This window comes from Mchenga conophoros, linkage group LG12 (assembly GCF_057382185.1).
Source record: "Mchenga conophoros isolate Kocher_MC1m ecotype Shallow Benthic linkage group LG12, M_conophoros_male_GT1.1, whole genome shotgun sequence".
NCBI lineage: Eukaryota > Metazoa > Chordata > Actinopteri > Cichliformes > Cichlidae > Mchenga > Mchenga conophoros.
This window is the reverse complement of record NC_140537.1, coordinates 11930777-11985117: the sequence shown is the minus strand read 5'-3', so window position 1 is coordinate 11985117 and position 54341 is coordinate 11930777. Positions and strand designations below refer to the sequence as shown.

The 54341-nt window shown below is 41.4% G+C and overlaps 3 protein-coding genes across 8 annotated transcripts; 1 reads left to right on the top strand and 2 right to left on the bottom strand.

The window, feature by feature from the left end:
* Nucleotides 1-1978: 1978 nt before the first annotated feature.
* dock5 (dedicator of cytokinesis 5) lies at nt 1979-41247 on the top strand. 5 transcript variants are annotated; one of them, XM_085293705.1, is made up of 51 exons: nt 1979-2142; nt 9846-9929; nt 10151-10191; nt 10285-10340; nt 10615-10711; nt 10877-11025; nt 11165-11300; nt 11392-11549; nt 14432-14513; nt 15092-15221; nt 15951-16023; nt 18149-18291; nt 18448-18573; nt 18705-18829; nt 20233-20331; nt 20561-20633; nt 20757-20860; nt 21118-21298; nt 21644-21741; nt 21823-21912; nt 23186-23286; nt 23418-23552; nt 23646-23757; nt 24159-24229; nt 24458-24564; nt 24703-24839; nt 26829-26924; nt 27110-27208; nt 27513-27683; nt 27795-27895; nt 29075-29133; nt 29386-29540; nt 29693-29778; nt 30082-30238; nt 30385-30425; nt 30507-30597; nt 30742-30864; nt 31194-31283; nt 31808-31912; nt 32194-32335; nt 33378-33459; nt 33571-33655; nt 33828-33914; nt 34038-34214; nt 36576-36659; nt 36741-36878; nt 37122-37294; nt 37473-37596; nt 37793-37952; nt 38163-38281; nt 38414-41247. In XM_085293705.1, exons 1-51 carry the CDS (start codon nt 2100-2102, stop codon nt 38513-38515), a joined length of 5598 nt encoding a protein of 1865 aa, XP_085149831.1. In that variant the 5' UTR covers nt 1979-2099; the 3' UTR covers nt 38516-41247. The 5 variants fall into 5 exon arrangements, with proteins under 5 accessions (XP_085149831.1, XP_085149830.1, XP_085149829.1 ...); XM_085293704.1 differs by having other exon boundaries at nt 37452-37596; XM_085293703.1 differs by having other exon boundaries at nt 33378-33655; nt 37452-37596.
* tas2r202 (taste receptor, type 2, member 202) lies at nt 41230-46271 on the bottom strand. Its single transcript, XM_085293708.1, has one exon. The coding sequence runs from the start codon at nt 45113-45115 to the stop codon at nt 44177-44179; it is 939 nt and encodes a 312-aa protein (XP_085149834.1). The 5' UTR covers nt 45116-46271; the 3' UTR covers nt 41230-44176.
* A 1502-nt stretch (nt 46272-47773) lies between these two features.
* vsig8b (V-set and immunoglobulin domain containing 8b) lies at nt 47774-53042 on the bottom strand. 2 transcript variants are annotated; one of them, XM_085293092.1, is made up of 8 exons: nt 52886-53042; nt 52526-52620; nt 50529-50689; nt 50202-50400; nt 49803-49955; nt 49565-49687; nt 49247-49385; nt 47774-49157 (listed from the first exon to the last, which is right to left on the bottom strand). In XM_085293092.1, the coding sequence occupies exons 2-8, from the start codon at nt 52596-52598 to the stop codon at nt 48905-48907; spliced, it is 1101 nt and encodes a 366-aa protein (XP_085149218.1). In that variant the 5' UTR covers nt 52599-52620; nt 52886-53042; the 3' UTR covers nt 47774-48904. The 2 variants fall into 2 exon arrangements, with proteins under 2 accessions (XP_085149218.1, XP_085149219.1); XM_085293093.1 differs by having other exon boundaries at nt 52526-52605.
* Nucleotides 53043-54341: the final 1299 nt, after the last annotated feature.

The window sequence follows — 54341 nt, the reverse complement described above, 5'->3', positions numbered from 1 at the left end:
CAAGAATGAGGCTTATCTATAGTACTGCAATAGCAGACAGCAGTCAGGTGATGGCACTGTTGCATTCCTTTTTGCAAGCTTGAGTGTTTTCTTTATAACTTCCCAAAAGCAACTCTTTACATTTCATATGAGAGATTTTGCCCAAAGCACAAGAAGAATCAGAGGCAAAAAGGGCACGAGCAGATGCGAACACCCTCCTACAATGAACTCAGCGAGCACCTACGGCTCAGCCAGAAATAGGTCACAATAATCATCTGTAACGGCTCAAGTCATAACCTTGAAAATTCAGTTACAAAATACATCCCTGGTCCCCAGTATTCTGGATGGCCTCAGTCAGTGTACTTAAACCATTTAGCTCTGTAAAACTGGTTAAACTTAGAGCAGAAAGAAAACATGCACAGTCACTCAAAATCCTATCAACTAAGAGCAGAAATGCTTTCCGGCTTTAATTAATTACAGTTTTCTCTATAGGCTTATAAAGTGCTATTTTGTAGTTCCCATATGTTTAATAGTCCCCCACACCACCACCACCCTTTTTTAAATAACAGCTTCTAATCAGACTGCTCTGCATTAGTAATAATTCATTACAAGCTGTGTTCAAAAAAGAGACACATCACAATAGATGGGGGACAGAATAATGGAAATTGTCCTGGTACAACAAAAGCACCACGGCTGAACATTACTGACAGCACCATTTGGTTGACCAGTGGCAGCAGAAAAATAAACACATATGACGGGCAAACAAAAGGCTGAATGGGCTACCAGATCTCAGAGCCAACAGCTGTAAATTACTTCAGTGGGTAGGGGATGGGAAGGCAAAGGGAGGGGAAAGGGTGAAGTCTCATCTCACTGATGGACAAATCAGCAGTTGTGTTTTCTGGCATTGCCTCCATAGGCTTCTCCTAATTTTGTGGCTTGCATGGAATGGGACACAGTTAAATCAGATATAGTCTTGACTATGAGAGCATACCTAGAGAGGGGCCGAACAATCCAAATATCAGTAGTACCAATACCAACGCTGATATTGGTATTGATACTAGCATGACAGGATCGATATTTTGTTTCTTTCCCAAAGTCAGTATGCAGCCCACAGGATTGTGATAAATAAATATTTGTTTTTTGAAAATGAAAAAATATGCTAAATATACTATTAAAATGTCTATAGCCTATAACACATTTAAACAACAGAACTTGGCCCTAAGTGCTTTAAAGACAGGCTCATTTATATTCCACGTCTCCAAAAAAACATAGTTTCAAAAATAAATGAACATTTGAAAGGTGTGTTTTGTTGTGCTAATTGTTGTGGAAAATAAAAAGCAAAGTGTAATCAATAAAATTGTTCAAATGTGTGAAGAACTTGTAATTGGATGATAAGTCATGACACAGTGATCTCCCTCATGTAAGCTGCCTTTAAGGTATAACTATCATTCTCGGTATTGGTATACCGATACTGGTACCAACATTTGCAGTATCACACAGTGCTGAGCACCACCAGCTGCAGCAGGGACTCTGCAGTTCAATCTCATTTTGAATTAAAAAACAATAACCTGGCTATCATTTATTTATTGCTCATCAGTGATTTATAACTGTCTTCAATTAATTATTCCTCTGTAAGATTGTCAACTTGTGAGGCAGTGGCCTCCTGAAACCGACACTATCGGGAGTCACTGGAGCAAAGCGAGAGATAGTTCAGTCTTCTCTAATTTCCCCGAATTCAATTTGAAGCTCATTTGAGGATTTATGAGGAACTGTTAAAGTTATCGATTGACTGATGGCGAGAGCAAAATAGCTGCTGGGACTAAGGTTGCCTGGGACAACTACCTCCCCTTGATGAAATAAGTCCCTGCGGTGTATTGTGGGACTGCCCTGCGTTGTATTGCGCTGGGGGTTGGGGGTTAGCTCGTCAAGTGAATGGTTCACGCCTATCCCGCTCTCTCCTCTCTCGGCCGTGTTGTGCCCTCCTCTCCCCTCCCCGTGAACAAGTTATGATGGCGGAACTGTAGATCTCGGGACGAGCAGGAGTACACCGCCCGCCCTCGGTTAGCAAGTGTATATACTTATTTATTTATCCACCCAACTTCACGTCCTCCCCCTCAGCTATGACCCGCTGGATTCCTACTAAAAAAGAGAAGTACGGAGTGGGTAAGTGTTTGTATTTAACTACGTGCCCACCACCCCTCTTTATTATTTTCTTTTGCTAGTGAACAACTCTCCGCGTTAACTCCCAGAAACTCCACCAACTTCAAGAGGGACAAGAGTCGGGAAGTTGGGAAACTTAAGTTACTGGCGACTTTGTTGCTGTTGTTGTTTGTGACCTGAAGTGATTGTTACCACACTGTTGCCCAACTGGGTTTCACAAGCTTCCCTGTGGGGGCTTGTTCTCCCGTTTGTCCCTCTGTGCAGTTTGGTTTTAAGTGAGAAATTATTTACAGTTCAGTTACTACAATGTGCGAGGAGAAATGGGGGAAGAGCCGGGAGTTCAGTGAACGTATCAGCCATTCTTGAGTTTATAATCCCGCCGAGCTGAAGCTGTGCTGTAGTTAAGGTGAACTTGAATGAATCGTCATTTTGCTGAAAGGTCCTTTCCTTCAAGGACTCCTGTCGGGCCCCCACATGGGATCCGCTGCTGTGACTGCATGCCTCATGTGAGATAGTGGAGGAATGTTATTTGCATAGGCACGAGAGGAACTTTGTGGACAAGTGGCATTTGGCTACATTTACATAAGACTGTAATGTGTCAATGCAGTGGACCATGACCACGTAGCATATGTTTGTGGTCCTCACGACTGTATTTTACACTTAAGTTTGTTAAACTAAGGTGTGGCCCTTCCACCTGTGTGTGTGTGTGTGAGCTTGCAGTTTACTTTGCATGTATGAATGCATACACGTATGCTCGTGCTATCAGGTACCAGTTATCCACGCCCTCAAGGCAAATCAGCACAACTGTTGTCTCTGTTAGGAATCCCTTTGATGTTTACTGTAAAGATTTTATAGCCTACACAGGTTGTCTGGTCATCGGTTTCTTCCCTGAGTCACTGCTGGATCTTTTGGTTTAAGCTACAGACACTTACCAATATCGCTTCCTGGTGTACTACACACATGAGAGTGAATATATCTGGTGTCTTTTTTTTCTTCTTCTCTGGATGAATCACAGCTTAGGACTGAAATACCTTGGCCGTGTTCTCTAACCTGGATCCCCCGCCCATGACTTTATTTTGGCTTTAAATAAAATGTTCTGTGCTCGATTTGCTGTTGTGACTAAAAATATTTCTAAGCCACAATTCTAAGGCCGCATGTGTTTCTCTGCACACAAACTCTGCCTTTTGGTTTGCATGTGACCTTGTTTTAGCAGCTGATATCGAGGAATATATATATATATTGTGTAGATGGTGCCATTCTCCTGACATTATTTTTCTTGCCCCAGAAACAAGGCAGGAGTCACTAACGTTGTACGTAATCCTTAAAATGCCATCGGACCCCCGTACAAGGGCTTACATTTTTAATCCGATTAGTTAACCAAGGCTGTGCTCAAATACGGGCAACTACACTTTTTTGGATGAAAGAAGAGATTGTAAGGGTTCTGATCATATCAGTTATATCACACTAGTTAATGGGGAAATGTGAATAATAAGGAGCTTAAGAGCTGTAATGGTGAATTTGTGACACTGTCATAATAGGATAGCTTCATATTTTTTATATCCAGAAGAGAAACGCTGCCCTGGAGGCTCAAAGGCATTGAAATCACCAGGTCTTGGGGAGTGATGACACATGTGTGGCTCCAGAGGGAGCTCTGGAAAATCCGGTAAATTACCTCAGGTGATGTCAGTTGAGTCAGCATCAGTCGGGACTTCACGTCTGAGGAAGAAGAAAAAAACCTGGAGGTACGGAATACAGAACGACCAATACATTTAAATTCCCGGCTAATATTGGCCTGCTTCAGATATGCCACTGTTGGTGTGTATGCTGTGTATTATGTGCGCCGACAAGGAAATATAATGCAGGAGAAGATGCTTGGGGTATTTTACGAATGAAATTCACACAGTTTATCCAGTAGAGCAGCGTTGACTTCATTGTTTTTATGCTAATGACACATCGCAGCTGGTGCCTGCCTTTTTATTGTAAACTGTGACCAGTTTTTGAAGTGACCCTGTTGTTACAATGACTCTATTATAATTTTTTTCTTCCTGTTTCAGTATAAATGCTGTGTGTTCAGTACAGCGTAGTACTGTGATAGTTTGCATGGAGATATTTTATCGATGCAGGGACACGAAAGATCTATGTTTTATAAAGTAAATGGAAATACTCATGGAATACTACAAACAAGAGGGCTCATCTAATGCACCACCACACTGAGAGAATGTTAGTGGAGCTGACGTACACTAAATTGACTCAAGTGAAAAATTATCTATCACTGGACACACTTACAGAGCAACCGCCTAATTCAGAGCACGCTAATGGCTCAGTCACACAAATGAAAATAGGACACTAGCCTCCTTACGTCTATGAAGTCTAGCTTATGGCAACATTTATGGCAGGTTTTAGTGACAGTGTTGGCACGTTTGACTCATTTTACAACAATAAAAAGACTGGGGTGAGATAACTTTATCTTATTGGATAAAACCAAGTTTAACCGTGAGGGCTTAATTTGCAGTTGTTAATTTGCATATGTCTTTGCAATATTCTGTTAAAATGTTAAGAAAAAGGTAAAAATTCTCAATAATATTGTATCTTGAGTGAAGTATTGTGAGTGTATCTGTTGTTTCCCCATACCTACTCTATGCATAGTTAAAGAATATAGGCAGCTATGTTGATAATGGAATTTTCCATGAAATCCATCAAAGTCTTATCAGCACTGGCTGGTAAATCCACTAATATAGTGTGCAGCATGAAAGAAGTTTCTTCGACTTCTGAAGCTGTAGCTCATCTCTGCTTGGAGGTAGATTGGTTGCCAGTCTACACAAGGCTCCTTTAGATTTAGAATAGCATGCCTTTATTGCCTCTGCAAAATGTTGCACAATTAAATTCTGATGTATCTCCTGTTAGCCGTGCATACATACAGAGGAACCACTACGAGGAGAACAAAACCGCTCCATCAGTGCGCCTCCACCCTTGTCAAAGCAGACCTCTCCCACTAGTCTGGAATAAGAACATGAATTTTCTGGCTGTGCTAAATCGAACCTTATCCCTTTTAAGAACTGTCCATTGCGACGCTCACAGTATTATTTGATAACAACACTTACTCGCTGGCGGTACTCATTAAAAGGGCCCCTTCAGAAATGTTTGAAGAGGCCTAAAAATATCGCCTTGAATAATAATGTGTGTCTGAGAAGGGCTTACACTCTTCAAGAAAATGTAATAGACCATCTAAAAATTCTTAAAAGCACAATGTGAAAGTTAGTTTCATTAGAACCGTGATGTCTCCCGATAAACTGAGTGGTGCGCTATCGTTTTACGTGCCCTGGGTGCATCAGGTGTCCAAATCAGTCTTGTGTAAGCAGTTTGTTGGCCCACAATGACTGTGAAAATAGCTGTGTCACAGTTATGCTTGTTCACATACATACAAATTTAAGCTGATGAACACCCTTTAGTGCAGGGAAGTCGAGACAGTTCCAGTGAAGTAACAATAAACATTTCTGAGTAACAATAAGCGGCTTGTGTGATAATTGAGTCATAATTGTAAAAGCTGTCTTACAGTTTCTTACAAGCAACACTTCTGCCTCCTGTTATTACCTGAAGTTTTCCTCAGAGAGCTGCCATTCTAGCCACCACAACTTCCACTTGATGAAATTAGGCAATAAATAGCATGTAGCATTTTCTTTAAAATGATGAACCGCTTACTTTTGTTCTCTCTGCTTGCCTGGGGTGGGCGGGGTTGGGGGGTGGAGGTTGTTATTAACAAAATCCACTGGCTTTGCAGCGTAAATACATCACAGTCATTACATCCCCCAGTTTGCCAATCTTGCCATGTCAAACCTAACTGCAGCCGGTGATTTGGAGATAAGTGCTGCCTTCGTTCTCAGTTCGGACAGACTGAACCAATACCTGTTTGCTTTTAAAACGTAATAGCAGATGAATCTCCTTCTTCTTTTACAACCTGGTGAAAGAAGTCTGTACTTCTAAGGTTTTTTTAATTTTCTTTTTCTGTTTAATGTTGCAGCAGGGTTTTTTTTCCCTACCCAAATAAAAAGATGAACCCAAGCTGCTCTAATTTTATCCTTTTTTGCACTTTTTGCTTTGAACTTGAGAATTAACTTTCTGATTTATGGATAACATAAAAAGACTTATTAGCTGGAGCACAGTTTTAAGATCATTTCTGGCTGTCTAGACAAGGAGATGGGAGGCTCGAGGCTTTTCTTGTGAGGCCTTTACCTTTTGAGAAATGCTGCCGGGGGAGAATTGGCTCAAAAGCAAACCTTAATAGACTTACTTATCTAATGGCTTTTTGGAGAGATACTAACTGAACCTGTCCCTGCTTTTGGTAGTGTATGACATTTGTATGCCACAAGAGATACTGGATGTGATACATCACTGAGTGGTAGTTTATAGGAGGAAATAATAATATTTTAGTAGTTGCATCTGAAAAGTGATTTGATTTTGTATAAATGAATATGCTGCCTGTGCATCAAACCCCGTGCAGCGTGGCACTTAGTATTTCTATCCCATTATGGACTTTATGTTATTTTTTTTTTACTGCACTGAAGGCTTTTCTACATTGAATGCAGAGGATTTGTATAGTAACATTTTCAAGGATTTCTTTCAGAAATTGATTCTTTCATCATTTAAAGCTGTTTTTTTTTTCTTTTCTTTTAATGCTGTGTTGTTTTATCTTGGTCATGCAATGGTCCTTTCATGCCCAGTCAGCACTAAGAACAATAGATTCTCATTGTATTGTGTTAACTTTGATGAGCTGCCAGCGGCTGCCCAAACTCTTCGACTGGGGTGTTCTTTAATTGTTGGCTAGTGCACCTCTATGGTAAATCATTTAGGGGGAATCAGGCTGACTCTGATTTAACATTAGCATGCTCATTAACTTGAACTTGTGCCGATAGAGCTTTATTGGACTTTACAACAGTAGCTACAGGCTCAGCATTTGAAGTTTAAGAGGAAGACAGGGTGCCTCAGAGTGGCACAGATTAGCTTTGCTGCCAGAGCCCAGACTGATGCTTTTGCTTTAGACAGTGTGGCTCTTGCCAGGCCCGGACACTGTCAAGTTGGTGAATGGCCCATTGTCACTCTTGGCTTGACTAGAGGCAGATGTCATTTTCTTCAGTGCACATATTCTGGCTGCATATATAATTAATTTCCTGGTGATTCATAGTATGCCTGTAACTTCTTTTTAAATACAAAGACGATTCCAAAAAAGTTCAGACTGTGTAAACTGTAAATGAAAAGTGAATGCAATGATTTGCAAATCTCATAAACACACATTTTATTCGCAATCGAACATAGAAACCACATCAGTTGTTTAAAATGAGAAAATCTACCATTTCAGGAAAAACAAATAAGTTACATTTGAATTTGATGACAGCAACATGTCTCAAAAAAGTTGGGTCAGGGGGGCCATGTTTACTACTGTATAGCGTCCCCTCTTCTATTAACAAAAGTCAAAAATATCTGGGCGCTGAGGAGACCATTTATTGGACTTTTGGGAGAGGAATGTTGTCCCGTTCTTGTCTGACAGGATTATAGCTGCTCAGCAGTCCCCCATTTCTCATTTCATGATGGGCCAAATGTTTTCAGTTGGTGAAAGGTTTCGGCGACAGACAGGCCAGTTCAGCAACCGGATTCTTCTATTATTAAGTCATGCTATTGTAATAGATGCAGTATGTGGTTTTTGCATTGTCTTGCTGAAAAATGGAAGCCCTAGGCTCAAAAGACATAATCAAAGCTCCCAATTCCATAGACACTAATGGATCCCCAGACCGTCAGAGATACAGGCTTTTTTGCTGAGCAACAGATCGTCCCTCTCTTTTTTTTTTTAGTCGGGAGGACTTACAAGAAGAATTTCAAATTTGGATTAGTCTCACCACAGTTTTCCAGTTTGTCCATTTTAAATGAACTTGGCTCAGAGTAAACAGCAGTGTTTCTGGATCATGTTCACATACAGCTTCTTCTTTGCACAATAGAGCTTTACCCTGCATTTGTCTATGCCACTTGTGGAAGTATTCCTGAGCCCATGCAGTGATTTGCATGACAGAATCATGTCTGTTTTTAATGCAGTGCTGCCTGAGGGCCCAAAGAGCATGGGCATGCAATACTAACTTCCATTGTCCTTGCGCATAGAGATTTCTCCCCATTAACCTCTTTAGCTGCAGTTTTAGCAGCTATTTTTTTTCTTCCCCTTACATCTTCATCCTTTTGTTTCTGCATCCCAACTTCTTTTCTTACAGTGATACATTTTCTCACTTTAAACATTTGAGACTTTGTTCTGTTGTAAATAGAATTGTGTTTCTGAGCTCTACAAAACATTGGAATCTGTTATTATTTACATTTTGCACACCATCTTTTTTTTTTTTTTTTTAGATTTGGGATTGGAAAACAACATCTGTCGCTTCTGTTCATGTTCATGTTCAAAAGCAGGAAAAGTTGAACTATTATTAGGTTGCACTAGCTGTCTATTTTGTTGACACAAGGAAGAACCTCACACCTGTCCAGGTGCTCCTAACAAAACAGCCGTCAAAAGCCAACGTGATATTCCAGGAGTTTTTTTTGCGCAGAAATGCAAACAAAGTCTCAAGCAAAAATGTGTTTTATGGAAAGCCGATGAGGAGGAAGTCAAAGAGAAGGAAAAGCAGTCACATTCAGTGATTTGTCAAGTTTTGGTATTCAGACTGAGGTGTGATAAGCTGAGCCAGTTGGAGCGTGCAGTGAAATCTGGCCTCCAGCAACAAGCATTATCACCATGCAAGTCAGGGCAGAGCTCTGCTCATAGTTCCTCCATCTTACTGTGAGAATGAGTGGCTGCGCGTTATTGCAGCTCCCTCAAGTCGTGAATAAGACCTTTGCTACAGTAGTGTTTGCCAAGGTTTCTCTTTTGCAGTTTTATGCGCGCGCGCATGTGTGTGTATATGAGTGAGTGTACATATGTTTTTACGCACAAGCATTTTCTTGTATTAACCCCTCCAATGTCTGTCCTGGTAAACGGCTAAAAAGGAAAAGATAGGAGCTGCCTCCAGGAAAGCTGCAAGGTTAAAAATGAGCACAGGGAGGGGCAGCGCTTGCAGGTGAGTCACTTGGCAGAAACACAGGCTGCAAGTGTAACTGCCGACCAAAGGTCACAGCACGCATGTTATCGGATATAGGGAGAGTCTGATGCTATTGCTTTTTTAGCGGTACTCCTCACGTTTGACACTGCAACTACCTGCTCCGGCGCGGTCTATTTACTGGAACGTTAATCACAGCCCGAAGGCATCCAATTCAATTAAAAATAGCACAAACGCTTTAGAGGTTTGAGTCACACAGGCGTGCTGCACAAACACACTGCCTGCTTTTAGAAAACGCAATAAGATGAGGAATAAATCAAAGATCAAGATCCTCTCTGCTGCGCGTGCGTGCTCTGTGACATGGAGGTTGAATTGGTTTCTTTTTTCCAGTGAGAAACTGCAAACCTCTGATCCAGAACTTCTTTTAAAACAGACTTGCTCCTCTGTGCAATAAGTGATTGAAAAGGGATTTGGGGTTTTTGCAGTAATTCACCGGACCTTGAGGAGGAACAAAACTCGTCAATCAATCTGTCTGCCCGAACCTTTTTATTTTATTTTTTTTGGTTAACAGTTTTTGTTGTGTGTGTGTGTGTGTGTGTGTGTAAGATTCACATTATGAGACAGTCCTGCTTTGTCCTTCAGTGATCTACAATTATGATGCCAGTGGCGAACAGGAGCTGTGTCTACAAGTGGGGGACACGGTGCACATACTTGAGAAATTTGAAGGTGAGCAAGCATAAGCACACAGCAGGCCCCGACACATCCCTCTTTCCCCTAATCTAAAGCAAGCTGACACAGGAACTTAAATGAGATGTTGAACTAACTGGCACTCAGTGTGTTATGCATAGTAATGTAAATGAGTCTATTACATTGTCCTCCTGACATCACTCCTATCTCGCTCTATCCCTCAGTGTAACGTTTTTGTTGGGTAATTTATGTCTTCTTAGGCTGGTATAGGGGCTATGCTCTACGCAGGAAATCACAAAAGGTATGGGCAATAGTGCTATATTATCATCATTGTCTTGGTGTGTATGTGTGTGTGTAATTTACTGATCACTATGAAATTTTTCTTTTTCTTCAGGGCATTTTCCCTGCTTCCTACATCCACTTAAAGGAGGCTACGGTTGAGGGAATAGGGTGAGATCACATATCAGTAAACAGATCATTTTGATGATAATCTGCTCTGCTTTTGGTTTGCTGTCCAGCCTTGTGTTTTGCCAGCAACATAGCAGTGCACTTACAATTATCATAAGTGAGGACTCAGTAATGCTTTTCTTGGCTGTGTAAGGAAACCATCCACCTATTTATCATGTATAGAAAAGCACTTGAATCTATCCAAATTATATGACATGATCTATGAGTGATGAGCCACTTTTCCAATGTCTTTCTATTCTCTTTTTGTGGCTGGTAGCCAGCAGGAAATAATTATTCCGGCCGATTTACCCCTGGTACAAGAGCTCGGAGCTACTCTGAGGGAATGGGCCCAGATATGGCAGAAGCTGTATGTGGTATGTGGAGACTTTTTTCTTTTATCTGCCACTTTGACTTTTGTACACACAGTTCCGTGCACCTCTGTTTTTCACTCCTTTGACACACTTTTGTTATAAAGTTTCATTGCTCTTCATTCCTCTGAAGAAAGGTATTACTTATAATAAAACCTGTTTAACTGGCAGGAGAACAAGACAATTTTGTTCAGGACTGTGCAGCAGATGGCCTACAGCCTCATCGAATATCGATCTCAGATAGTGTCAGGAACGCTGCCCAAGGATGACCTTGTAGAGCTCAAAAAGAAAGTCACAGCAAAGATTGATTATGGAAACCGGTATGAATCCTTTTTTTTTTTTTTTTTTTCCTTTAGGAACTATTATTGTTGTAAAATCTCCTCAGGTTGTATGGGTGAGCCTTTTAAAATTGCTTCTGTAAACTTATTTGATGCTGTGTTGATCCTCTGGCTTGCTCAGGATTCTGGGTCTGGACCTGGTGGTGCGGGATGAAGCGGGAAACATGCTGAATCCTGACAGGACTAGTACGGTCAGCCTGTTCCGGGCCCATGAGACCGCCTCCCGCAGCGTTGATGACAGGATACAAGAGGAGAAGGCACAGTTCCGATTTGTTGATACTATCACTGGCTGTCAGTTTCATTTAATGTTGTTGTCCACTCACTGTTTCCGGCCTTGTTTTCATCCAGACACGGCTACAGAACCTGGAAATGAGGCGTCAGACTCTTTTCAGTACAGTGCACACCTACAGCTTGTTCATGAACTTGAAAAACTTTGTGTGTAACATTGGAGAAGATGCCGAGCTGCTAATGTCTCTGTATGACCCGGATCAGTCTGAATTCATCAGGTTAGCTTGTTTTTTTTGTTTTTTGTTTTTTTCTCTTAACTCGACAACTAAACAAGTTTGCCGTTCGATAGTTTGCGCTCGTCTATGCCTCTAAAAGTCTATAGAAATGTTCACAATGTTTATATAATTGATCAGAAAACTTTTAAAGAAGTATTAATGGCTCGCAATACTACAACTGCTAAAGTGAAAAATTAGGAATTGCAATTATTTATGTAATGCAATGGGGAAAACAAATGTAATAATGGCTGGAGGTTGTGCATTATCGTCAAATAACTCAGCACAGCTCTGCTTTAAATTAGCACTCAAGGCTGATCGTTGTTAGGCATTCATCTGCTTGCTGGTGTAGAAAACTACCGTCTCTATTTGCTGTTAGACATTATACCCGCATAAATAATGGAAGTGATTAAAGCAACCTTTAAAAAGTAAACATTTTGCTAACTGAATGTTAGACAAATTAGTGGTGCAAAACCTCGAAACAGTCATACTGCCGATGCTCATATCTGACCCACCACGTACAAACGCAACGAGTGGAAATGACACTGTTTTCACTTTACGCTCAGACGTTGAGATCTTGTAGATGGAACATTTTAAGTGCAACAAATAGCTTTAGATCTGGCAGGGCTAAAGCTGAAAGAAGTCAGACTTGGCGAGAAAACCCAGGCTGACCAGCTGACCTCAGTGCCTCACTACATCAGCAGATGGCTGGCAGATATTATTCGTGGTTTGCTGTTTAAGCTGCTGGCCTGCAAGCTCTTATTGCTGTTTCTGCAAGTTGCTTTACAACCCACCTCCATCGTTTCATGCTACTCGTGCTTTGTCTCACTGAAGCTGCCGTCACACACGGAGTGATTTGAATGTTAAGCATCGCATTGAACTTCACAGTTGGTTGCTAGTTGAAATTCCGGTTGCCTAGATAGTCCTAAAATGTAGCCTGTCATGCATCACTCTTCAGTATTCAAGGTTCACCTTCTACCAGATTGCAGAAGTTGGAACAGTTTGTTGCCAGGATGGGACGGGTCCTTCAGTATCTGCGCTGCTCTAGTCCGGCATCTCCTGGTGTAGGTGTCCTGAAGCGGGGGGAGAGCAATCCTGCAGCAGTGTTCTGCTGTACGGATCACTCTCTGGAGAGCTTTTTGGTCCTTCACACAGCTGTTCCCAAACCACGATGTCATGTTCTGTGTGAGGATGCTCTCCACAGCACCTGTATAGAAAATCCTGAGGATCTTTGGAGAGACCCTGAACTTCCTCAGTTGTCGTAGGTGATACAGGCGCTGCCTAGCCTGGACCTGAATGTGGGCAGCCCATGTCAGGTCTGAGGAGATGTGGACACCAAGACACTTGAAGGACTGCACCCTCTCCACTGGAGCTCTATTGATGATAATGGGCTTGTAGTCTCTGTGCTGACCCCTTCTGAAGTCCACCACCAGCTCCTTGGTCTTGCTGACGTTCAGCTGGAGGTGGTTGTCCTGGCACCATGATGCCAGATTCTTCACTTCATCCATGTAGGCCGCCTCATCGTTGTTGGAGATGGCACCCAACACCACTGTGTCATCAGCAAAGTTCACAATGGTGTTGGAGCCATGGGTGGCCACATAGTCTAGTCTGAAGTGTAGAGGGAGTAGAGCAGTGGCGAGAGGACACATCCCTGAGGTGCTCCTGTGTTGATGGTGATGCTGTTAGAGACGCATCTACCCACCCTCACCACCTGAGTTCTGCCAGTGAGGAAGTCCAACACCCATGCACACAGACGGCTGTTAAGTCCCAGATCCCTCAGCTTTGTGAACAGTCTGCAGGGCACTATTGTGTTAAACGCTGAACTATAATCAACAAACAGCATTCGCACATAGTTACCCTGTTTCTTGTCCACGTGGCTGAGAGTGGTGTGTAGGACGTGGGCGATGGCATCCTCTGTGGATCTGTTGGATCTGTAGGCGAACTGCATCGGATCTGTGGTGTTTGGGATGGAGGAGGAGATGATGTTCTTCAGCAGCCTCTCAAACACCTTCATTACTACCGAGGTCAGTGCAACTGGCCGGTAATCGTTCAGGGATGAGGGTTTGCTGTTCTTGGGCACAGGGATGATGGTGGATCTTTTGAAGCATGTGGGGACCACAGACTTCGCCAGGGACTCGTTGAAGATGTAAGTGAACACACCTGCTAGCTGGTCAGCACAGCAGCGTAGCAGACGGCCGGTGATGCCGTCTGGTCCCGCCTCTTTCCTTGTGTTAACTCTCCTCAATGCCGCTCGGATGTCATGTTCCGTGATGCTGGTCTATTCTGTTATTCTGCATTCTTATTAGTATTCACTTCACTGGCTTGCCACGGAGATGACCCACCTGCTTCGTGTTGACAGCATTGCTTAAAGCCACCCTGAATGACATTGGCTTTCTATGGTCACCACGTTGCTGCAAATCACTTCCTGTGTAGATGCAGCTTTGATGTCATGTGCATTGTTATGGGATGCTCTGTTCTGTGGGGGTGTCTCGCTGCTGTCCAACCTGCATTTTTCCATATTTGTGCATGGAAATGCAGGGATGTGTGCTCTCGGGGAGGTCCCAGAACAGGGATGTACCGCCAAATATAATTTACTGCAGATGGAATCAGTCTTGTTTTGACTAAAATGGTCCTGACAGAAATACCAATAATGACCGGCTGGTGATGATTCTTTTAGGATGGCTGCATCCTCCTATGTTTGGTAAGGCCTACAGGGATATCTAGGCTCTTATAATTATGGCATTTAAAATATGCAGACACTTGAAATTTTTTTCTGGAAACTTTTGGATTTTATTGGGTGAGACATAAAATAATGCTGCTTTTACATCACTGGCTTTGGTTTCAGATAACGCCGTCTCTAACTGTGACTTTTATTTAAATTCTTGCAGTGAGAACTTCCTGGTGCGCTGGGCCAGTACGGGAATGCCTAAAGAAATTGAAAAACTCAACAACCTGCCAGCGCTATTCACGGTAACCAAATCCCTACCCACCACAGTGCGTTCCCTCTCTTTCAGATTTAAACAATCCAAGCGCCGCCTGAAGTCTGTGACAAAGAAGACAATTAGCGTCTGGATTGCTCCTAATTTACTAAAAGTTTCACTGAATGGCTCACTCACAGCACATCATTGAAAATTTGAATGCATTCGCCTCCATTATGTTGCTTCTGCTTAAGTTAATAAGCGGTGCTCTGTAATCAAGTCACTGTGTTAACCTCCATGTGTGCCATCAGGAGCTAGTGGTTTGGAGTGTGATAAAGCCACATTAATCAAGGTGTACAGTTTAAGATTATAGCAAAGCACACAAGTGGATGGTCCTTTGAAAAGTAAAAACCTTGAGAAAAATAAGCATATAAACATGCTGGGAAGGCGATGTGTTTAAAGCTTTTACTCCACTCCTTTATCATGGAAATATTTTCCATCTGGTCCTCAGCTCCAGCCCTGTGTGTGTACACAATGACTGGCAAGTAGAGTCACTGCCTTTTGTACCTAATGCACCTTATCTCTCGCAGTGCCATAATAAATAATCTTTTGTGTGTCTTCTGTGTCCAGGACCTGAGCAGCACTGACTTGATGAGGCAGCGACTCTTCCTGGTGTGCCAGATCATCAGAGTGGGCAGCATGGAGCTGAAAGAGGGCAAGAAACAAACAGGCGGACTTAGGAGACCGTTTGGTGTGGCCGGTGAGGGACTTTTTTATGTCCTAATATTTGTAAGAGCAGTATAAAAGTTCAATTTAAGAAGGAAAAAAAGAAAAAGCTAGCCCTCTCTCGTGGTACAGATGCATGAATAGTTTTGTTGAGGTGGAGAAATGAAAGATCCATGTGTCGAAACGAAATGGGAACACCTGCTTCCTGACCTAGAAAATGCCTTCACTCTGCCTTGGCAAGGCAGTCGGAGGAAAATTGGTTTAGCAACTGTCTTTTTGTTTTCGGCCAGATGATTAGTGGATTTGATGGGAAATGGTTTTCCTCTGGTGTTCCAGCAAATGGACTGAAACCGGAGTCAGAATGAACATTCAACTCAGAAGTCATATTATTCTTAGCCAGGGAAAAAGCGTTTAAAAAAAAAAAAGCATTCTAGGAAAAGATCCGGGTGAAATGAACAATTCAAAGGCAAGATCAAGACCGCTCAATATATCTTACTAAGCTGGCTTTCTGCTGCGCCAGGCAACAGGTGAGCGAGATCCAACACCTGGCTCGGCTTCTTTTTCAGACGTGGAAAATACACTTTCCAGACTTATAAGTTAATTAACTTTCCGAGCTCTTTAAAAAATAAAACAGAAAAAAGGTGATTCCCATTTTGCTGTCGTTTTGGCATTTACTAGAAAACGCTGTCAAATCTAGTTAATTAGCTCGTCTTTTTCAGTCTGCATCCTTACTGTGAATGTGTCAATGTGTTTGTCATTGCAGTTATGGACATAACAGACATTGCCCACGGCAAAATAGATGACGAGGACAAACAGCATTTCATCCCCTTTCAGCAGTGAGTCCTCTAATGTTGTCATATTTTTGCTGTTTACAGGCTCGGTCTTGTTTTGTAACGCAACTCAATTGAGCACAAATAATTCATAAGAACATGAATAGCTCTCGAGTTATACTTACTGCCAACTGTGTTCCATTACGTTTGCTTTTTTTTTCTTTTTCCAAGGCTGCAGTTCGACTTTTCCTACACTGTATTTCAAGGACAAAACACTTTTTGCAGTTCTAAATGAAAGAGAAGCTTCAAGATCATGTTTTTAGGGCACCTACAAACTGGAGGGGGAGGGGGGAGATAAACAATGACAGTCATATGTTCACAGGGATCGTAGATGGAAGAGAGCCAAAAATATCTCGACTCATTTCTGGCTTCTGTACAAATTTTACCAAGTTTTAACCTCAGTTTTTCTTTTCTTTTCACTCTAGAACAGATCACTCTGTCTTTTTGAGAAGGTAGAGACCAAAAAATAATACTGATTTAAATTTTCAATTCGTGGCATCCTTCTTATCTTGAAAGACTTTGGCCCTATGTGCTTTGTATCTGACAGGAAATATGCAAGCCTTCAGATAAATATTAGTTTTTGTTTGGACATATACAAAGGAAAGATTGCACCGCTGAGCGTTTTAAGCTTTCCAGCCTTGACAGGTTAATGATTTTTTTTTTCATTTCATTAACAGAGTAAATGTTTTCGCACTGTATGAACAATTAGGTAAATATAAATAGACCAGGGTAAGTAAATTTTTAATTGAACACAAGATAAAAATAAATAAATAAATAACTACAACGAGACACTGTTACATTTTTCTCCTGAGCATTGAACGTGGTGAAAGGCTGTGAGATGGAACCGATTGAGATCACCAGTTTTGGCAAGCTGTCTGTAGCAAACTCTAGAGTTCACCTTACATCTTGGGACACACATTGCCCAGTTTAATCTGAGCTGGTCTGGTGAAGTAGAATAACTAAATAATAACCTAACATATAAAAAAAAAAAAAAACGTTCATAGATACATAAACGTTCATATTTAATAAACTTTCCATTTACAAAACAGCATGAGATGCTGCAAGAAAAATGCAGTTACAACAACACGTCTCAGTTTTTCTACATTCAGTTTGCTGTCAGCACAGTGTGTCGGCTTAACTGTCTTAGTCTAATATCATTATGTAAAAGCCTTGGGTGATGTCTTTGTCGGCAAGAAGGCTGTAAAAGTGATGATGATTCAGACCTCTGTCTCAGATTAAATTAATGGTTTGGACAACAGCTCTCGTGATGCGACTCGTCCTTAACAGCCTGTAACACCATGCTTTGTGGTGCAAAATAAAGTAACCCCTCCAAAAAAACAAAAAAAACCCATTGATTTTCTTTCTCTGCTAATTTTACACCTTAAAAAGCCATCCAGTGGACCAGCTGGGACCTTTTGCTGGGCCTATTTTGGCCCTTGATTAACACCCCGATCTGCTGTGTTAACCTGCAGTCACAGGTAGAGCAGACTAGCCATAGCATGGTGTTGGAGAACTGAAAGCTAATCCAACATTGTAGAAGAGTAAAAACACAACATTTCATTGATTTAATGTGATATATGCTTTTGCAGCACACAGAAACCTGACAGTGAAACCTTAGCTGACACGTTTCTGCTTTCCTTGTTCCTTGTTACTAAACCACTACAATAGAGTTTTGTGATTATTCCCTTCTGTGTAATTACAGCGTCGGCACTGTGTAATTCTGTTTTCTGATACAAAGATGTTTGGCTAACCTCGCTGAGTACTTCCATAGTAGTGTAACTGTAAACTAAAAATGTGGTCAAGGGCTTTAAAGTACTTTAAAGATCAAAACTGATCGATTCTTTTTTTGGAAATCTATAAAGAGATTTCAAATTTATACACATTGGTGTTTGTCTTATTAAAAGTTAGAGTAGTGCTAGTATTTTAAGCAGATTTTCTCTGCTGTAGTCACTCGAGCAGAGCAGCAGGGATCTGGGAGAGATGGTGCGTGTTGTCAAAAACTCCAGAAAGCCTCACAGTGCCTTCGCAGCTCTTCCGTCCATTTGTTTGTCACCTGTCAAAGATGCTGGCAGTTGATTCTTTTTTTTTTTTTTACTTTCATTGTATTGTCACCTCTATATTTCCTTCTTAGGATAGCTATGGAAACCTACATCCGTCAGAGGCAGCTCATCATGTCTCCGCGCATCCCTTCTCGAGTCATAGGAGAGAATGAGCCCCTCACAGCTGTCTTCAACAAAGTCATTGCCACGCGGGAGGTCAATCACAAAGGCCAGGGTAAAATGAAGTGCTCACAGACAGTGTGTTCCCCTGTGATTTTAGAGGGTTGCTCTAAATTGACCTTTTTTTTTGCTTTGAGGAAAATAATTGATGTGTGAGGGGTCTGCAAGGTGCAGTCTGCCTCATTGAATTTCTTTACATGTTTGCTGGCAGGGCTGTTTGTGACCATGAAGCTTCTCCCAGGGGACCTTGCCCAAGTCAGAAAGGACTACCCCCACTTTGTGGACCGCAGCACCGCTATCGTCAGGAAAATGGGCTTTCCAGAAATCATCCTCCCTGGTGAATTAAAGCCTTTGTTGATGGGCAGTTCTCACGACGGTCATGCTCATTTTAATTGCTCACGAAGCTGTGAGGGGCTTTTTTAAAATTTCTCAACACAACCTTCTGATCGTCTGTTATCCCTCATCCAGGAAACGTGAGGAATGATATTTATGTAACCTTGCTACAAGGAGAATTTGACCGTGGTAAAAAGAAGACCCCCAAAAATGTAGAGGTCATACTGAGTGTGCACGATGATGAAGGCAATCCCATGGAGGTAAAATAGACCAGTGAATGACATTTAAAAAAAATGTAATTTAATTTGATCTTAATGCAGCTTACTGAATGGCATCTTTATATAAGTCATATAATTGTGACAGTATACATGTGGTTGTGGACAGCCCTAAAGATAGAAAAGTGTTCTATTTCACTTATCAACAATCAGAAGTTCTGTTTTTTTTCTGTTTAGTAAACACTAGTCTATAAAAACTGGAAAGCACAGTTCACTTACTCAAGTTGCCCCATACCTCTCTGTTAGAGATTATTGATGAGATTCACCAATAAATATGCCCTATTGTGGATTTTGTAAAACATAATTTGGAGTTGAAGCTTGCTTTGTTGCTTCCAGCTATTTGCAGAATTCTTCCCATTGGTTTAATAAATACCTGCAGCTTTTTAAGATCCATATGAGTGTCTCCAGAATGAGACTTGTCTTTCCAATCCAATGATATCCATGATAACTTCATAACTAGCAGCAAAGTGTGGGACTGTTGGAATGAGAATCAACACCTTCAAAGTCTGAGGCCACTCAAAATAGGGTGGAGTGCTCACTCCTAGACCAGGATGAATTACTACCCCAAATGGAGGATTTGAGTCACTTGCTGTCTTGTTCAAAAGTGATGGGAGAGTGTAGCATGAGATTGACAAACAGATTGGCGCCACGTCCTCAGTGAAGCAGACATTGTAATAATCTGTTGTTAAAGCAAAGCAGACGACTTATTGGCCAATCTAAGTTGCTACCCTCACCTCTGGTCATGAGCTCTGGGTAGTGACTGAAAAAATTAGGTTGCAGATAAATGAGTTTGCTTCAAAGGGTAGCAGGGTTCTCCCTGAAGTGATAGGGTTAGAGTTCAGTCATTTGAGAGGGACTTGGAGTAGAACTGCTGCTCCTTGACATTGAAAGGAGCCAGTTGAGGTGGATTAGGCATCTGATTAGGATGCCTCTTGGAAACCAACTAGTTTCGGGCAAGTCCTAATAGGAGGAGGCCCCAGGGCAGAGCTAGGACTCAACAGAGAAATTATATCTCTCAGCTGGATTGGAAACAACTCTGTGTCCCTTGAGATGAGCTGGAAGAGGTGGCTTGGGTGAGGGAAGTTGGGGCTTCAACTATGACCCAAACTCAGATAAGCGGCAGTGGATGATGTGAAGGAGGGATCTACCAAATTATTCAAGCTAAATTGTTTCTTAAAATCCTTTGGTGGGAGACCATCCGTATTGCTGCATCATTATCTAACTGATAACTGACATTTTGTAACTCTGTATTGATTACATGTAGCAATTTATGTGCTTTGCTGTACTTTAACCAAAAAAGAAAAAAGTTAGAGACAATTGAAAACAGCAGAAAGAACATTGAAGATGTTCCTGTCATGTAAACTAATCTCTTCCTTTAATGTCTTTAGAAAGCCATATTCCCTGGAGCCGGTTATGATGGCATAACGGAGTACAAGTCTGTCATTTACTACCAGGTGAAGCAGCCTTGTTGGAATGAAACAGCGAAGGTAAGCTCACAGCAAGCACCCACATGAGCAGCTCTGTGCCGTCATGTTATCTAATGAGATTTCTTTTCAAAATGGATTTGCTGTGGCTCAATTTATACAATAATCTGTTGGGACTGCATTGGTTGAATGCGCTATATGTAAATCTCCCAACTGCATTTGTTCCATATGCATAATCCTGTATTAGCACATTTCCTAATTCCAGTACCTTTTTTTTCCTTGTCCTTGCAAGGTGACGATTCCCATTGAAGACGTGTGCCGCTGCCACTTGAGGGTGATGTTTAGACACAGATCCTCCCAGGACTGTGAGTGACTGTGCCTTATTTGTATGACAAACACCCACGTGTAATGCTGCCACCATGTTAAACACAGCTAGTGTGAGTGTTCTTGGATGAGTTCCCATCTTTATGCTCCTATGTGCCCTTCAGCTAGGGACAAGTCAGAGAAGCCCTTTGGCATGGCCTTCGTCCGGCTTATGAGAGGAGACGGAACCACGCTGAGAGATGGCAGACACGATCTTATCGTCTATAAGGTATTGTTGCGGAATGATGTATAGGACAGGATGCTTTTCACATATTTATGCTGTGTTAAAGGTAATTCATTGAGCTTTAAGATAAGCAAGAGAATGTTTATTGCTTTTATCTAATTATGCAAAAAGCCTGTCTTGAATAGCTGACAATGGGTAGATGGATTATTCATGAATCTCTCCAGAGTCAATAAATATGAAATTAGATTTCCATTGATCAGTGAAACCTCATGATTCATTCCCTAGTTTCTGACTTTTCCTAGGTTGACGTGAAAAAAGCAGAGGATGCTAAGGTTTATCTCACCTTGCCAGCAACCTGGGCGGAAGTGGAGGAGAAGGAGAAGCAAACGGGAAAGCCGTTCCACCATTCAGGAGTCATTCCTGTGACTAAGGACAGCTTCCAGCTTTCCACACTCACCTGCTCCACTAAACTCACTCAGAATGGTACCATCTGGCTCATCTCTTATTTTTTCTGCCACCCTTCCAGCCTGTCATAATGAAAAGATGTCCTGTCACAAGTGGTGTTTTAAGAAATGAAACAGCTTTGTTGATGGATAGCTAAGCATACTGTCATTTGACCTCCCTGCTGATGGCTTTGAAATTAATTAAAGTGATCCGTGTTGCCAATATTTTGCTGATGTGTTGATGCTGTCTGATGCATTTCTGATTCAATTAATGCTGAAATTTCTGCCTTTTAATGTGGATTACATTAAGTGATGTGGCAACAGAGGAGACGTTGCTCCTGCTGCTTTTTGTGTGTTCATTTGTTTTCTCCCCTTTCTCCTTTAGTGGATCTACTCGGCCTTTTGAACTGGAGGTCTAACACTGAGGATCTTGACCAGATTTTGCAAAGACTCATGGAGGTGGAAGGAAGCGAGATAGTTAAAGTATGCACAAAAATTATCTAGAGTGTTTTAGAACACTGTATTTAATGGCATTGTTGTAACAGGTTTTTGTTTAATCCACAGTTCCTCCAGGACACTCTCGATGCCCTGTTCAACATCATGATGGAAACCTCAGAAAAGGACACCTTTGACACTCCGGTGTTTAATGCCTTGGTTAGTCACAGGAGCTACAATTGCATATAGCCTAATATTAGGATTCTCATCAGTTTAAAAGCCCAAACACAATTAAAACACTCCATAATTGGGATCAACCCATTGCTTAATTGCAGGGGTGTGGAACAAACCTTTTCATAATCCCATCAGTATAAACAACAAATCAAATGTAAATGATTTAACCTGATTAGTGTCTTGCTGAGCTCTTCCTGTCAATGTCCTCTGGCTACCCAATGACAGGCACTGTTGTTGTTGCAGTGAACAAACTGTACAGTATATATGCCCATTTTCAGTCAGCTGATCAAAACACATCAAAGACAGCTGACAAAAAAAAAAAGTTTACATGCAACAGCAGCCAGTGTCAGTATGTGTTAAATCCTACTGTTGAGTTTCAGTTTGGGTTCTCTCAGGCTGAATCAGTTCACAGGGATGAAAATGAGTCATAATAATAAAACTGAACTGATTTCACAAGTTTAGAATTTTTTTTCCTTCCCAAATTTAAATTCATTCTGAAATTTACAAAAATTGTGCGAAAGTTGCTGCGATCACCAGCCTTGATGATAAATGCAGTTCCTGTGCCTGCTTCTTAAAAGCCACCCAGTGTTTTTGGCTTTTGAACACGTTTAATGCTCCAGTGTAGTCCATCAGAACTGCTTGTGAGATGATTGATCCCTACCCCCGCAAACACACACACACTTTCTTTTTTTTATGCCAAGGTTGGCAAGAACCCACTGTTTATTATTACTATGACTCCTGAAAGCAGCAATCTGACTTTCACACCCAGGCTGTGCGATGGTGACAGAGTAATCGGGGTTAAAACTTTCTTGTCTCTCTGTTTTCTTCCGTTTGTAACATAACTGAATCTGGCACTTCTCGTGCAAACAGCTAAGTGGAACGCTGTGAATGCCTTCTAGGACGCGCTGTATGAAAATGTGTGTTGTCATCTCTATATTTAAATCATATCATGCCTCCCTCTTGTCTGTGATGGCAGACTTTATGAAATATGGCCATTCATAGCAGCTTTGAGCGCATTTGCCTCTTGATGTTTTTCCGATTGTTTGAACTAATACTTTTTTACCAAAACCTGGCACTTCGTGTGAAGTAGTGACTGTGTGATGCTCTGTTTGCATTAGCGCCTACTTGATACAGCCTTTCTATAACGTTAGAGGAGTGAACAACTTTTCATTTACATAAAATGATAACCTTTATGAACTGTTTTAATCTGCACAGACTTTAGTTTTATTTCCTCCTTGTTCCTTTTGCTTTTATCCAGGTATTTATAATTACTCTTATTGGCGACATCAAATTCCAGCACTTTAACCCCGTCTTGGAAACCTACATCAACAAGCACTTCAGCGCCACCTTGGCTTACGTGTGAGTCCCCGTTCTATATTTATACTTTTAATAGCTTGTGCTGTTTATTCTTAATTCTTTCAGCTCTTCTTCTCCTCCCACACCATAATTACCCCCTTAGACCTTAATGTCTAACTGATTCACTTTCTCAGGAAGCTAACCGGGGTGCTTAACTACTATGTGGGCCATGCTGAAGAGCCTGGCCTGACTGAGAGACTCTATGCTGCACTCAAAGCTCTCAAGTACCTGTTCAGGTTTATTGTACAGTCCCGAGTCCTCTATCTCAGGTGTGAGAAGCACTGCAACACAAGAATCCACTCAGCATTTCCATCATTCGGAGGGTGACTTCTTGTGTTTTAATGGTGGTGTTTTTACTGCAGGTTCTATGGGAACAGCGAGGACGGAGACGCTTTCTTCAACTCCATCCGCACCCTCTTCCTCTCTTTCAACTCTCTCATGGACAGACCGCTGGATGAGGGAGTAAAGATAAAGGTACATTGAAGGTGTTTGTGTGTTTAGGAACTAAATATATCATGTGGAAGCATTTTATAATTGTATTTATTTATTTATTTTTAACCAAAAAGCCATTTGTCTAGCTTTACAATGGAACTAAAATGCAGCTGGTCAGACTTTATGAAGATATTATTTTGGTTTTTGGTCTCTGTTTTTCTGCTGCTGCTGTTCAATAACTGCAGCAATCCAGCTGTGAAAAATGTGTTACACTGTTGTACACAAGTTATGGAGGAAGCTGTACAAATTAACTGCAAAATAATGTGAGCTCTTTGCTGGCGGGCTCGATGAGGTGAGGAACAAGCTCAGTTAAAAAGCTTGTTTGACTAGAGAATAAAAATCGTCTTCAGCCTGATGAGACCTGATTCTTTTCTTTTTTTCAGGGGGCTATATTGAAATACCTCCCCAGCATCATTAATGACATCCAGACTGTGTTTGATCCTGTGGAGCTCAGGTAACTCTCCAGAGAGTTTGCACAGCGGGAAATGATAATTGCCTGTCTACGTGCAAATTGTCATATTTACTTCTGAGCAAAGGAGGCGTTTTTCCTCAATTCTTGCCGCAGTAAAATCAACCCGTCGTGTGTGCGGCTCATTAGTCCTCTGTGACTATAATTACTGGATGTGAAATGTGAATAGCATTAAAATTGTCACAGCTGCTCTTTTGCCTCTTTTTCTTTCAGCGTTCTCCTCGCGAAGTTCATCGAGAGCATTCCCGACTCTCAGCTCGTGCGTCAGAAGCTTGGTTGCATGTGTAAAATGGTGGAGAGTGACCTTTTCAGGCAGCCAGGTAGGAGTCCTTGAGGCTCAAAAAAAAAAGCCTGTGATGACATTTCGTACGAGATGAAAGAGGAAAAACAACTTTTACACTTGCGTACAAGTTTATTAGGTTAGATCCATTAACGGGAAATGTGCCGTGTTCCCTCAGAGTGTCGAGATGTGCTTCTGCCGCTTGTTACCGATCAGCTGAGTGGGCAGCTGGACGACCACTCGACTAAACCAGACTACGAGGCCTGCGTCCAGCTGCTCAGCACAGTGCTGGACAACCTGGACCGCAAAGACGTGGTGAGGCAATTACTGGTTCACGTCCAAATTACCGTAGGAATTATCTCGTCAGAAATGAGGTGGTCGATACGAGCTGCCAAAATTCAATTTATCCACAGAGAGCGTAAAGAGCTTAGGTATCCATGGGGATCACAAAGAAAAACTGCTACTCTTTACCATCACAAGGAGCCAGTTGGATTGAATTGAGCCTATTTTTAGATTTTATCTTAGTACTTTTAACTGGAGAAAAAAGCCTTAGGCAGACCCATAGCATGCTGGAGGGATTATAGATCTCATCTAACCTGGAGGAGTCTGCGATCCTCTGGAGAAGCTGGAGGATGTAGTTAAGGATAGGAATGTCTTGGCTGCTCTGCTTACCCTGCTGCCACTGTTGTGCTTATCCAAGATAAGCTGTTCAAAATGGATGGATGGATGGTTAAGTGGAACATCTAGTTATCCCAGTTTGACTTTTACTTGCCTAGGTTTTGAAATATTGCTCTCTAGTGACTTTTCCTCTCTCCCCCCCCACCCTATTATACCGGAGATGAATGGAATTGCCTTCTTTGATGCTCCAGTGAGAAGAAAAATGGCAGTCACATCACTTCCCACATAGGTTGTCTGGATAATCCACAAACCTACATTTACTAGTGTGAAGCCTACCTTCTAACGTTGATAAATATGAAAAATACACATTAAATTATTTCATCCTTTTATTTTATACCTAAAGAAAAACAGCAGACCACAACAGACCAGCGACCTGCCCATATTCACGAATTCCAAAAATAGAGCTATGTCAAAGGATGATTCAGCACAAGCATGACAGAGTAATAAAGTAGAAAGCAATAAATTCAACAAATCCCACTGCAGTATCTTTTTACTGTTTAGATGAGAGAGCAGGCTTCGTGTGTAGCTTGGTGATATGCAAACTGCTGCTGAGTTTACACTCAGCTTTGTGGTCAAAAATGTAGCCAAGCTGACAACGTGGTGTCAGTAAATTTAGAGCTGAATCCATTAAAACGCTAAAAACCTTAGAGCTGGCAGTCTCTTATAGGTTGTACACATTTGTTTGTATTTTTGAATTGTTTCTAAGTTTTCTTTCCATTGCCAGAAAGCATAAATTAATCCTGATTAATTTAGTTTGCAACTGAATGTGGTCAATTTCATGCAATCTGGTAAAAATCACAAATCTGGAGCCTTCTGCATGTACACAAAATGTACAATAACTATTCATATTCATAATCCAGCCAGAACCACGTGGATTTGTAACAGGATTTCAGACATTCCCCCACAAACAGGGACATAATTGCTGCAGGACAGCAATTCAACTGCAAAATGACGTAGCCTCTCTTATATAAAGGATTATAACCAGAATACAACCCGATGGCAACCAGTTGAGTTGAGTTCCAACTCTGAACTCATTGGAACAGAATGACTGTGATTAGCTGGAACGTGCGGCAGCAGTCTGCTATTATTTACAAGCCTTCGCCAGTTTGTCTGAGAGTGATTGCAGTCAGCACGAATCAGGCCGTGATGGTTTAGAGACGGATTCCACCAGGAAACCAGAGGTCACACAGAGGTTGAGGTTGTTGCACTCTCAACCACCTGAGGAGCAGTTAGTTGCCACAACTACTTGTTAGTCAGAAATGGGGGGGGTGGACGACCACAATTTTTCTCTTGAATTTTTACTCTAATATGACTAAAATCCAGACATGACAGTTTCTGATACAGAAATGCTTGACAACTGGAATTAGTGAATCAATCCACTAATTGATTGAGTTATTATATTTTATGTGTGTATGTGCGCGTGTGTGTCTATTTTAAAATTAAATACTGTGGACACCGCAAAGGGAATTTCATTCATCTCCACGGGGACAAATACTGTCAAAGCTGAGTATTTCAAAAATAATGAAAGCGCCCCTGTTAACAGTTTAACAAAAAGGGATTCTGTCAGTCTGTGACAGCACGTCTACGTCGCTGGTAACGGTGCCTGAAGCTGTTCTGTCTGCGCAGGGTCCAACCAGGGGGCATGTTCAGCTGATAATGGAGAGGCTTCTTCGCAGGGTTAATCGCACTGTCATCAGCATGGACCGATCATCTCCTCTCATTGTAAGACACACTCATATTACAGCTGAAATGTGTCCTTGACAACCACATTGTCAGCATTGGTTTTAATATTAATGGCACTGACATGAACAATGGCTATATATATAGCTGAATATGTAAAATATGTGCTGAAAGTGTCTTTTTTTTTTTTACTTTAAAGATATTTGACTGTCTCTCTCTTGTGGCAGGGTCACTATCTCGCCTGCATGACGGCGATCCTCAAACAAATGGACGACATGCATTACTCCCACTACATCAGCACCTTCAAGACGAGACAGGATATCATTGTAAGTGTCTTGGTTCCTCCCCTCTTGGCTACAGCTTGTCCTGAAGCATCTCATCAATAATGGGCTTTAAACCACCCAGGCCACTTACTGCTCCTTAAGAGAATATTGATTCTAGACATTTCATGCAGTGGATTAAGCACGCATGATGAGGATGTCCGTGGGCCTTAATTAAGCCGTGGGACCATTATGCCTGACTGACGTGTAGTTGCAGTGCTGTGAATTTTTGGCAGGTTTTATTATATTTCTTTAAAGGGCTGGAGAGTAAACCCATGCAGTAATGATTTTATTGTACTTTTGACCCAAGGACTTCCTCATGGAGACATTCATCATGTTTAAAGACCTCATGGGAAATGTCTTCCCCGCTGACTGGATGGTCATGAACCTGGTGCAGATGGGAGTCTTCCTCAGGGCCATTAACCTGTACTCAGACGTCCTTAACAAGTTTTTCCTGGACAAGGCGCATTTTGAACTCCAGGTTAGTCTCGTCCTCCTCCTGCTTCAGTAGAGGTTACATTCTTTATTAAACACAAACTCGAAATCGGTTAATTATGGTATTAATATTTGAAAACCCTGCTTCCCCTCGCAGCTGTGGAATAACTACTTTCATTTGACCGTGGCGTTTCTCACTCACAAGACGCTGCAGCTGGAGTCCTTCTCTCAAGAAAAACGAAACAAGATACTGAACAAGTGAGACCATTTACTATTCATCAGACAGGTTATTAAAGATAACAAACAGATTGTGCGTTGTGTAGAATGTAAACAAAAATAGAGTGCGTTTTATAATTGGCTAAATATGGAAGAAAAGCATATTAAATGCTGAAGAATAAATGTGTTTTCATTTTTATTTTTAATACACAATACAAGAAAAAAAAGACTGGCATCACTTTTGTTTTGAAAAGTCCTTATTTTTGAAAGCACATTTGTTTTCTTCTAATGTAACCTGAAATTGATTGGAAATCTTGTAAATGGCAAATAATGATTAATGGAATAATTCATCATAAATCATTTATGAATTTTTTAATGGAGTATCTACAAAGGCATACATTGGGCCTCGTTAGCAACCATTACTTCTGTTCTCCTGTGGCACATTGTGCTACCGAACTCAAGTTCATCACATTAAAAGACTGATTAATCATTTGAAAACCCCATTCCTATTATGTCCGCTGTTGCATTGATTAAAGAAGTGGTAAATTTGGTTAGTGGAGCGGGTGGAGAATCAGGCTCTGCGGGTCAAATTATAGTGTTAAAATGGACCAAAAAAATTGAAATCTAATGTTCTTCTCAAGTTCTAAGAAATAAAGGGTATCCTGGTAATTCAACAGTATGTACCACTCCATTTAAACAAACTGGTTTTAGTGGGAAGACAGAGTACCTACAGGAGTTTGACAGATACCTCACAGGTCCTTATCTGCCAGCTTCTCAAACTAAAAGAACAAGAGAGTTTTTGATTCAATTTTATTGATATAGCGCAAATAATAGCAACAGTGGCCTAAAGGTGCTTTACATTGTACAGACCATACAGTAATACAGACCCAGCAATCAGATGGCCCTTTATGATCTACCGAATCCAAACTGGAAGCTGAAGAGGTGGCTGAAAGCTGAAGGCTCTGCCTCCCATTTTACTTTTAAATACTCTAGCAAGCAAGTGAGCTGCTCTATATGGGTGATATGGTACTACGAGGTAGGATGTGGTCTGATAATTATTTGTTCTATTTTTTGTTTTCCTTTCTGCAGTTAAATATAAGATTTAAATCATATGCAAATGACTGCATTTTGTCATCATTTCCCATTTGCACACCTCTTATGCCACTTTTGTTGTGGTTGTAGAGCATATTTTAACAACGCTTTGATTGAATTTTGCTGCAGATACGGAGACATGAGGAAGACTATTGGATTTAAGATCAGAGATATGTGGTATAATCTCGGTGAGTGTGCTGGACCATCTGGTAATGCTTCTGTTATCACAGAGTTTGTGGAACTGTGTATTCATTCCCTGCAAGTAATGCAAGGGGAATAACAAGACAATATTTTTTTATTGTCCGGCTTCATATTTTGTTGTTGTTTTGTTTGCCACATTATTAGATTTGTCCTCTCTTTGTTGAGAATGAAGATGTGGTTTATTGCCTCCTCAAATAACACTATGATGTTTCTGTGTGATAATGTTCGTTGTCCCTCAGGCCCCCACAAAATGAAGTTCATCCCAGCTATGGTCGGACCCATTCTGGAGGTCACATTAGTGCCTGAGCCCGAACTGAGGAAAGCCACCATCCCAATCTTCTTTGATATGATGCAGTGCGAGCACAACTTCAGCCCTGGACACACGTTTGAAACGGTGAAAATCTGCCTCAGAAGTTCGCCACTTTGGTGGTTTTTGTTTGAATTCTGCGAAAGCTGCTCCTGGCTAAATATGACATTTGTGATGCTTGTGTGATGGTGGCCTTGGTTACTTTATTTATTTTTTAAATTTTCTTTTCATCTTTGCAGTTTGAAAATGAATTGATAACAAAATTGGATCAAGAGGTGGAGGGAGGCCGAGGGGATGAGCAGTACAAAGTCCTGCTGGAGAAAACGTAAGCCAGAGGAGCAGATCAAACAGCAAAGATTTCTTTTACCCGAATCTGTTTAAGGAGTACACCGCACTGATGAAAAGCACTGATTCTTTCTCAAAAAGGGATTCGCATAGGATTGCTTCAAAAAATAATACAAAGGCCTTTCTGATTGTATTTTGATTCGGCTCTCAAGGAGCCAGAAGAGCGAGGTAGTCTGTTAGAATTGTAAGCAAGTCGGGCTTTAGCAAAGTGATGAACTAGAAATTTACCTTTACAATTGAAGAGTGGTCTATAAATGACTTTTGTTTTGTTGGGTATGTGTAGATTATTGGAGCACTGCAGACGCCACAGATACCTGTCCCAGTCAGGAGAAGAGCTGGCTCTGCTGCTGAGCAGCCTGCTGGAGAATCTACTGGCGTACCGCACCATCACACACGATGAGAGCCCCGAGCACCGCATGAGCTGCACCGTCAATGTGCTGGTATGCCCTCTGCCTATATTAACCAAAGGTGTAATGCTATTTGCAATATAAAGCAATCACCTATGCAAATAGCTTGAAAGAAAATGTTTAAAGAAAAAGCATCAAATTTTCCCTCTTTTTTTTTTTTTTTTTTTCCCTTCCTGCAGAATTTCTACAAAGAGAAGAAGAGGGAGGACATTTACATTAGGTGTGTCAGATTGAGACGTAAAGCCTATTGGTTTGCAGGCTAATGGGCGAGCTGTGTCTAACCGCTGTGCTCTTGTAACAGGTACTTGTACAAGCTGCGAGATTTGCACCTGGACTGTGAGAACTACACAGAGGCAGCCTATACTCTGCTGCTGCATGCCGAATTACTGGAGGTCTCTGACACATCAAAGCCTTTTTTTTTTTTTTTTTTTTGACAGAGAGATCTTTTTTTTAAAGTCTGAGCTGTTTAATCTTTTTCAAGTGTGCTTCTAAATGGTGAACTGAATGCTTATTTATGGTTATTTGCTTTAACGCAGTGGTCCGACAAACCTTGCGCAGCTCATCTGATACCTCGGGGAGACGGGGAGCATGTGTGGACCCAGCAGGAGCTGAAAGAGAGGCTCTTCCAGGATATTATATGTTACTTGGACAAGGGCAAGGTGATTATTAGCTGCTCTACATGTGAGCTGTTGTCTTAGCATGAGGCTTAAACCACTCCAGAGAATATCTGTTCTGTAAGTCAACATTGGCAAACTTCTCAGGAAGTTGCAAAAGCAACAAAAACACAGACCCAGCCACAAGACTCTTGAGTTGTGACAGCGTTTAGGCTTCTCAGTAGTTAGCGCATGAAGCATCAACTGTTATCCCCCGAAGCTGTGAGGTAGGGGTTTTTACCGAGAACAGCAGGGGGAACCAGATGGCGAAGTATACCTTGTGTTATGTTTACAGTAGTCCCTCTTATGACCGAGTGGTGCATGTGTCTTCTCAGATGTGGGAAAAGGCCATTGAGCTGGGCAAACAGCTGGCCAAGATGCACGAGAGCCACATGTTTGACTTCATGGAGCTGAGCCAGCTACTGGTAAGAAGAGATGCTTTAGAATTGAGTACTGCAAATAAAGCACTGTGATTACTGAAACCTCAGAGAAAGTCACCTTCATAAACAGATAGGGAAAACAACTGATATAAAGTGCAGACTCTCATTGTTTATGGCCTCATTAATACTAATTTAAATGAGCGTGATGACAAGAATTATGTGCCAGCTCGTTCGAGGCTGCAGCCGGTTCTCTGGGAAGGAGAGAAGAGAGTGTGTGCGGTAACCTTTTGCTGAGCTCATTTTCACTCCGACAGCGTCTGCTGATAGTGTGGAGTTTAATTTGATTATGTGCAGTCTAGTTATAAAGTCTCTCAGCGTTAGTCATTTTGTATATTTGTGCTTCAGAAGTCTTTTCTTGAAATTAGGTAAAAGATAATGAAAGTTTTGTTGCAGTGATTTCTTTTTTTGAATACTGTTATAAATGGTTTTATTTTTGTAACTGCTGTTAGTTTAATTTCAAAATACTGTCTTTGAACTGTATTTACAATCTTGTTTGGCTTGTGTTACAGAAAAAGCAAGCTGAGTTCTATGAGAAAATAATGCATGCGATGCGGCCGCAGCCCGAGTATTTTGCTGTTGGATATTATGGCCTTGGATTCCCGTCCTTCCTCAGGGTAAGAAAATGAACACCTATCTCAATAAATAGAGGCTTAGGAAAAACCCTTATGTACCCGTTGCTTATGCAGTGAGCTGGCTTTTTGAAAAATGTCTCGGGGCAATGTGCAATAATGCCGATAAAGGTTATTAGCTTTCTGATGACACGAGCGAATGTCAGCACAAATACAGCATCACACATGCACACCTCTCGTATATCATGGAAAATGAGGTTGATCATAATTCTTGCTGCTTATTGACTTTCATTTGATGTGTTACACAATTACACTTTCTGCTGCAGAATAAAATGTTCATCTACAGAGGCAAAGAGTATGAGTGGCTCGAGGACTTCAGCTTAAAGCTGCTCTCTCGGTTTCCAAATGCCGTGCGGATGACCAGCACAGCACCCCCCGAAGAAAACATTAGCAACTCCCCAGGACAGTGTATCCTTTAATGATAAGAAAATGCTTTTAAATCATATGTCAGCATTTTTGGACATGGAGTATTGTGACCCACCCCTTATTTCTTCATATTTTGCTTCCAAGAAGCCAGACTTGCTTGTGATTTTCTTTTTCTCTTTTCTTTTCCTTTCTTTTATGTGGTCTTCAGCCATAGTTCTGCAGGCCTTATAGATGTCTTTCAAAGTTTTTTCTTTGGAAATTGGCTGCTTTTTCACCCATTACAGTCCAGTTCTTGTATCTGACCCTTTTCAGAGGAATGCTAGTTAAGCTACTTAACCTATGAATTATTTAGGCATAAAAAAAATGCCACCTAACTCATGAACCATTATTGCGGGGCTTGATTTCAGCCCTTGGTTGTGAGGATCTAGTTAACATTGATGAAATTATGAATGCAGAAAAGTTTCATCAGAACAGGAACGGCATCATTTTTTAGCATGGAAATGATCTAAAATAAACTATCAATTAAGTAAGTGCAAAAATCTTCATAGATTGGCCTCCTCAGAGTCCCAGCCTCAATATCCCAATATTAGTGAAGCAGTGTGGGATCGTTTTGACAGAGAACAAAAGGCAGTAAAATCCAAAGAAAAGGAGAACTATTTTACTATTTTACGAAAGCTTGTCTAAGAGAGTGAATGTGCAAACAATTTTTTGCCTCACTGTATCTATTCTGTATTTCTGTAACAAAAAACCCCAACCCCCCAAAAGATCAAAGCAGGTCTAGCTGAAGATTCACAGACCAATGCAGATGTAAGAACCATTGTGTATGTCTGATACCTTCATTAAAGCTTTAGCTTTAGCTTTGGTCCATGGCTAGTTAGCACATATTAGCATGCTAAGAGAGTATGTTAGCACCAGCACTGTGAGAGTTCTTTTCTTACCTCAGGAGTACAATTTTAAAAAATAAGAAGGCACTTGCTTTTATTTGCCAATTAAGGAAACTCTTAAAACCATACTGAGTTTGACTTGTGTTTGTTGTCTCTGCTTTTTCATATTGTCCCTCGTCTTATCCTTAGCTGAACTTCAGACATCCAGTGCTTTACTGTCAAGCCTGTTCTCACTTTGCCGAAGCAGTTTAAAGACAAGGGGGTTCCAGAGCAGATATTAAAGTGCGTAACAGAACACTTAAAGGCTGATTTATTTTCCCGTGGCTATCCTGGGATTTATGGTTCCCTGGGCAAAGCGCTAACTCAATGGTGTCCTTCCCTGTTCTTTTCCAGCTATTACAGAACCAATGAAGTGGACCAATTCCAGTATTCCAGGCCCTTCAGGAAAGGTGAAAAGGACCCAGACAATGAATTTGCGGTTAGGACTTTTTAAATTTACTTTAAAGCAATGACTCATATGTAAGCATACACTCATAAATTAAAAGAAGGCAGAAAAAAACCCTGTGTAGGCACATGCCGCACCTCAAAGATTGATGAAGACATGAAAACGTCAGCCTTTATATTTTATTGTTATTTATTCTGCCCTATAGACCATGTGGATCGAGAGAACAACATACATTACAGCCTATCACTTCCCAGGGATTCTCAAATGGTTTGAAGTCAAATCTGTCTCAATGGTAAGAACACTGGACTAAGCCTTGATGCTCACACTCTGTGTTTTCTTACGTCGCATCGTTTGGTTCACTAAAATCTGTCCTAAAATACACTTTATTTTTAATGTGTGTCTTTTTAATGTGCAGGAGGAAATCAGTCCTTTGAAAAACGCCGTAGAAACCATGGAGAAAACCAACGAAAAGCTGAGTAACCTTGTGCAACAGCAAGCATGTGATCGCTCACTGTCCGTCAACCCACTGTCCATGATGCTCAATGGCATAGTTGACCCCGCAGTCATGGGTGGCTTCTCCAACTATGAAAAGGTCATTTAAAAAAAAAAAACTAATATGACATTTTCTCTTCAGATTGCTTTTTTTTTTTTTTTAACAGACAAATAATTTAAAAGGGATTTTTTTTGTAATTGGGTCATGTTATTAGGCTGGAAGCTTTGTGGAAGTTCTCAAAGCAAACAAAAATGGTTTCTGGACAACAAGCAGATTAAAAAAAAAATCTCACGCTTCACAGTGAAATGCTGATTCCCGACAAAGACGTCCTCAACACACATTCACTCATTTTTGTTTCAATTATACCAGTGTGTATAGGGATAGTAACTTTTGGCATGGATTTCAAAGAACAGCTCGTGCACAGAGATGGGCAGTAACGCATTACTTGTAACGCGTTACTGTAATCTGATTACTTTTTTCAAGTAACGAGTAAAGTAAGGGATTACTATTGCAAAAACGGTAATTAGATTACCGTTACTTTCCCGTAGGAACGCTGCGTTACTGCGTTACTAAAACTGTGATTTTTTGCGAGAATGTCTCACGACAGTGACGTAAGCGAGTGCGCCGTTAGTGACAACAGCTGTGTGCAGATCAACAATGGATCACATATCGATTGTGGGAGAGAGTATGAGCGTGCAGCGTTTAAAGCGTGGAAGTACTGACCTTACTTTGAGTTTGATTCCATAAAAAGTGACAAAAACATTAGCGTCCATCGTGCGTGGGAAGAAAACTTCTTTTTACAGCGAAAAAAACCCCTAAACTTCCAAGCAAGCATCGAGTGCGCAACGACGTAATGGGAAGCTCACAGAGAAACTCGCGGATTCTTCAACTGACCTCCGCCTACCACACTCCCGCTTTACAGGTGAAAATAGAGCAAAAGGACCGCTAGTCTTTGACTTTATTTATTTTCTGCTGTGTTTTACTTGCATCTATTTGAAAGAGTGAGTGTAAACACACAAAAATTATTTTATGTGCTGGAATGTGCAGAAAATAGGTTTAAATATTAAACAAATTTCTTCCAGTCAGAGAATGTTGCATGTAATTAAATTTTTGTTTGATGCATAAAGTTAAAAGATTAAAACTGATAAAACAAGTTAAAAAAGAGAGACTTTTCCATTTGATTACATTTTGTATGATGGATTATGTAGAAAAAGTAGAATTGGGCTGAAAGATCTATCGCTTTATCACCTCTTCAGGTTGTAAATTGTGATTTTAAAAAGTAACTAAGTAACTAAGTAATTAATTACTTTTGAAAATAAGTAATCAGTAAAGTAACGGGATTACTTTTTTGGGGAAGTAATCAGTAATTAGTTACTGATTACTTTTTTCAAGTAACTTGACCAACACTGCTCGTGCAGTACTGTGAATGCAGTTATACGGTCATTAACTAAAGTAACGGACAGATTCAAACTCTAATCTGATGATTGAATTAAAGGAACAGCAGTGCTCATGGAGCACACAGAGATCACAGAGAACATACTGTCCTCTGAGAAAACATGGATTTTGATGCATTTCACCTTGTTACAATACTTCTCATTGTTAGGCTCATCTCTGCACGAAAGGGTAATTATTTCTGTGTGTTTTTGAGCATTCCTGATATCACATCATCAAATGAGAAGTCAGTAGATGGAAATAAGCTTTGTCATTGTGGCTTTAGTCGCATAAGAACTCTTGAAGATTTTCACCATGGGAACAAACAAAGAACAACAAAGTCATCCGTGACCCAGATGACAGCGAACAGAACTTCATACCAAAAATGATCTTTTGAATTCACCTGCGTTTTTTGTATTTCTGGTGTAGGTGGTGGTGTAGAAATACTGCATATGGACATGTGGACATGCCAAGTGTTTGGCAGGCTGTATGAATTGATCATTTACTGCGACAACAGCAATGTAAATTGTACAAATGGGAAAAAAGGCTCCTTTTTTTCTTTTTCAAATTGAATATGTACAGTGCACACTAGAAGCCACCCTTTACATCTATTAAACTATAGTAGAACAGTGTCTCACTGCTTCTCCTTGCAGACTGCATTGTTTGCTGAATTGGTTTCATGTCGCTTGCACAGCTCTTAACTTTTTTTTTGAGCCAGAATATAAAGCATTCAATCGACCAACTACTGCCAAAGCCCTCTAATAAAACATAATTAATTCAACTCCAAACAATAATGGTGAATTATAATTTCTAAATCCTTTTTTTTTCTCCCCCACTCAAAACTTCTGGCTGGCCTGTTGCTTGTTATGAGCTACTTGATTGTATTCATAAGTATACCACTGTGGCCTCTTTGCCACTCTTTGGAGCTCTATTCAATGTAGCCAGTAGCTGTATTTTAAGTGACAAGGCTTTAACAACACAAAAAGACCCCAAGTTGTCCAATTTTCATTCTGGTTCCATTCTCTGCAGGCTTTCTTCACAAACGCCTACATCCAAGCACACCCAGAGGACCGTCAACGCATTGAGGAACTTAAACGCCTCATCGCCCTGCAGGTAAATCCTTCGCTTGTCATTGCCACGGTATCCATGATAGCAGCCTTCTAAAACACTTAGGTACTCCTCTCCCCCCTCCAGATCCCCCTCCTGGCAGACGGAATTCGCGTCCACGAGGAGAGGACAACGGAGCAGCTGAAACCCTTGCACAACCGCCTGGTCACTTGCTTCCAAGACCTTCGGGAGAAAGTGGAGAAGCAATATGGCGTCATAACTTTGGTGTGTTGCCAGCTCAAAAACTCAATTTAATGTAAGAGGGTGCCAACTTAAGCTATTGGCCCTCTTGCCTTCCTATCAAATGGTTCTCATTCAAAGCAGAGTGTACATTATATTAGTGCAGGACCATAAATCTTCCTTTAACCAATCTATTGCGACCTGTGTTTTGCCTGTCATTGTGCTCCTCCCCTGCCAAGATCTCCTCTCCTCCCCCCAGTGACGCTTAATCCCATTTGTGTGTCCCAGCCCTGCTCTCTCACTGAGCAGAAGAAGAGTCGCGTGGGCTCGGTGGTGATGCCCTACATCCTGCCCTCCACCCTGCGTCGCATGTCCACTATCTCAACCATCTCCAACGCCTCCTCGGGCCTCTCCAGCGGCTCTGCTTCCTCAGACGGGCCCTCCTGCCTTTCCTCCCAAGAGTTAGTCCCAGCATCCTTGTGCTGCTTATTTTATCTACCTTTCCATCCTGTCTAGACATTGCTTACTTTAAAAAAAAGACTTTTGTTTTCCTTGTTTGGGAAAAAAAAAATGCACCGTCTATGCATCTGATTCTATATCTGCTTCATTCACAAACAGTTCCTTGTTGTCCCGTCCCAGAGATCGCAGGGCGTCTGTTCTGTCCCGCTCCGATGAAGACAATAGGATTGCTAGAAAGAACAGAAAGGAGTGGAGTGTGAGCAAATCCCAGAACCTCCTTGAGAGGCAGTCAGATGGAGATGAGGTAAGGCCTTATGCCCAAGAACTGTTTACACACTTCATATTTCTTCTGTTATTCTTATTCCCCTGTAACATGCACTAAACAAAGGTACTTAAAAAGGCCGTGTTGTTATTGTGTCAAGTGTTTTAACTGTGAATTGGGAGCAGTCCCGTTGTGCTTAAATGGTTTTGCATTGTTGTGTTTTCCACTTTCATTCTAGACTCCTCCAGAGAAGCAGCAGAGGCCCAAGAGTTTACAGCTGGGAGATCGCCGGCTTACCCTCTCCCTGTTTCAGGGGGTTTCATCTCAGCTCAGCTTGTCTAACCCGCTCAGCCCTCTACCTGCCTCTCCACACACACCGCAAACACCACGCAGCTCCAGTATGTTACCCCCCCCACCTCCAAAAAAAGTCAAACACTGCATGTCATCGTTTTATTTTCTCTTAAAGTTATGCCTTACACACGCAGAAACAGGAGGGCTCCGTTGTGTAAGCACATTCTGGTCTGAAGCCCTAATCAGGTCACACACACACCTCGTATTCACTGATGCATGTGGCCTGAAAAGCTTTTATTTCCTCTCTCCTGTCATAGGTTATTCATCACTTCTCACTGACAATGATGTCAGAACCATTGACACTCCAGGGACTCCTCCACCTATGCCACCAAAGAAACACCCGCATGAGATTGACAACTCCGGGTTTTCTACAGAGGTATGTCTGCTCAGAGAAAATCTCACACACCCCCTTACAAATACATATTTAATGTCATGTAAACGCTAAAATATTCTGTTTTTATTTTTATTTGAAGTCCTAACACGAGCACTCTTCTCTTTTTCCCCGAAGTTTTCGCCTCCACTCCCGATGAAAATTGAGAGCAAGCCTCCTCCACCGCCTCCAAAGGCACGGAAGTCAATGTTCCCGTCCTATGAGCACCCCCCCCAGTAAGATTATTACCCCCCTAATTCTATGATTTGGCTGTGATTTATAAACATAGCTTCATTTGTGGCAGAGTGGAAACCCCACAGCAAGGTACAGATTGCAGGACCATCAGATTTTCAATGGGAAGCATATTTCTGATGCAAGTTGATTATAGTTCCAAGCAGTCCTTTTAATTTTGTTGTTAAGCTGCGAGGAAGTTTAGGTTTGGGATTTCTGTCAATAGACTGTCAATAAGGGTACTAACGTGCAAAAAATGGATATATGATTTTCAGGTACAGATTTTAATTCTCTTTTTAGAAAAGATACTTTTTTTTTCTTAACACAAAGCGAATGTGGTGAACAAGGAATGATCAATGTTGTAATGTTATATTTTATTTGTAGACTAATCAGCCACAACATTTAAACCACACACAGGAGAAACGAACACTGATCATCTCATTATAATCCAGCATCGTCCTGGGAAGTTTGGTCTTTCGTGTGGATGTTAATTTAACCACAAACACCTGCTAAAGCTGCTGCAGACCAAGCACAGCTACCCATGGGAAAAGCAGCTGGTAGCAACAGGCTCTTTTCCTACACCACAAAAAACTGCTCAAGACCTACTTGAAAGCATCCAAAACAGCCCAAAGCATTGACCTGGCCTCCAAACTTCCCAGATTTCAGTCCTATGATGCTTCCACAAAATGCACCAAACCCTCAGGGGACAAAGGATCTGCTCCCGATGTCCCAGTCCCAGACAGCACAAGACATTCTGTGTGGTCCCCTATCAGTGGCCTGTGTCCGAGTGTCATGAGGGGAACCTACTCAGAGCTGGTGGTTTTAATGTTGTGGCTGAACAGTGTGTGTGCTTATAGAGTGACACTGGATGACTCATTTCCCCTCTAGCTGTTTACCAGCATTCCATTTTTGAACAGTAAAAAGCTGCATTAGATTCATTTCGAACTTGATTGAGAGCAGGGAAAACAATGTACAGAATGTAGTTATTGTTTGTTGACGGTGTCTAAACCACAATGTTTCAGAGACACTGGATGGCATTATTGAATGTGCTGCAGATTATGCGTTTGTTTTGATGTTGATGATGAACTGAATACTGTAACCCGTGCATCCAAACTAAACTACATCATGTTGATGGTGAGGTTCAGTGAAAGGACGTTTTGGAAAATCTGCATATTTGCATTGGTTAGGAGACAAGATCATAGATGCCACTCTTGTACCTTTTTAGTGGGCATGTAGCATGGAGCACAGACTGTGTATAAAAGACGAATGACATCACTGATTGGTTTGTGATTTCTGTATTTTTGAAGCCTCCAATTTAGCTAAAATCATGACAGCTTGCATTTCTGGAACAGGAAGTGACCATATTTAGGCCACTGAGTGTAGTGCTAAGTTTTCAGCTAAGCTGCATCCATGGGTAAGATGAAACTATTCCAGGAAATTCCAGTAAAAAAAACCCAAAAAAAACAGCAACAGCAGGTCCATGTTTGCATTGGTGCCCAGCAGATATAGACTAATGGCAACATTTGGTGATCTTATATTCTAATAGATCAGCTGACATAAACAGATTTGTTTGTTTCAGTTTTGGCCAACTCTTCTTGGATCAGATGGTTTCATTTTTGTAACAGTTCAAATGACCTTAACTTTGAACCATGACTGAAGCTAATTATACATACAATCCCAAAACAAGTATTGTACCTGGCTATAAACATTCACTTCATCTCTGGGTATTTTTACACAAGAGTCTATGGGGACTGACTCACTTTTGGAGCCAGCTTCAGGTGATCTGTGTTTTTTGCACTTCCAGGTTGTTGCTTGAATTTAAGCCAAAAGGTTAGCTTAGCTTAGCATTAGACATAGAAGACACAAAAATACACCTGCCATCTGCAAAGCTCACTTAATAAATCAAATCACGAAACTATAAGAAACCTTTAGTTTAAAGATGACATTGTGTGGCAATCAGAAATAAGATCAGAAAGTTACTGCTCTTGGCCAAGAGATACTCATTCTGCCACATGTAAAACACAACGTTTCCCTCTTTTGTGAACAAATTAGGATATTTTATTAATCCCAGAGGAAATCATGAGATCTGAATTGTTTCCAGTCGGCAGCTGTTTTCAGTCCTAATGCTAAGCTAACTGTAGGTTATGGAGTCATCATTTAGACAATGATGTAAGTGGTATAGTCTCTTTCTCTTGTCGAGAGAGTAAATTTTCCAAACTTTCTAACTGGTCCTTTAAAGAACCCTAAACGCTATGTGCTACAAGCATAAATACCTCTGGAGTTCACTTTAGTTTGATATTTCAGGTGTGGGTAGATTTTCTTTTTTATCAATTAATTTTCAAGTAAATTATTGCTATTCGTTGAATTGAGTATTTCCTTAGTTTTGCACGCCCAGTGTGTACAGAGATTGTTTATTTTGAGTGCAGTGTAATTTTTAGTATGATTTCAATATACACTTTTTCCTGTGCACTGTCAAAATGTTCTAAAAGAAACAGTATGTGCAAAATCTCTGCATGTAAAAGTGCTTTAAGAATGATAGAGTTGAATCTTTTGTTAATTTGCCAGTGTTTTATTAAATTTACATTGTTTTTACAAGGGATTAACTTCTTTTGTACAGTGGAAATTCCTTAACGTGCATCAAAGACATTTTATACAAACAATGCCTCAAGAGATATATGATGATCTTTTTTATGAACAAGCTGTTGTTGACTTAACAGAAATAAAGCAGTTTCTGAAATGCCTGCAGACTCCCTATTTTTTTCTTTTTTTTTGATGACTATGATTATTTGAAAAAAAAAAAAAAAGCCTTTTAGCTGCAATCTTGCCTCCATACAGAATACAGATTACCCTCTGTACCCTCGGTGGAAACGCAGCACTCACACAGACAGTTATCGGGATGCTGTTGATGGCGTGAAAAAAAATTACCCACTCAAGCTCAAAACATCAACAAACTAGACACAGAAGTGGTGACCTATGCATTTCAAACACAATTAGAGTTGGTGTAGGTAAACGATACTTTGCTTTAGCTCACTGGTGCATAGGCTGGAGAGGCTTTTCGTGTGAAAGCAGGGAGGACTTTACGCAATTCTTCTAGGAATTGTGGGATGGTGCTGGTGTTGCTAATCTGTATTGTTAATGGCCTCTTCCTTCCTGTTGGATAGTGAGGTGCGGGGGTATCTTTCTCCCTTCAAGTCTCATGGGTAGTGGACATTTAAAGGGATGTTCACTCATGCAAAGGAAGCAACGTAATAACTGCCAACTTTAGCTGGATACTCGGGAACATCTCCATGGAAACAACCTCATAGTGTAAGAGGTTTGCGGCTTAATGCTGTAACAATTCCAAGGGCAGAAATCACAACAGCATTGTTCCTTTCTGTTGCAGACGTCTTTCCAGTCTCCTCTCAGCTGACTTACAAGCCAGTGGCACATCGGAGTGTCTGAGTCATTCCACAGTCTGAGGTCACTCACACAATTTCCATTTCCTTGAGACAGCACTCAGTCGAAGTTTGAAACATTTTTTCCACAACACAGTTGCAAACTCTTACACTTCATTTATCAGACATAACAAAGTACTTAAGTACAATTCTGAGATACTTCTCTTAGATATTTCTGCTACTTTAATTCTTTTATTCCAGTCCACTGTATTTTAATTTAGATCTTACTGCGGAAGCTTGGGCGGCTGCTTTTCAGAATATTTACAAGTCATTATAAATTAATTTCCGGTATAAAATTCGATATAAAATTCAATAATTTATTTTATTTTTCAACCTGCAGGATTTTTTTGGTCACTTGGGGTCAGCAGAAACAAGCTGTGAATACAAAATAAGACATACTGTCCTCCTTAGTTCGTAGACAACATATAAGTTCCAGGTGGAATATTTATTTTTCATCCATCCATCTGATTTGGGGTTGCTGGAGCCTATCCACAGGGCAGGACACAGGGTACACCCTGGAACAGGTCATCGATCTGTTGCACACATTCACACTTGTGGCCAATTTAGGAATCACCAGTTAACTCAACCCCATGCATATGTTTGGACTGCAGATTGAGTACCTGCAGAGAGGGATCATGTAAACTCCATATGGAAAGGTCCCAGCCTGGATTCAAACCCAGCACCTTCTGTGCTAGCCACTGCACCACCATGCCACCCCTGTTTGTTATAATTTCACTCATTTAAAATGATAATTATCGCATTTATTGCCTTTTGTCTTTTAAGTCTTAATTTGCATCTTTTTTTTATCTTCCACTAAATGCAGTGTAGTTTTAAAAAACACAAGTATTTATTTATTTATTTATTTATTGCTTTAACTGTCAAAGGAAAAAGTCCAAAAGTGATCAATAAAACAGCTTTAGTCTACCGTATGTGCATATGGTAGTTAAGACTGGGTCCAGTTTGAGCAGCTACAACTGTAGCCATTTCTTTCAGTTAATCACTGAAGAAATGGCCATTTGTAGCCATATTAGCGCTTTTATTTTTTGGTTCCTTTTATTGTATTGAGCTGTTCTTGGCCTCATCTTTAACCTAACTTGCCCCTGTTATGTTGAATCCAGCTCCCTCCAACAGGGAGAGGGGAAGACGACAGGAATGGAAGCGGAGGCCTTGGTACGACTTAACTCCCCTGCATCAAAGGATAATACGCCCTTTCTTACTTTGTCCGTTTAACAGCTGGAGGGATCCCGAGTCTCTGTGTGTAGTGGGATTAGCTGCACTATTGTATCTCTGCTTTGAACCTCACTAGGTGGTGCCAGAGGGTGTGAACTAATGTAGCATTGCAAGGAGGTCTGCTGCATTTTTTTTTTTCATTTTTTCCTTTTTATAAAAAAGCCCCTCTATTTACTCAGAGTAGGTTTGCTGGGCATGAGTGCACTTTTCAGGAACACCAGCTTCATATCCACACTCTCAGCAACAGCTACATAAAGTCACACCTGGGAGCTGTCGAGTGCAGGTATACACGATTCTGTCGAGGGCCAGCGAACACATATACTAAAAAGGAGGATGTTGGGGGGGGGGGCTTCTCTTCATCGGGTTTGTGTTTTTTCCCCCTCATATGGTGCAGGGATTTGGCCTGGCATCCTTCCAGCTAACGTGCAGGTTACTCCAGTCCCTGTGTGCAGCTTAAACTATCTGCAACCTGAGTGAGGGGGGAAAAACTCTTAAAGCCAGGTTCTGCATACGTTCCTGTTTTATTAATATGCTCTGTACTCTTACCTCAGTCACATGTATTTTTTAACGTTTTCAGATGGGCCCCGAGTTATATCATGTCTAAGCACGCATGCTTTGGGATCTGTTTTACAGGCCTAACTTATTATTTGTACTACTGAAATATTAATATTCATAGGTACTGGCCTGGTCAGCTGGTTATATGGCCCCGGTGTGCGTTCACTTGCAGAGCTCTAAGTGGCCAGCACAGCTAAAATCCCATTCTGATGCAAGAAACTGTAATTAATGGTGATGCAGCAGGACAGTAGTCATTACTGAAATTGCTAGCACAAAAGATAAAAGAATACTTCAAAGTTTTTTAATAAGTTCAGACAATGACCAATTGATTTCAGCACAAAGACCTCCAGCAGAAAGCAAATTGGCTTTTTTTTGTCCCCCAGTTTTTAACTTTTGAAGGAAGGCTGGCTTGAGTCTTTTGTTCGGGCACCTTCAGACAAGACAAATACAGTTATTCACTAAGCCAGAAGTTAAAATCATGTATCAGCGTTTTCCAAAGAGTCCTCTTGCCGTAGATGAGCACCACGGCAGCAACGGTCGTGTAGAGCGATGTGAAAAAGATTGTGAGAGAGAGGGTGCTCTCTTGGTGCGCCACAATTTTGTAGTTGACATACAGGTCTACCACGAGCAGGACAAGGAAGTTGGCCACTAGACCAAGAGCCATTTCGATGACCCTTATCTGAGTGCCCAGCTTTGGAGGGTGGGTTCCATTGGTGCTAGCTTTCATGTGCTGGAGATGGATGGCCAGGTGAACAGAGATGGAGATGCAGCATTTCACCATGACCACCCCTGGAAATACATCAGAGAGGAGCAAGTACATGACTTGATAAACCTTCACAGAAGTGGTGTCAGAGAATACAAGTCCACAGTCTCCATTTGCTTTGTAGGTGATGTTGCCAACCGCATTTCCAGCAGCTGCTGGGTTGCCAGCGTTAAACAACACAAGCATTGGCAAACAGGTGCCAAAACCAAACAGAGGGATGAGAATCACAGCTATGGTCACGTGCTTGACGATGACATCTTGGGCATGTGTGTAGCAGTGGTTGGGTTCGTGAACCAGTTTGGTGCTGTAGTAGAAAGTGAGAAAGCTGCTGTTCCACATGATGATGAACTTGAAGCTGAAGGTAAGCACCAGCAGGATAGCGTAGCCTATCTGGGCAATCTGGCAGTTACTGTCCACCTCATCCATGGTCATCCAGAAGTAGCAAGTCATCTGGTGAGCAATACTGGCCACCGACAGAGCCATGGTGATAGTTTCACAAGGCGTCCACTGCTTTTTCTCCTTGTAGTTCAACACACTCATCAAAGAGATATAGGAATTAAAAAAGACAGTGGTGATGCCCAGCACACCCGTCATTACCCAGAGGGGATATTTAATTAACACAAACATAACCCCAAACTCTTCTGTGCCGTAAACTTTAACAAGGATACCGTAGTCTTTAAGTCTCCGTGCAACACTCAGCAGTCTGTGTGGGCTTCTGAAGTGCTTTGGTTTTGCTGCGTTCAAAGAGATGACAAGAAGGGGGGGAAGAGGAATAATAAATTATATACACACACTCAAAAATCAGATGATTCTTCATTTCTGTCACAGAATTGAATCAGTCATAGCTTGTCAGAAGGGCCCGAGGAAAAGATTCACACATTTAGCATTTGAAATTCATTAAACAGATACAAACAGGCCCAATTAAAATCTTTGGTCAATGTTCGAATTTTATGCCAATTCTGAAATTTAAGGTGGTCACATGCAAAGCGAACAAGTGAGGTAAGAAGGTTAGAGTAATTAGTGTAGGAAATTCCTACACTAGCGAAGCTCACCTGGGTCAGATATTGTGTTTTTTATTGCCGTGAATCCAACTGAAGGTTTCTGCTTACGTTCTCTTTGCCTGTTAGTCGTGACAATACCCGGTCTGGCTCAATAACTTTGGTAGCAGCTGAGGAATCCTTTGTTTTGTTTTGTTTATTCAAGCATTAATCCTTGCCTGGAGTTGTCTGCAGGATGCACACGCAAGGTGAAAGTCTTGGATCTAAGTTTTCTTTTCATGGGGATTTATATTTTCACATTGGGTACGATTTGCATCATCCCTGACCACAGGTAGTGGCGACAGCTGGTTTGCATTGACATGAGGTGGACAGGATATGTGCTCATTATACACAGATCAAAAAAAATAAATAAATAAATAAAGGGACAATTTGAAAACATCAGATCTCAATGGGAATCGATGAGCTTCTGGACAGTCTGAGCTGCAACCTGGCAGCATTGTATGGACCAAAACACAATGTCCCAGAGATTTGCATCCATTCAGGGGTATCAATTCTTTCATTGTCATAGAACTGCCTGCATACTGTCATCACATCACCCGAAGGAACTTTAATCCAGATACCTAAAGGCAGTTAGGGCACTGTTGTCAAGCTTGTAGAGGTCTGTGTGTCCCTGATTGAAATGCCTTCCCAAACCATCACTGAACCATCACTAAACCTATGATGCTGAATGATGTTACAGGCAGCATAACATTCTCCACAGCTTATCAAGACTTTTTCACGTCTGTCACAAGTACTCAGGGTGAACCTACTTTCATTCGTGAAAAGCACAGGGTGCCAGCGGTGGACCTGCCAATTCTGGGATTCTATGGGAAATTCCAATCGAGCTGCACAGTACTGGGCATCATGAAGCCTATTTCTGGTTGTTTGGTAAGAGACATTCACACCAGCAGCCTGCTGGAGGCCATTTTTTTTAGCTCTGGCAGTGCCCATGCTATTCCTCCAGATACCAGTCCTACTGATACGGGAAGAACCTTTTATGACCCTGTCCAGCTCTCCTTAAGTAACTGGCTGTCTCAAAGAGTCTCCTCCATTCTCTTGAGACTGTGCTGGGAGACACAGCAAACCTTGGCACCTCATGCTGCCAATAATAACACTGACTTCAAATTCAAAACTAGTGAAAAAACAGTCAGAAAAGACGAGGAAGGAAAAATGTCAGTGGCCTCCACCTGTAAAACTGGTTCTGGGAAAAATTCCTGTTTTGGGTATTGTCTCATTGTTGCCCCTCTCGTTTCATTTCATGACCAACAAAGCAGCTGAAACTGATTAACAACCCCCTCTGCGACTTAACTGACCAGATCAATATCCCACAAGTTTAATTGACTTGAGGCTGCACTCTGATTAAAAAGTCCTTCCATTTTTTTTTGAGCAGTGCATATTGATATCCAATGACTTTACTGTACGTCTGTCAGTGCAGCACAGCAGCTCAGCCAATCCACAAACCACAATCCAACACGCGCCGCATGCAAATACTTATTCCTGCTGTCCACCACATATTTACAAACACCAAACCGCCCACACGCCCATTTACCTGATAAGAACAGCAAATCACCTTTAAGTCACCTTCACAAGCCGTGCTCATGCAGCACCTTATCACTTTAGCTTGTGCTGTGGAGCACCCCAACTTTCTTTTTAATGAGGTGCTGACTTAAAATTATAGTTCAACTCTATTTAGATTTCTTGTTTACTCCATTTATCCAGTCAAAACAAGCAAGATGCTGATTTCATAAGCACACAGTATGGCTTTCCCAACAGTCTGCAGTCACACTTTTCTTTATTAAAAAAAAAAAAAAAATCACCTTAAGCCAAATTTCAGGGACAGATTCTGCCTTTTTGTTGCACAAGAGCATTAAAAAGCAGTTTTCCATACAAAAGCTCTTTGAAAGCAGACTGCGGTGGTAGCCTTTTCTTTTTTCTAAAAATAATAATAATACAATTTCTTTTACTATGCCAACCCTGTTAAAACTTCTGCCCTCCAAAGCAAGACTGCGATTTTCCAACGAGGCTTCCAGAACAGTATTTGTAATTAATTATTGTATCCGTTTTCCTGCTTCTTGCATGGATCAAAGGACAGGCTAACGTGTGAGCACATGAGAAAGCTTGACGGATGTGCATTTACTGGGAAAGAAAGGGGGAAAAAATACTGGTTAGAGCAAACAGAAAGTCACAGACATTAACACGGACCCACAGAGGATGTGTTTGTCTTCTTGGGAAGCAAACAAACGACAAAGTCAAGCACAGCAGAGGCACATTAAACACTGTGTTATGCCAGTCTGTTGGTGTAGCTGTGTGGTGGGTTGGGATGGGGTGCCCCTTGCCCTGAAGGGGACTGGAAACAGAATTACTGACCAAGCCACACCACTACCAGCAGCTCGTATTCATTCAATATATGCACCTTTTGAAGATGGGATCTTTTGAAGAGAGGTGGGGCTGCAGGCACTGTGCTGACTCTGCTTACTGAAGGTGTCAGCTGCAGGTCAGTACCGCTAGTTTAAGAGCTAGTTTACCTTCTTCCTACCCCCTCCCCAAAAAGATCAGACATGCATCCCTGCACAGGACATGAACGAGGCAATTCTGCTTCGTTTTGCTCTACAAATTATTATATATTTTTTTTTACCAGAAAGCAAACTGCCATAAAGAGGGTCAGAGGTAAAGCTAACTATTCTAAAGTGTCCCCAATTATCGAGCCACTTACACCCCTGAAAATAGCAGCAACTGTGAAAGCTGTGAGAACACATCGAGCATATTAAATGACCAAGATTTTGAGGGTTTTTTTTAAACAAGAACTTTGCACTAGATATTTATTTTAATGGATTCTTCATTCGTTAATCTCTCTAATTAAGTTACATTTGTACACATGTGACCCATGTGGACCGACAACACAAACACCCGAATGCCATTTACATTTGTTGTTCGCCTTGACTTGCCAATTAAAACATTAAACTGTACAAAATAAAAAAATAACAAGAAGGAAAAAAAGCACCATAATAAAAAATAATTGCTTTGCTATATACATTTTACATACAGTTTTAAAAAAAACAAAGCAAATCTTATTTGTGATTATGAAAACCTGTTCTTCTGTTTGCTTTACACTAGCAGTGATGTGCTAAAGTGCTTCATGAAAGTCAGCTGATACATATAATATGTCACATGAGGGTAGGATTTTATGAGTCAGTAGCTATGCAAACACTCCCATTGTTCCCTGGTTTAAAAAACATGTATATATTATTGCAACTCTTGGCCCTTATATACTTCAGACACAGAATATTATTTAAAAGGTGTTGAGTCTTTTTTTTTTATCATAAAGTGTAGTTGAGCACTAAAAATAAAATTAAGAGCCTGTTAGGCTTGAGGTTTGTGGTCACACGGCGTATCCATATTTAGGGTCATATGTGAGGTGAGCGGGTATCTCCCCGCCTGTGGTCGACCCATTGCTTCCATTTGTGAAGATTGGGCCCGATTCATTGACCGTAGGCAGATTGCCCCTTACGGAACTGTAGATGACGCCGTGGTGAGTGCGGTATCCCATCACTGAGCGGAGGCTGGAGTGCCGGCTGGAGTGCATACTGGAGTTCCTGCTCGGGGGCCTGCTCTCCGGGGCCTGCGCATCCTCCCTGGGAAAGTAGAGCCATGCAGGTTCTCAGTTAAGCTGCTGCACCAATCTGAGATCGTTTGACAGATGCCTCAAACGGCCATAAAATACCTTATTTCATTCGCGACCTCCTTCTGGTAGCGACGCTTGTGGCAGCAGCAGATGAGAAGCCAGATGAGAAGCAGGAGGAGCAGCAGAAGCAGCAGAGCGCCTATCACAGCGCCAGCTATCACACCTGCTTTATTGGTAGCTGGAAGAGGCAATGTATTGCTTAGAAATCAAACGTGTGCAGCTCACCTTCTTGAATTCCAAATCCAACAAGAGGATTATATGTGATTTTGCATAAAAGCAAGTCAAAAAAGGTACCTTCAGGATATGAGTGTTCAGAGCTGTTAAACTGAAAATAAGATGATGATATTGTAGACTTACGGTTGTATGCACGCAGTACGTATTTACACTGCCCTTTGCCCACAGCGTTTGCTGCCTCGCAGACATAAGTTCCAGTGTTGCTGTCTGTATGGTTCTTTATCAGAAGCTCCCCACTCTGTTGGTCTTAATGAAAGAAGACAGCACTGAGTACAAGCACATTACCTACACAAACACAGCCGCATTAGTGTTTAGAGAAGAGCATTCTTAGAAAAAGGCATCCTGGTGCTAAGTTGCTTACTTTGAGTAGCAGTGGATGGAATTGCAGCTCCGTTTTCTCTCGTCCACACATAGCTGATGGGAGAGGATCCTTGACGGGATACGCAGCGGAGGGAGACTGTGCTTCCTTTCTCCTCACCACCTTCAACCCAACACTTTGGCGTTGATGGGGGAACTAATGAAAAAAAAGAAAGAAACAACCCATATGGCACAAAAACTATTTTAGTGCAATGCTCTGATTCAACACTGAAGCATCTGGGTATGGCTGCAGTGAGGTAATCTACTGAGACAGAAAGAATGGAGGAGCCTTTGCATTCCATGTGAATGAGCACATTTAAAAGCAGACGGCTGAGAAATGAAACAAGTTAGACCGGTTAAAAAAAAAGAAAGAAGCAAAACAAAAAAAGCAATTTGTCCTCACCCAACACAACCAGTGTGATTTTTCTCATGTCAATGCCTGGGAGCTTCTTGACTTTACACTGGTATGTGGCGGTGTCTGAGACTGTCACACCAGTGATAGAGATCGAAGCATCTCCCTGGTCGGGGTTCCCTGTGAAACTGAACCTTTTGGAGACGCTGTTGTCCGTGTAGTGGGTCTGGCCACCTGAATATGATAAGATCTGAGAGGCAAGATTTGCACTGAGTAATGTCTTATTTTTTGATTCAGGTTTTCCAGCTAACTGAGCCTAAATGCAATATTTTCTCTGTCTTTCTATAATTCCTCTCTGTCATCACACATGCAACATACCACTGTGTCCTTCTGTGTCATGTCCGGACTGACGTTGGACCACTCAATATCCAGCGGTCCTGTGTCTGCTGCGGCTGGAGTATAGGTGCATCCCAGTTTAACAGTCGTTCCCGTTGCATACTGAATGGTCTGCGGCCCCGTGGATGTTATCTGCATCGCCTCTGTTAACATGGGATGAAACCAAAAATTCTATTAAGCTCCGTCTAACTTAGAACAATGCTTTCTTTCTCCATTGGATTCTTACAGTCGTGTACCCAAGTTAAGAGACAGAAAGAAGACAGAATAAAATGAATTTCGCTCTCAAACGTATTAATATTTCTCCCACTTAATGGCATTCAAGCTCTGGGCCTGCGCTCCTGTGCCGTCTCAGGGAGGAGAAGAAGTGCTGATGTGAGACTAATAGGCCTTTTAAGTCAAACTGAAGATTTTGAGGGCTTGGACATGAATTAAAGTAAAAGTTTATTTAGATTTTTGGGTTGGGGTTGCATATTCAATTTAACTTATTAAACTCTGGAGGCTTATTAATTGTCTGAAATATATCGGCAAATAATGATGAAAGCTGAACACATGAGCTAGTTACGAGCCGTCTCTGAGTTGACACACACTCCCCGCTAACTCACTCTTTTTGGCCTTAGATTTTTATTCAACTGTTGCCAGAGTCAACACTGATAGCGTGGTGACACATTTCAACAGATCAGAGTTATTTATCTCGATAATGTTCGACTCTATCTTCTCGCCATCCCTCCCCCTTTGTTCGGGTGTCCAACCTTCAGAAAATATCTAAATGGAGCTCAAATCAAATCAGCCTCTGTTTTGACATCGCTCATCATTAAATCCACTATAACCCTCTGAAAGCACTCAGAATGCACTTTAGTGGCACCACAACAAAGCAGAGGATGTCAGGGGTATTTATGAAAGCGTACACAATGGCAGATGTGATGAAGTGAGTGTGGAAAAAAACAAATTAGTCAGTCAAATGTTTACACCGTGAAAGCCGCCCTCCCCAACTCCCAGCACCCCCCAAGGGCAAAACACTGGGATCTAAAGAAGATGCGATTTCCACGTGAAGAGGCCACTGAGCTAACTTGCCAGTAGGTTCAGCCACTGAGCTCAGTACAAACATGCACATCCCTGTGCCCTCCCCTCATTGGCAAATACAAAGGTGCCTCACAGTTTTTGTTTTTGTTTTGTTTTGTGTGTGTTTCCTCCTGCTCACCCCTACTTCTTCTCTGGAATAATTTTTTGACTCGTCATAACAGCAGAAGCAGACGTAGAAGTGTTTACATCAATGATGCAGAGGAATTTAAAGGAATTGCCACGTACAATGCTAAACCCTGGATGTCTCTCATCGTAAATAAAATGATGGTTGGAATACTGCCATCATTAATGTTGTTTATTTCTCCTGTGAATGGAAATGCACACGCCCAGGTGCTTTCCTCAAATAGTCACGATAGAGCCGAAAGAATCAGTCGTGGCTCTTTATATAAGGCGGTGAACTTTTGGTCTAATTAGGAAGCATTATCTGAATAATGAAGGGGACGTTGAGGTTTGAGGGTTTTTTCTGGGCGTATTTGATGTAATTTTTTTTTTTGCATTTTTATGCTGCTCTTATATTTAATACAGACAGCTTGGATGGGGGCCCGAGGCTAATTACTCCCCTGGTCACAATAAAATCCATCAGGGTCGCGCTTTGCAAATGCACATAGCTGTTTGACCCTCAGCCACAATAATTTAAGGTATGAATGATATGCAGGGTACTTCTCAGCCATCCCCACTACAAACGCACCCTTCAGTGAGTACGTGAAATGGTCAGATCATCAGCTGAGTTACAGTGAACTGTATCTGCTGTGTGGATCACAAATCAGATTCAGGTTCAGAATTCCTAAGAAAAACAACTCTTCTGCTGGTGATCGTTGTGTTCCCTGATTCAACATGCTCAGAAACCTGAAACAAACTCCTTAGATGTAATCAAAAAGAAAGAAAAACCCCACACTCACCTGTTCTCAGCTGAATTGTCACCAGAAACAGCACAGCCACCTTTAGCCTGACGCTCGTGAATGCTGGCTCCATTTTCAACCTGAGAGCAAACACACTATCAGGAAAATAAGAGTTTTAATCTAAAGGCTTGTATTTGGCATCAAAAAGCAAAGATGTCTGGCGTCATTTACCTCTCCCCCAGAGCCTTTATCACTTTTGCTTAGTTGTTTATCTATAAACTTACATCACCTGAGAACTCAGTCGTGACGGTTTATTTTGTGTGTGTGTGTGTGTGTTTGTCTGTACAAACTACCAAGAAAATCAAATGTTGATCGATAAACGCTATAAAGGGAAGAATAAAAATAACAGCTCCGACATACCTTAAAGTGAAGACACAATCCACAACAAAAGTGTGTCCTTGAAGGCTAACCGGTGTGACAGTACAGGTGTAGCAGGCTTATTTTGTCCTCGGGTGAAACTCAGGAGCAGTAACTATGGCCACACCCTCTCTGTCCATAGTGCACCTGTTGGCCACTCCTAGAATTGGAAACACGCCAAGCCCCCTTCATACTTGTTTTTATTTTTTCTTGTTTGAATAAAAGATAATCAAAAAATGTGAAAAGAGACTTTTGCTAGTTTAGGTTTCCAGTCTCTGTGTGTGTCTTGGCTGAAAACAGTTTAATAAACACCTACATCTTGCTTTTTTCACAGTTTTATCTATCATCTATTTATCACATCTATCATCTGTTATTTCATAACAATGCAAATTCTCTCTCTTCCTAAAACTACGGTATGATAAGTCTGCTGCATGCTGTAGAGTTCTTTGTGGTATGCTTATTTTTAAGGTAAGAGGAAAGTTATGATACTTGTTTAAGACCGAATGGGCCAGAAAAAAATGTTGCCAGCCCTTGTGTAACCCGTCTTCCTGACACTCCCATGAACATACACTGACTGGTTTTTGTTGCTCTGCCACACAGGGCACATAGTGAGATCCATGCTGATTTGGGACTAAAAGACAACTTAACGTGACAGAGCGGCAAAGCGCAGTGCGGCAGCTGCCACTGCCGTTCATGCTGTTAGTGAGGTTGAAATGGCTTATCAGCTATGAATGATTTACCAAAACACAAAGTTTTGATTTAGGCCAGAAATCAATTCCTTTTATTTTTCTGTCTCAACTGTGGCATCTTTTATGATTTTCAGTTCATAAATGTGTTATTTTTCTTATCCTGGTGCTCCTCAGTTCATCCACCATCTGAAAAATTCTATTTTAGCTTTTTCCCCATTTCTTTGAGCCATCTTACTTCTGATTGCATGCTCTTAGTAAACAGAAAGTTTGAGCAGCAGGTACACAGTCCTGTGCTCACAGCCTGCAATGACCATATTAGGAATTTCCACCCTCAGTGACTTCTAAGACCGAAAAAATCCTTCTGAAACCAAATGTTCTAGACTAAAGCTTGAGCTGTTGGCTCACACTATACACAAGCTGATCTCATTATTTGAAAGTTTGCACGTGTTTAATACACTATATTACCAAAAGTATTCACTCACCTATTCAAATAATTGAATTCAGGTGTTCAAATCACTTCCCTGCCCACAAGTGTAGGAAATCAACCGGGGCATGCAGACTACTTCTACAAGAATTTGTGAAAGAATGGGTCACTGACTGCACACCAGTGCACAAAGGAAGGTCCATAAAGACATGGATGAGCGAGGTCAATGTGGAATAACTAGACTGGCATGCATAGAGTCCTGATTTCAACCTGACAGAACAGCTTTGGGATGAATTAGAGTGGAGACTGTGAGCTAGACCTTTTCATCCAACGTCAGTGTCTGACC

Bases quoted from the DNA above. Each gene is read 5' to 3' on its own strand.
- dock5 (XM_085293703.1), top strand. From the start codon at position 2,100: ATGACCCGCTGGATTCCTACTAAAAAAGAGAAGTACGGAGTGG. The intron at 21,742-21,822 runs GTATGCACAAAA...TTTAATCCACAG, and splicing joins AAGGAAGCGAGATAGTTAAA to TTCCTCCAGGACACTCTCGA. The intron at 30,598-30,741 runs GTCTCTGACACA...GCTTTAACGCAG, and splicing joins TGCATGCCGAATTACTGGAG to TGGTCCGACAAACCTTGCGC.
- tas2r202 (XM_085293708.1), bottom strand. From the start codon at position 45,115: ATGTTTGTGTTAATTAAATATCCCCTCTGGGTAATGACGGGTGTGCTG.
- vsig8b (XM_085293092.1), bottom strand. From the start codon at position 52,598: ATGGAGCCAGCATTCACGAGCGTCAGGCTAAAGGTGGCTGTGCTGTTT. The intron at 50,690-52,525 runs GTGAGTGTGGGG...CCATGTTAACAG, and splicing joins GACAATTCAGCTGAGAACAG to AGGCGATGCAGATAACATCC. The intron at 49,158-49,246 runs GTATTTTATGGC...CTACTTTCCCAG, and splicing joins GAGGTCGCGAATGAAATAAG to GGAGGATGCGCAGGCCCCGG.